We start from the raw sequence: 72,089 nt of genomic DNA on the forward strand, positions 1-72,089 counted from the left end.
AGACAGGAGGCTGGAAGAAGAATTAATATCAGGTACACTTTTTAAAGTGAACCTGATGTGAGGTAAGTCGCCTCAGGTTCGATACTTACCTCTGAAGAGGTAAATAGAACCTTCCTCTGTGCTGGCCATCAAACTTCTTTAACTGGGCACGGCGCATGCATGAAGTGCAGCTTACAGGACCTGTGTGGAGACGTCTCGCACCCGCGCACTAGCACTGACCCGAATGCGCTCAGCTTTTTCTGCCGAGCCCGAGTGGCAGCTCTTTGCTACTGCACATAGAGCCCTGCGCCTGCGCTCGTTCTTCTATGAGAGCGCAGCCACAAGCTTTGTGTGTCCCTAAGCTGGAACGGCCTGGTGGTGGAGGACGGGGGAATCCTCTTGAGGATCCAGAGGATCCTCTCTAACAAGGTAAGTATGTGACACCCCCCTTCCTCCCCCCCCCCCCAAAAAAAAACGCAAAAAACTTACAGGCTTGCTTTAACCACTTTGGGACCACAGGCTTCCCCCCCCTAGTGACCAGGGGGAGAGGGGAGATTTTACTAATTAGGCCATTGCAGCTTTAAGGCTTCGCTGCAACTCAGCACACAAGTGATTCCTCCCCGCCTTTTCTGCCCACCAACAGAGCTTTCTGTTGGTGGGCTCTGATCCCTGCTGGCATGTTTGTGTATATTTTTTTTTCTTCTTTTTTTTTTTAATAAGTATTTCTATTCTTTCTTGTATTCCTGTATTGTCATATTGCTGTATGTCACCCCTAAATATTGTCTGTAACCTAAACTAATGTCCAACGCTGCGTAATATGCTGGCGCTTTATAAATACAATAAACAAATAAATGATCATCTGCCGCTTGCACTTTATGTTTCAACTTACTGTATTTTTTTGGACTAAAAGACTCACTTTTTCTCCCCCAAAAGTGTGTGTGTGTGTGTGTGTGTGTGTAGGGGGGGGGGGGGGGGAGTCACTGCGTCTTACAGTCCAAATGCTGGGAGTTCCTTACTTGTGAATGCTGCCAATACCAACCTCCAACCCAACGCAATGTCAGGGAGGGACACCCTGTACTGTGCCCATGCAAAGGAGGACGCAGGGGGACAAATGGAGGACACAGGGGGACATAAAGGGGCATTGTAACGATCTAAAACGTTACCTCTGTGGTGGAAAGCAGCGCAGCTGCTTTCACACCTGATGTCACCTCTCTGGCCAAGCCATCCCGGGTGTCGCTTCCCGGCTCAGCTGGGACAGGGATCTCTGTTGCAGCAGCTTGGGTCCACACGCCTGCGCATGGAGCAAGAGGACCTTTACATGGAGCTAAAGGACCTTTATGGGCAGAGTAGACAGATCAGCTGACTTGTGGTCAGCTGACTGCCACCTGTCAATCTTCTTTGCAGGTTGGTTCAGCCCCTCAGGCGGGGCTGCTTGAATCTGCTGTCAGTATTTAAACCTGGAGCTGTTACTCTGTCTTTGTCTGTCGTCGTGAACGTTTGTGTGTCAGCACTCAGACCATAGTCAGATCCCAAAGTGTGCTAGAACCGGCCGGAGCCGGGGATCCACACTTAGCCAGATTCTGTTGATAGTTTAAAGTACTAATTGAATTGTATCTGTGTTCTAGCATAGTTTCCAAAGGTGTTGATGATCACGGAGCTCACACCTTAGCATTAGGAATTGAACTGTATTATTTGTTATGACCTTCTGCCTGTCTGACTATTCCTCTGAACTCTGATTTTGTACCTTTATCATTCTGATACTCTGTTGCCAAAACTCGTCTAGTCTCTGGATTCTGCATCTGCCTCCTGTCTCTGTACTTTGTCTATCCGTGTGTTTACGACCTGGCTTGTCCGACCTCGAGAGCTATCTCTCCTGTTAAGAGATAGTTCGCAGATCTGTCAGTGACACTTCCCCAGTGGTGTCACTCACGTTCTGTCCTTCTCTCTCCCTGTCTGACTCCTCCCCGTGGAGAGTCCAGACTATGGAAGGAACTTGTTGCTGTACAGTATTCCTGTCTGCTCTTGCACCTGTCTTCCGGGTGCGGTCCTCAAAGTGTTACTGTTTGCACCTTACACTTACACTCTCTCAGGTGACCATTAGAGCCGTGTTATTTGTATCTCTTAGATTGCAGTAAGGTCTGAATCACCTGCTCCACAGGTAACCATTAGAGCCGTGTTATTTGTATCTCTTAGACTGCAGTAAGGTCTGAATCACCTGCTCCACAGGTAACCATTAGAGCCGTGTTATTTGTATCTCTTAGGCTGCAGTAAGGTCCGAATCACCTGCTCCACAGGTGACCATTAGAGCCGTGTTATTGGTATCTCTTAGACTGCAGTAAGGTCTGAATCACCTGCTCCACAGGTAACCATTAGAGCCGTGTTATTTGTATCTCTTAGACTGCAGTAAGGTCTGAATCACCTGCTCCACAGGTGACCATTAGAGCTGTGTTATTTGTATCTCTTAGACTGCAGTAAGGTCTGATTTACCTGCTCCACAGGTGACCATTAGAGCCGTGTTATTTGTATCTCTTAGACTGCAGTAAGGTCTGAATCACCTGCTCCACAGGTAACCATTAGAGCTGTGTTATTTGTATCTCTGAGACTGCAGTAAGGTCTGAATCACCTGCTCCACAGGTGATCATTAGAGCTGTGCTATTTGTATCTCTGAGACTGCAGTAAGGTCTGAATCACCTGCTCCACAGGTGACCATTAGAGCTGTGTTGTTTGTATCTCTGCGACTGCAGTAAGGTCTGAATCACCTGCTCCACAGGTGACCGTTAGAACCGTATTTATCTGTCTGTACCTTCCATCCCCACTGGGGGGCCTTGTGTCTAGTCTGTTCTGTTGGTGTCCTGAGTGTTCCTTACTAACTCCTGTGGTAAGGTCCTGTAAAACCATTAGAGTTACGGTGGCACCAGACACACACTTACGCTCTGCTCTCGTTCTTGCTATACTGGCATTATTGGTGATTCTGCGGATCACACATAATCGAGTATAGCGTCTGTATTCTTGGTGATTCCGCAGATCACCAATAATCAGTCATCTGAGTTGTGGCATTAACCGTCACAGGCATAGAGGAGGACACAGGAGGACTCAAGGGGGACAGAGGAAGACTCAGAAGGACATGGGGAGACACAAGGGGTACAAGATGCCCCTTAACCATGGAGGCACCAGATTTAGTATATATATATTTTCCCCCTGATTTTTGTGCTCTAAACCAAGGTGAGTCTTATGGTCAGGAGAGTCTTATAGTCCGAAAAATACGGTATGTGATCACCTATGGGAGAAAACATGCTGATCAACTCTTGAAGCAAATCTGTAGCGTAAAAAAAAAAAAAAGAAGAAGCCCAATACTTACCTATAGTGAGGGAAAGTTCTGCATCCTATTGAGCCCTCCCTGTCCCCATTCCAGCTCTGTCCCTCCTGAAGTTACGCTGCCTCCAGGCGCCCTTGGAATGCTTCGGGAATAGGCATGTCGGAAATGGCAATTTCCGATTCCACGGAAATTCAGATTATCGAAAATGGCAAATACTGATTAGATGATAATTGGAAAAAAAAAGTTGTTTTGCGGAATCCATTACATTTTGCAGATTTCCACTATCATGCGGATATCCTAGATACAGGGCCGGCCCGCTCATGAGGCGGGGTGAAACTTTTGCCTCAGGCGGCAAATTTCTAGGGGCGGCATCCGCCCGTCGGTGGGTGCGGGGAGCCGGCCGCCCAGCTGGAGGGGTAGCAGGCAGGACGGGGGTATTGGGCCTAGCGGCGGGGAGGGGGGTCGGACCCCCCCCCCTCCCTCGCCTGGATCCCCCGTCCTCCGCTCCCCTCCAGCCTTAAATACATCAGAAGCGCAACTCGTAAGAGGCAGTGGGCGGGGAGGACTCACCTCTTCCTCGATCCAGCGTGCGCTCCACTGACGTCACTTCCTGCAACGCCGCCCACTGTATTGTAAATGGACGGCGCTGCAGGAAGGGACGTCAGTGGAGCGCACGCTGGATCGAGTGAGGAAGAGGTGAGTCCTCCCCGCCCACTGCCTCTTACCAGAGTTGCTCTTCTGATGTATTTAAGGCTGGAGGGGAGCGGAGGACGGGGGACCCAGGCGAGGGAGGGGGGGGTCCGACCCCCCTCCCCGCCGCTAGGCCCAATACCCCCGCCCTGCCCGCTACCCCTCCAGCTCGGCGCCCCCAATAATTTTTTCAAAATTTGCCTCAGGCGGCAAAAAGTCTAGGGCCGGCCCTGCCTAGATATACTACCAAATTCACTGACTGGCCGCGATGGAAGCACTGGACCAAGCACAAGCTGCAGAATATTTACGAATTCAGAGGAAAACCTCCACATCCTCTGGTCCTGGTCCGAGTATTTTGGAGTTCTGTGATTTCCAAATCGGAAATAATCGGTAGTATTGTGGACGTTTACCACAGAAATCGGAATGCCACAGAAATTGCAGATTACCACAGCGGTAGGATCTCCATCTGCCCTTCCAGTGTCCTGTATCCATGGCTACAGCGGTGCCTGTGATCTGTGCTGCCGGGTCACATGAGGCACCGCTGTAGTCAGAGAGGAAGCAGGACGTGTGGCTGGTGATCCCATCGCTAATCTGCTGAGAGCGGTTAAGTGATGCGGCGCCGGTGCAGCATATACCTGCATCCCGGGGATCAGATGCTGCAGGCCAGCAAGGAGGAGATGCTATGGGAGGAGGTGCAGCATATACCTGCATCCTGGGGATCAGATGCTGCGGGCCAGCAGGGAGGAGATCAGGGCCGGATTTCTGGCAAGGCCACATAGGCCATGGCCTAGGGCACCAGAAGTTTAGGGGCGGCTCAGTGAGGGGCAGGAAAGCTGTTCTATGCAGTCATCCCTATCTACAAGAACAGCTTTAACCTTTGAACTCTCTGTCCTGTACTTGTGCCGTCCCTGCAAGACCTGTAAGCTCTATCCTGCAGGTACACATCAGCCTAACTCTCATGGTGATGCAGTGGGTCCATCATTAATGAGATGGCAAGCATAACATAAAATTTCAAAACATAACTTCTAATCTATACACGTATTACTAAAATAGCTATTGTCTGTGACACCAATGATGGAAAGTAAGGCGAATTCTCATTGGGGCACACAGAGATAACAACCATACAGATGGTATAGTTGGCCTTGGGCGGTAAAAAGTACAAATCCGGCCCTGAAGGAGATGCTATGGGAGGAGGTGCAGCACATACCCGGCATCCTGGGGATCAGATGCAGCGGGCCAGCAGGGAGGAGATGCTATGGGAGGAGGTGCAGCACATACCCGGCATCCTGGGGATCAGATGCTGCGGGCCAGCACGGAGGAGATGGTAGTGGCTGGATAGTGTACTGGTTAAGGGCTCTGCCTTTGACATGGGAGACCAGGGTTCGAATCCTGGCTAGGTCAAATACCTATTCAGTAAGGAGTTCAAGGCAATACTCCCTAACACTGCAGGGTGGCCTCTTGAGCGCGTCCCAGTGGCTGCAGCTCTTGAGCGCTGAGTCCGACAGGAGAAAAGCGCTATACAAATGTTCCGATTATTATTATATTATTATAGATGCTATGGGAGGAGGTGCAGCACATACCCGGCATCCTGGGGAGCAGATGCTGTGGGCCAGAAGGGAGGAGATGCTATGGGAGGAGGTGCAGCACATACCCGGCATCCTGGGGAGCAGATGCTGTGGGCCAGAAGGGAGGAGATGCTATGGGAGGAGGTGCAGCACATACATCCTGGGGATCAGATGCAGCGGGCCAGCAGGGAGGAGATGCTATGGGAGGAGGTGCAGCACATACCCGGCATCCTGGGGATCAGATGCTGCAGGCCAGCACGGAGGAGATGGTAGTGGCTGGATAGTGTACTGGTTAAGGGCTCTGCCTTTGACATGGGAGACCAGGGTTCGAGCACATACCCGGCATCCTGGGGAGCAGATGCTGTGGGCCAGAAGGGAGGAGATGCTATGGGAGGAGGTGCAGCACATACATCCTGGGGATCAGATGCAGCGGGCCAGCAGGGAGGAGATGCTATGGGAGGAGGTGCAGCACATACCCGGCATCCTGGGGATCAGATGCTGCGGGCCAGCAGGGGGGAGATGCTATAGGAGGAGGTGCAGTACATACCCGGCATCCTGGGGATCAGATGCTGCGGGCCAGCAGGATGGAGATGCTATGGGAGGAGGTGCAGCACATACCTGGCATCCTGGGGATCAGATGCTGCGGGCCAGCAGGAAGGAGATGCTATGGGAGGAGGTGCAGCACATACCCGGCATCCTGGGGATCAGATGCTGCGGGCCAGCAGGGAGGAGATGCTATGAGAGGAGGTGCAGCACATACCCGGCATCCTGGGGATCAGATGCTGCAGGCCAGCAGGGGGGAGATGCTATCGGAGGAGGTGCAGCACATACACGGCATCCTGGGGATCAGATGCTGCGGGCCAGCAGGGGAGGTGCTATGGGAGGAGGTGCAGCACATACCCGGCATCCTGGGGATCAGATGCTGTGGGCCAGCAGGATGGAGATGCTATGGGAGTAGGTGCAGCACATACCCGGCATCCTGGGGATCAGATGCTGCAGGCCAGCAGGGGGGAGATGCTATCGGAGGAGGTGCAGCACATACACGGCATCCTGGGGATCAGATGCTGCGGGCCAGCAGGGGAGGTGCTATGGGAGGAGGTGCAGCACATACCTGGCATCCTGGGGATCAGATGCTGCTGGCCAGCAGGGAGGAGATGCTATGGGAGGAGGTGCAGCATATACCCGGCATCCTGGGGATCAGATGCTGCGGGCCAGCAGGGGGGAGATGCTATGGGAGGAGGTGCAGCACATACCCGGCATCCTGGGGATCAGATGCTGCGGGCCAGCAGGGAGGAGATGCTATGGGAGGAGGTGCAGCACATACCCGACATCCTGGGGATCAGATGCTGCGGGCCAGCAGGGAGGAGATGCTATGGGAGGAGGTGCAGCACATACATCCTGGGGATCAGATGCTGCAGGCCAGCAGGGAGGAGATGCTATGGGAGGAGGTGCAGCACATACCCGGCATCCTGGGGATCAGATGCTGCGGGCCAACAGGGGGGAGATGCTATGGGAGGAGGTGCAGCACATACCCGGCATCCAGGGGATCAGATGCTGCGGGCCAGCAGGGAGGAGATGCTATGGGAGGAGGTGCAGCACATACCCGGCATCCTGGGGATCAGATGCTGCGTGCCAGCAGGGAGGACATGCTATGGGAGGAGGTGCAGCACATACCCGGCATCCTGGGGATCAGATGCTGTGGGCCAGCAGGGAGGAGATGCTATGGGAGTTGGTGCAGCACATACCCGACATCCTGGGGATCAGATGCTGCAGGCCAGCAGGGAGGAGAGTCTATGGGAGGAGGTGCAGCACATACCCGGCATCCTGGGGATCAGATGCTGCGGGTCAGCATGGAGGAGATGCTATGGGAGGAGGTGCAGCACATACCCGGCATCCTGGGGATCAGATGCTGCGGGCCAGCAGGGAGGAGATGCTATGGGAGGAGGTGCAGCACATACCCGGCATCCTGGGGATGAGACACTGCGGGCCAGCAGGGAGGAGATGCTATGGGAGGAGGTGCAGCACATACCCGGCATCCTGGGGATCAAATGCTGCAGGCCAGCAGGGAGGAGATGCTATGGAAGGAGGTGCAGCACATACCCGGCATTCTGGGGATCAGATGCTGCAGGGCCAGCAGGGAGGAAATGCTATGGGAGGAGGTGCAGCACATACCTGGCATCCTGGGGATCAGATGCTGCAGGCCAGCAGGGAGGAGATGCTATGGGAGGAGGTGCAGCACATACCCGGCATCCTGGGGATCAGATGCTGCGGGCCAGCGGGAGGAGGTGCTATGGGAGGAGGTGCAGCACATACCCGGCATCCTGGGAATCAGATGCTGCGGGCCAGCAGGGAGGAGGTGCGCTCTTGGAGGAAGCAGAGAGAGGTAAGCATAGTGCCATTTTTGTCTTGTCTCTATAGATCAGGATGGCGCTGTTGGCCTCAGCATCATCATGCACTAGAGAGTGCAAAGGGGAGGGGCACAGACTGGACTTTCTGTGAAGGTTGCATTATACAGCTATAGAAGTCTTTGATGCAGGAAGTGGCTGATGTGTGGGCTACTAACCAAGTTCTTTAGTGGCGATTTATTTGACATCATGTAAACCAAAAAGCCTTGAAACACACAGGAAAAACATTCTGCAGCCTAGTGGCTGCACAGGCCGGGGATAGCACGTTTTCTTTCCAGAGGTTGGCTGTAAGAGTTCTGTGCCATGAAAATGAAGCCATGTGATCTCTGTAGCTCTGGCTATAGTTATGCCCTGGGTTTAATGTACACCTTTATACTAACTGTTCTGGCACTCTGCACCTTCCCTTTCATCTTTTACAATGCTTATATAAATGGATACGTAATGCGACCTGCTCTTTGCACCAGCTGTGTGTTAAATGCTTCAATATGTCTTTGTATAAGAGAGCGGATCACATGGACAGCAAACAGTCTTCTCATACTGAACTTCTGGTGCAGAGCACAGCGCAGGCTGCAGATTCCCCCACTGCCTAGGGATACAGTGCCTAATCTCACAGTCTATCCATGTCTAGAGCAGAAAGTATCATGTGCCTTCATCCATTCCTCAACAGCGTATATTACTGCTCAAATTACATATAAGTAAAAGTCATTTAAAGAGGACCTGTAACCAAGGATTCAACTTAAAGAGAACCACAGAACAAACAACATAATAAATTTATACATACCTGGGGCTTCCTCCAAACCCCATCAGCTTGGATTGCTCCCACGCCACCATCCTCCGCCACCTCTATGGCTGGTACGGGGTCCCGTCACTTCGGCCAGTCAGGGCCAGTCGACGCAAGCGCAGTGTGCTCCCTCCGTACTGTGCAGGCACTTGCGTACAACTGCACACGTCCGGCGGAAGTGATGGGACCCGGTACTGGCGATAGAGGCGTCGGAGGGCGGCAGCGTGGGAGCAATCCATGGTGATGGAGCTGGAGGAAGCCCCAGGTATGTATAAATCTATTATGTGTTAGTCTCTGGTTCTCTTTAAAGGAGTCATCAGCCATAATTAACCCCCCCCCCCCCCGCTCTTTTTACCTCTAGTGCGTCTGCGGAAGCGCCGCTGTCTGTCAAGTCCACGTTGTCAGCTACAACGTAGACTTGCTCACACAGGCGCAGTAGAGTCAACCTCGAGCTCGCCCTCTGCACCGGCGGGGACCCCGGGCGAACAACTAAGAGCGGAGCGGTGGCGTGGGACATGTCAGCTGCAAGGGGCTGGAGCGAGGTATAAAGAGCGAGGTATAAAGAGCGAGGGGGAGTTAATTGTGGCTGATGACTCCTTTAATCCCAATCAGTAGCTGCTGATACCCCCTTTCCCACTAGAAATCTTTACCTTTTTTCCAATAGATCATTAGGGGCGGTCGGTATGGCTGATATTGTGGTGAAACCCCTCCCACAATTTGAATGGGCAGCGCTTGAACATCAAGTGCCGCGGCCGTCGTTTACCGCCCGGCAAACATCCGTGTGAACCAGCTCTGAATGATACCGTTAGCTTCAATTAACACCGTGATATATGGCGGCATCCCAATCAGTCTACGCATCCAAATTACGTGCTTGGTCACTTCTGTGCTGCATAACGGGTGAGCGCCCAATCCAGCGAAGCAGGAAATTTGGGCACCTGGGGCTAATGGACTATTCGAGCACCCCATAGGCTCTAATGCAAAATATCGGCTATTGGGCGCCAAAAGCAGAAATTTTGGCGCCTGATAAAAATCGGGGCCCCGTCCAACCAAAATGTTTCGTTTTGCGAATCATGATTTTGAAAATCGTTTTTGAAATGTATTGTCTTGGATTTTTTGTTTTTACGTTACTTTCGGTGGAGGGAGGAGGTTTTAGGGTTAGGTGTCAGAAATGGGTGTTTTAGGGTTAGGCATCAGGAAGGGGGGGCTTGGGTGGGGCATCAGGAAGGGGGGTTTTAGGGTTAGGCATCAGGAAGGGGGGGGGGGGGGTTGGGTGAGGCGTCAGGAAGGGGGGTTTTAGCGGTAGGCATCAGGAAGTGGGAGAAGGTTAGGCGTCAGGAAGGGGAGTTTTAGGGTTAGGCATCAGGAAGGGGGGGTTTTGGGTAAGGCGTCAGGAAGGGGGGTTTTAGGGGTAGGCATCAGGAAGGGGGGAGAAGGTTAGGCAACAGGAAGGGGGGTTTTAGGGTAAAGCGTCAGGAAGGGGGGGGGTTTGGGTGAAGCGTCAGGAAGGTGGGGTTTTAGGGTTAGGCAACAGGAAGGGAGGTTTTAGGGTTAGGTGTCAGGAAGGGGGTTTTAGGGTTAGGTGTCAGGAAGGGGATTTTAGGGTTAGGCGTCAGGAAGGGGGTTTTAGGGTTAGGCGTCAGGAAGGGGGGTTTAGGGTTAGGCATCAGGAAATGTGGAGTTTTAGGGTTAGGCATCAGGAAGGGGGGTTTTAGGATTACGCATCAGGAAGGCGGGGTTTTAGGGTTAGGCATCAGGAAGGGGGTTTAGGATTAGGCCTCAGTAAGGGGGTCTTAGGGTTAGGCATCAGGAAGGGGGTTTTAAGTTTGGGCATCAGGAAGGGGGTTTTAGGGTTAGGCGACAGGAAGGGGGGATGTTTAGGGTTAGGCGTAAGGAAGGGGGGGTCTTAGGGTTAGACATCAGGAATTGGGTTTTAGAGTTAGGCATCAGAAGAAGAGAGGTTTAAGGGTTAAGCACCACGGGGGGGGGGGGGGGGGGGGGTTCCGTTGGGTTAGGGATAGGTAGAGGGAGGGTTCTGTGTGAAAGTAGGGTAAGGTTTAGTTGCAGTAAAATATCGGTAATATTTACCAATGTTTTAATGTCCTCATTATGACTGTAAATATTTCTTTGTTTTCACTGTTATAGATTATATTTTTGCGATTGCAGCTTCACCCTGCGCCCTTTTTAATACCGTTATTTTAACATGTTTATTATTCTAACTCAGATAGAGATGAAGAAATGATAAAAAACATTTTTATAGACAATATTTTACCGATTTCGCCCTTTTTTCCTGCTGCTCGTATTTAAAGTGTCCCTGAGCAGTAAGCAAAATAGGAAATCCTGACTTACCTGGGGATTCCTGCAGCCCCCCATAGCCCATGGGGTTCCCTGGCACCCTCTGGGTCACTTACAGGGTCCTGCTGGCGGCTCCGGCAATCTGGCAACTTCAGCCGAAGTCGTGCGTGCGCGCACCCTGCGCATCGTCATCCTGCTCACTGTAAGAGTCCTGCGTATGTGTGGGCAGTCTTTAGAGAACTGCGCATGCGCAGTACTCTTAGGACAACTGGCGTGATGACACTCAGTGTGCGCGGGGAGTGCGCACATGCAGCTTCAGCCGAAGACAGCGGAACCACCAGCGGAAGGGACCCAGGGGGGTGTGGGGCAGAGTAAGGCCCAGGTAAGTCTGGATTTCCTATTTTGCTTACTGCTTAGGGTGCATCTACATCTGCCCAATCTAGATCCTGCTCGTTTACAGCACATTCGCTCCCTCGCACACTCTCAGCAGTGAATTCACCTGGAAGGAGGATATTGTGGAAAGTAGATTTCTGGTAAAAGTCAGATTCATAATTTAACGTAAATAAAATCACACGAATGAAAGGAATCATTTGACAGCGTCAACCGACCCTTTCACGGCGAAGGAAGAATATAATATATAATAACTCGCTTCAATCTATAGATTTTTTCTTCGGGCCAGAGTAAACACTATAAAACGCAGATTATGCTAACAACGTTTGAGCGCGGCAACAACGGATTTACATGTCTGGTTTCCATTTTCCCTTCATTAATTTTATTATGGAATATTATTGCTAGCGCTGCCAGATAGAAGGGTTCTGTTCGGTTTCGCTTTAAACGTTGTCTTCTCTCCCCCACCCCGTCCTGCTGGGGACTAAAGGGTTTTATCTTGTTTCAAATACCCCCAAAACTCACACCTTCCCATCTTTGTTCTTTGATAGAGCCAAATATAAGCAGAGCCATTCAGAGGGTAAACAAGCCCAGCTCAGAGGGCAGCTCGCAGCTACGGTACGAAGCCACGGCCGGCCGAACGCTGTAATAAGTAATAGAGTGACGGCAAGGAGGGAACAGGTAGGCCTCTGTTCCATGTCATTCAGTTGTGTGACTGTGACGTTTACAGGCTGAGCTACAACTAGAGGCCGTACTGAAATGAGGGAACTACTATGGCATCTATCTATCTATCTATCTATCTATCTATCTATCTATCTATCTATCTATCTATCTATCTATCTATCTGTCCATCTATCTATCTATCTATCTGTTTCTCTGTTTTCTTTCTGCGACTATTTTCCTTAGAACTTTTGTTGCTCAAGTGTAAAGGTGCGTACACCCTCCATATTTTTACAAACGACAGGTCTGTCAGACCCTCCCGCAGGGCGGTCGTTCTGCCGAAAGCAGCACGTGAGTACTGGCTGTCGGCAGACGCTTGTACTCACGTGCTACTGTCGGCAGAACGACTGCTCTACGGGAGGGTCTGACGGATCAGTCGTTTGTAAAAATATGGCGTGTGTACGCGTCTTATGCTGGGAATACATGGGTCAATCCGGCGGCCGATTAGCCACCGGATCGACCCTAGCCGCGTCCTCACTCGTCCGCGCGGATCGATTGGCGCTCTTCCCCGCCAGCGCTTCCTTATCAGCGCTCGATTCCCTGCCATTGTCCGCCAGCGGGGATCGAGCGGGCGGGAGTCGAGCGGCTTGATCAGGCCAGCTGAATATTATCAGCTGGCCGAATCAGCTGGTCGATACACGGTACAGAAACGTACCGTGTATCCCCAGCATTAAGGGTAGCCATACATTGGTGGATAGCCACCAGATTGACCAACAGATAGATCCCTCTCTGATCTAATCTGATCACAGAGGGATCTATTGACTGCCCATACACTGCACACAGGTTCGCATATGTGATATGACGTGATGGGGATCCAGGAGACCATGTCAGCATTACAGCGCCACCCGGTGACAGAAGAGGGGGAATAAAAGAGACTCTTAATCACCCCTCTTCCACCACCGGATGGCAGTGTAACGCTGATATGGTCTCCCAGATCCCTGTCACATCATACCATGGATCATAACCGAGAAGACATGTTAGGAGTACGTCGCTGCCGCGGTGGAGGAAGAAGAAGCGGATCAAGCTGTCCGGACAGGTATGTATGAAAGCTCCCTGCCACCCACTCTGCATACCATGCTGAGCCTGCCAGGCTGGGGAAGGAATACTTCCCCAGTGTATAATAAAATAGTGAATATATAGGTTACACGCCCACCATAAGTACACCACAAATCAGCTTTATTAGCAAAATGCAATGGGCTTGATTCACAAAACGGTGCTAACTGTTAGCATGGCTGATAGCACGGCTTTTCGCGCGTTTTAGCACGTTTTCGAGTGAAAAAAAACAGGTTTTGCGCGCAAATAACGGTTAACGCACACAAAAATTCAAGTTTTTTTTTGCGATAACCGTTATCACGCGAAACTTCATGCTAAGCACTTTTCACAGCATGCTAACATTTACCACCGTTTTGTGAATCAAACCCAATGGGCCTGATTCACAAAGCGGTGATAACTCAGTTATCACGCCTAAAAGACTTTAGGCGTGATAACCTTTGCACTGCGGAGTTAGCACTGTTTTGTGCTCTTTATCGCGCGCAAAGTCCTGCACGCAAAGTTTTGCGCGCGCAATCATGCAATTCCGCGCGCAGCGCCCATAGGGTTTAATGGGCGCATCGCGCGCACTACACTGTGCGCCGCGCGATTGCGCGTGCAAAACTTTGCACACGGGAATTTCGCGCGAGTTTTATTTTATCACGCCTAAACTGAGTTTAGGCGTGATAAAGGGCTTTTCACAGGCATGCAAACACTTTGCACCGCTTTGTGAATCAGGCCCAATGTGTCTAAAACCCTGTCCCCCCCCCCCCTAGACGCACAGGATAAATGCAAGAAATTCTCCCACTCAATTTAAAAAAAAGTGACAGTTGCGGGGTATAAATATAACATTAGTTGCGGTGAAATCATTCAATATTGTGCAGTGATAAATGTCACATATTCATCAGTGTGTCTTCACTCCCCCAGTGATAGGAAATATTCATCCCTACAACCAAATGAAATTTTACTTTATTTGGCTGCAAAAGGGTTAATTATAATAACATTTTTCTAATTTGTGCGGCTCCCAACTATGACTTCCGGTGCCCAAATCAGGCATGCAGCGCCGCTGCCGAAGCGATCGGTGCAGCACTGCGTTGTAATCAGCTGGTTGCTGAAATCTACCTACCTCTAACCAGGGGCATAACAAAACTTTGGATGCCCCCCCCCCCCCCCCAGCCAAAGAATGGGGTAGAAAGACTGTGGGTAGAACAGTGCTGTACACAAGACCCTGCTGAACACTGAATAGGGACTGTCTACAAATCTTTGTCTGCAAAACTTTTTATGATTTGTTATCAGTGGCTGAGCAGATGCAGTCATCAGAACAATTGTGCAGAGAGCAGAAAGTTCTTTCTCTCTTTGCCCTTAGTTATCAGTCTTTCAGGATGGGGCCCCCTGTGGCCTCTGGGCCCCTCTGTGGCTGCATCTCTTGCAGGGTCTATTGTTACGCTCCTGCCTCTAACCAAGCCAGAAGGCTCTTCCACTAGAAATACAACCCAAGCCCTCTGAAATACAACCCAAGCCCTCTGCGCACTCCGCAGAACACATCTTCTGATTGGACCGTGCTGAGCCCTGCTTTATTACACTGAATTTACTCTTCCATTTTAAATACAGTAATATAAGGCGATTTTATGGCTGTCTCATTTGGACTTGTGTACATAAAGGTGCAGCTGTCTGCTGCGTGCCAAAATTGCGATCGTGAACACAATAAAATGTTCTAATATTTGAGCAGTTCTGCAAGGTAAACAGTCATGCCATGTTAAATAGCCGTGTCTGACATGTATATACTGCAGCTCGCAATAAATTATAGATCCAGGGTGGATTATATTGTAGCATACAGAGAATATTAAATGTTTGTTTAGATGATGAAATTATGAGTTTCCCCCTGGAAACTAGGAATGCAGGCATCAGGAACCGCTCCGGACTTTAGAGTCTCGATGTCTGGCTGTTCATTTTCTATTCATTATCATCAGATGTCTGTTTTTGTTTTTTCCGTGTTGATGCTGCATCTAATCCAAGTGTGAATGTACTGGAGGAAAAAGTGGCTTCAGAGCTCAAATTCAGGATTTTTTTTTTTATTTTCCTGTTCAGTTTTAGGGCAAAGATGGAGTTAGAGCCAGGGGCATAGCTAGAGATCATGGGGCCTCAGAACAAAGTTTTGGGTGCCCTCCCCCACCCCAAAAAAGTTATAAGGCACCTTCGTGCCCCCCTCCCCCACACACAAATACTCACACCAATTTAAGGTAGCCAGAGGGGCCCCCACACTTATAGGCAGCGCAGTTTCTTGTGTAGTGCGGACAGGGCGACCGCCCTGGTCGCAGACCGGCAAGTAGAAGAAGGGGGGCGCAGGCAGAAGGACATAATCGCTAGGGAGCTGGTGACGCGCGGTGCAGCCAAATGGAAGAAGAAAGAAGATTACCAGCGCAATCACCTTCCTTGACTCCTCCTGGGCTGCCTGCGTCAGACATCAAGTCATCATCACGTCACCACCGTGTGATGATACCTGATATCCTGTAGCGGTACTGCAGGCTGTCAATGCGCGGCGCCCATGGAGAAGTCACGGGCTCTCTTCACCTGTGTGTTCTCCTGGTCCCTGCTTCCTCCTGGATGAGCGGCTGGTCACTAGTAAGTAGACCGATCTGCTTGTGACGGTCCCTAAAGAGTAAGGGTTCACGAGTCCACAGGGTAAGGGGGCGAAAATTTAACACTCTTGCCCTGGGTGAAATTTAGCCTAGAATCTGCCCTGCTTATAGGTAACCAGAAGTAGTGCCCCCTGCCAGTGATGTACCCCATATAGGTAGCCAGAGGGCACCAAGTGTGGCTGAGACAGAGGAACCACTGCAGTATAGTAGCCCCCTCAGTATAGGTAGCCAGGAGGGGCCCAGTGTAGGTAGCCAGAGGGACCCATGAATAGGTAGCACCCTAAGTATAGGTAGCCGTGGGGGGGGGGGGGGGGGGCAGTGTAGGTAGCCATATGCACTGGCCATATACCATATGAAGGTAGCCTTCCTTTGCCTCCTCTTGGTGACCCTCACAGCCTGGGGGCCCATCTTACAAGGCTAATAATACAAGTGTGGCAATAATGTACTTCACACCCATAACATGTGTAGCCACAAAAACACCGGATCTGGAGTATCAGAGAATGGGAAGGTTAGTAATTGCCCCCCAGCTCTGCTCCCCCCTCTCCCGTAGTTACACCCCTGGTTAGAACCCCCCTTTGCAAATCCACATTAAGTTTTTATAACTTTAATTTCCTTTGTTTCTGAGACCACCATCGTTCACACTTCATAGTAAACCCTTAAAGAGAACCACAGACGAAGCACCCTCATGTATTTTACCATATATATCAGTGGAAACATTAGAGAAAACACCTACCTGCTCTCTGTTTCACTATTTACTGTTCAGATTGCTTCTTATCAGCCCAGATGAGCATTCAGTCTGGCTTTGCTATAATGACTCAGCTATAATGATTCCTGAGCAGAGCCACAAGGGGGCAGGCTTGGGCTTAAAAAGACAGCTCAGAAGACAGACTCAGCCATAAAGATTCATGAACAAAGCCTGACTGAATGCTCAGTCTGGGATTTTACCAGGGCTGCTAAGAAGCAATCTGAACAGTAAATAATGACACAAAGAGCAGGGTGTTTCTCTGGAGCTGGGAAAAAAGGGCGCATGCCGCTAGTGGACAAAAAGGGCGCCGCCATTCACTCCCATAATAAATAGCGTTTAATGGGCGCCGAGTAGGAAAAAAGGGCGCCGGAGCTAAATAAAGTTTATAACGGCGCCAGGAGCTAAATAAAGTTTACAAACGGCGCCCGGCGATGTTTAATGATTTATAACTGAACTTGTGGTGATTTACGTTTATAAAATGCACCCGTGCCGAATAACGTTTATGAAAATACTAAACATATTTATCTTATTTAAATAATTAAAACATTATTTAAAGTTTTATCCCTTACTGTTTGTAAAACATTATTATTCACAAAATAAAGCGATCAGTACGTAACGTAAATTGCAAAATATTTTTTGAATCCACAATTAGTAAAACATTATTATCCACATAATAAAGGGGGTCTTAGGTTTAGGCACCAACAGGGGGGTCTTAGGTTTAGGCACCAATAGGGGGGTCTAGGGGTTAGGGGTAGGTACAGGGAGGGGTACTTAGGCAACAACAGGGGGGTCTTAGGTTTAGGCACCAACAGGGGGGTCTTAGGTTTAGGCACCAACAGGGGGTCTTAGGTTTAGGCATTAACAGGGGGGTCTTAGGTTTAGGCACCAACAGGGGGGTCTTAGGTTTAGGCACCAAGAGGGGGGTCTAGGGGTTAGGGGTAGGTACAGGGAGGGTTACTTAGGCACCAACAGGGGGGGTCTTAGGTTTAGGCACCAACAGGGGGGTCTTAGGTTTAGGCACCAACAGGGGGGTCTTAGGTTTAGGCACCAACAGGGGGGTCTTAGGTTTAGGCACCAACAGGGGGGTCTTAGGTTTAGGCACCAACAGGGGGTCTTAGGTTTAGGCACCAACAGGGGGGTCTTAGGTTTAGGCACCAACAGGGGGGTCTTAGGTTTAGGCACCAACAGGGGGGTCTTAGGTTTAGGCACCAACAGGGGGGTCTTAGGTTTAGGCACCAATAGGGGGGGTCTTAGGTTTAGGCACCAACAGGGGAGTCTAGGGGTTAGGGATAGGTACAGGTAGGGTTCTGTGTAAGAGTAGGCTTAGGTATAGTTTTAGTAAAATTTTAGTAATAATTACTAATGTATTACAACACTTATTACGAACGTAGTTATATTTATATCATCTTTATAAACAATATTTTCAGATTTTATTATAAGAACAAACCATAAATGACGGTTATTCACAATAATATACAATTATAACAATTAAACATATATTATTGGTTTTTTTATAAACGTAATTATAAGTTTAACTTTTGAAACAGGGAAGATTAACGTTTTCACAATTTCCGATTTCATAAACATTATTTAATGATTTATAATTTTGTTAAACATTATTTGTAAACGAAATATAGCACACTATATTTATAAACCCTATTAATGATTAATTATTATTTAGAGTTTACACCCCGCGCCCTTTTTGTCCAGGCGCCCTTTTTGTACGTACGCGTTTTCTCTAATGTTCCCACTGATATATATGGTAAAATACATGAGGGTGCTTCGTTTCTGGTTCCCATTTAAGTTAAAATTTTTCAGAACAACCCATCGTTTTTACCGAAAAATGGGAAAGTAAAATCGTTTTGTGTGGCCACCTTTCGAGGGAGACCTGCCAGTCGGTAGTGTTGTTTGTGGGTAGAAGAACTCCTGCTGATAAATGTAAGAGTGAACAGAGGCGCCAGCAGGATAAAAGGTTCTAAAAGGCTTAAAATCCCTCAGGAGGTGGTGGTGGACTCGCCTCCCCGAAGCAGACAAGATACCGTCAGTTTTATGACAACAGTGCAACGCATTTCACGGGTATGTTCCCGCTTCCTCAGGCTATAAACAGATAGGAGTACACAGTATAGTCTCAAGGTCACGAAAAGCACAGAGGCGCTATTCGTGACCTTGAGACTATACTGTGTACTTGTCGTCCGCCCAACAGGTTTGAGCGATAGTTGGTCGGAAAAGTTGGACGCGTTTACAGCCCATCTCAGGATTCTCATCTACTGGGCTAAGTAATCTCACTTTTTACTGCTCACACTTTTACTCCACAAAAACTTTTGGGTGCCTCCTACACACTATTAAGTCTTCTCCTAGGAGAACCTTTTTCGTGTTCTGTTTAATATAATCTGCAAGTACCAAAAACCAAAATGAAATTAGTATTGTTTTGCTTGCTGGTGGCTTAAAAGACATTTTATTTATAAATGTAAAAAATATCACCTAGGTCCTAGGAGGAGAAAACTAAAGAGAAAAAGTGATTTGAATAAGGGGGTTTCTAGTCTCAATGCATTTCCCTTATCTAACTATTCTAGATATATCTATTCCTTAATTTACTCCTGGTTTTGCAAAGGTTTTACAAACATTTCAGTAAATCAGAGGCAGCCATGTATAATCTTCACCATCCCTAACTTCACACTAGCCTTCATAAATTCTAATTACCCTCTGAAATGTAACATTTACCATGCCAGTGCTCAAGACTGGATTTATACTTTTTACACGCCTAGGCCAAGTATGTTGGGCCTCCGTTCCATGTACAGCAGGCTCCTCCCATTCCATGTGCAGCCCCCTCTTCCACATGTATCATCCATGTACTGCAGCCCCTCCCATTCCATGTTCCTCCCCCTCTTCCATGTGTAACATCCATGTACAGCAGCCTCCTCCCATTCCATGTGCAGCCCCCTCTTCCATGTGTTACATCCATGTACAGCAGCCCCTCCCATTCCATGTTCCTCCCCCTCTTCCATGTGTAACATCCATGTACAGCAGCATCCATGTACAGCAGTGTCAGAGGTGCAAGAAGGGGAGGGGGAGCAGCTTGTTAATGATACCACAATTCAAAGTATCTATAGAAATGATTATTATGAGCACAGGACCAATAGAGAGCTAATACTGTAGTTGAGGGAGGGCCCTTCAGGGCCCCTCTGGCCCAAGGGCCCCGATGCGGTGGCAACCTCTGCAACCCCTATTGCTACACCCCTGCATATGAAGGCAGCCACCCCCAATCGGGCCTTTGTGGTCTTTCCAAAAATCTGGTCCTGCCAGTGCTAGGAGTATTGGTATTCTCCGCTCCAATGCCAAGGAGCTCCCCTATCGTCTGCCTCCACACCGTTGACCTCCACCACCCAGAATGTCATCACCGGTATCAAAATTAAAATATTTATCACGGTCAAGATATAAATAACGTGTTGAAGGGCTGTCTTCCACCGCTGACACGCCAAGGAACTTACAAGCTTCCAAACATAATCGCTTCTCGAGCCAATCCCCGTTACTTGTTGTCGTTACCTCCTCTTCTCTCGTCTGGTCGCCTTCCAACGCCTGCTCATTAAAAATATATTGAAATATGAAATGCAAGCAAAGCGTGGGAATGGGGAGCGAGGCATACTGTGTATTATTTAAAGGTTTCTACTTCATCACTGCTAATGATTTTAAATGAATTCCATATGTGTTTGTTGATACATTGAAAGGGTAACAATAGACGTTCGTGTTTCTTGAAAATTCATTACGGGCTTTGCTTGGGGGGGTCGGTATGGTGCTCAGTTTGGTTTGGAGCCCAACTTCAGGGCTTTCTGGGAAGGAGGATTTCAAAGTGTGGTTAGGCGTTAAAGGATAAGAGCAATTATTTAGCAAAGTGCACTTTTTATCTTGCACTTCAAAACTCTAAAAATCAACAGTACTGTCTAAATAGCAGAAAGGCTGGATGTACATTTTTTTTCCTCCCTAGTAGGGATGCTTGTTCGGATTCTGAGGAAATGCAATTTCTGTAGTAGGCAGTGTAGTAGGCGGATTTTCGCAGAAATTTCCGTCGACTTTAACATCAATTTTCTCAAAAACTACAAGGTCTTTTTGAAATATGCTATTGACCTCTAAAGTTGGCGTCATACCGCATAGCGGTTCCAATGCAATATTTTGCGGTAATTTCTGCTGATCGATTTTATCAAAAACTACAAGGTCTTTTTGAAATATTTTTTTCCTCTTGTTTCCACTTTTCTGCTTAAAGAGAATCTGTACTGTAAAATTCTTACAATAAAAAACATACCATTCTATTCCTTATGTTCTCCTGGGCCCCTCTGTGCTGTTTCGGCCTCTCCCTGCTGCAATCCTGGCTTGTAATTGCCATTTTTATGCAGTGTTTACAAACAAAAGACATAGCAAGTGATAGACTGAGAGTAGCTCAGTGTGTGAGTCATACAGGGTCTGCAGGGGGCCTGGAGAGGGTGTGTATAGCTTCTATCCAATCACAAGCAGCACAGCACATTCCTGCCTGACTGCCTCAGCCTGACATACCCGACAGAGGAGAGAAGATTAGATCATATAACAGAGATAATACAGCCACTGTGCAAATAGTAAAGGCTGCAGTTAGACAGGGCACATTAGAACAGCTATAGGAACTTATAGGATAGAAGAAATAAGGCTCAAAATTTTGTTACAGAGTCTCTTTAACATACCCTGAAAATTTGGTGTTTCTAGAACGTACGGGGGCTTTGCTATTAACCGCCAAAGTTGGCCGCTGTTGACTGTAATGTAAAATGTAAAAAATTTGCATTACCAATACACGGTATTATGCTGACTTTAGAGGTTAATAGCAAAGCCCTCATAGGTGCTAGAAACAACAAGTTTTCAGTGAATGTTAAGCAGACAAGTGGGAACAAGAGGAAAAAAAATATTTCAAAAAGACCTTGTAGTTTTCGAGAAAATCAATGTTAAAGTTGGCGAAAATTACCACGAAAATCTGAATCGGAATGCGGAAATCGGTAATTGGCAATGGCGGAAAGCGGATTTTCAGTGGAAACGGAAATTGGGATTTCCGTCCATCCCTTCCCCCTAGACCATTTGTTTTGTGCTGCTACCCTCTTCAGTGTGTAGCAACCCCCATTTTCATACATAGCAACTTCCCTTTCCAAATCCAGCTGTCCGGAATTGTGCAATATCTCCTTTCACTCACTTTCTGGTAGCAGCAAGCGTCTGGATTGTATTGATCTTCCACCTCCACACCAGGTCCAGCAGGTGTCGCTCATCAAACTGTGGAACTCATCATGTTGCACACGCATGTGCTTACTATATCAGGGCTTCTCCTTCCCTGAGACTTTCTCAGAATATCACAGTTACTAGGTTCCCTGTGTGCCTCTGACACCTGGACAAACCTGTTCTAGACTTCTTGTCTTTGCAGGAAGGATGTGGGGACAGATACTGGCTGTACTAAGGTGGCTGGTGGTGGTGTTGGATAATGGGGGGGGGGGGGGGGGCTGAGGGGTTGCATCACCTATGGGGGGGGTCTAGAACTGGCTTTGCCAATACCTAATGCTAACCTTCCCTCCAATTTAACTCGGTACTGATGCCCAACCCTAACCTTCTAACCCTGATGGCTAGAGTTATCCTTCCCATACCCTATTCCATAATCCACCTAATCTATATTTAGTTCTAACCAATACTTAACTTCTGTGATTAGCTAGCAAACAGTATCCTAGGAACTCCATGGCACGGTCACGGTGTGATACGAAATCAACTGCCCCCCACCTTGCAAACCCTATCCTGCCTAGTTCTGCGATTTTCCTGTTTTGGATTTGACCTGCCTGTCGTAAGGTCCAACACGCGATATTCCCAACGATTTTATCGATTACGGGATTTTTTGAGCTACGAGTGGTCATATCTGTGATCCCGCAAAGTGAGTACAGGCGTGCAATCACTTGAATGTCATTTAGTGTCGTGCGATGATAACAATCCCCGCGGCGGATCAAATCTTTAAAGAAAACCTGTATTGAGCAAAAACCTCCCCTGGGGGGTACTCACCTGGGGTGGCGAAGCCTCCGGATCCTATTGAGGCTTCCCCTGTCCTCCTCGGTCCCACAGCGGCACCGATAAAGCTCCCCGAACAGCGGGGATGTAAATATCTACCTTCCCGGCTCCAGCGCAAGAGCAGTATCGGCTCTCCGACTCGGAAATAGGCGGAAATTGCCTATTGTTGTCGGGCCGCTCTACTGCGCAGGCGCAAGTCTCCCCGAAGACTTTTCACAAAGTAACGAGATCGCATGACTTCCTGTTTCCACCTGTCGTGTAATATGTGTTGCATTGCGTGACGTCGTATGCAGGAAGATGGTTTGGTGGGGAACACTCGTCGTTGGGAGATGCCGCTGAATCCATTTTCCTGGGTCATTACGGAGAGACTGTAGACTTACATTCTTATTAGCTTTATTGTAATACAGATTATACATTAAACCTGTGGACTGTTGGTAATGAAGGAAAACCAGGCACCTACCGAAGAGAGACTCAGAAGTCGCTCTCTAGCTGATGTTGGCAGCCCCCCCCCCCCCCCCCCCCCCCCTGTCATTCCCCAGGATTAACAATGTGTGTTTATAGTTAATTGCCTCCATTGTCTCCTGTGAATGACAGGCTGCCACAGGAACTTTTCCTCCCCAGACTGACCTCATAGAAAGACTTTTTCATTCACATGACAGCGCGTTTCGCTTGTCCCCACTCTCTGCCTGACAGCACTGTTTTTCTACAGGCTGGAGACCTGCAGGTTCTATTTTTAACCACCAAGGAGAGGACTTTCTCCCTTCGAGAGACAATACTCCCACCTACTTCAGTCAATGGCAGATTCTGGTGGTAATGAGCAGCAAGACACTGTTCCTGTGTGAAAAAGAGGAGATTCCGAATGACAGCCTGTCAACAAGACTGGCAAGGTCTGAACCTCTTGCCGATGACGCCCAGGAACGGCAGACATATTGTCTAACAGACTTGACACCTCACACTTGTAGTAATCCTGTGCTAAAGAGCTGCGTGGATTAGTGACAGCGGCGGTCTTCCTTCTGTTGCTTGTATTTGTTTAGGGGGGATTAGTCAACATGTTTATAAAACAAGCTGATGGGTTCGGGCGGAGTGCTAATTATACAGATATAACGCACATTAGCGCGGTGGTGGTGGACAGCTGTGTAGGGCGGGAAGATTTCTAGTCCTGTGTAGGCCTCGGCTGCAGAGCTTGTTGTGGTAATCTGTAGAGAGGCTCTGTATTTATTCTATGGAGAGCAGTGATGGGAGAAAATGGCAATATTCTTTTCGCAATAATTTTCGCAAAAATAATGTAAGATTCAACTTTCGAGCAAAAATGCAAACAAAAATCATTGTGTTATACGTTTCACGATAACATAAATCATTTTTTTTGTGGTAAAATTGCCAATTTTTGGGATTTCCACCAATTGCCACATCAGAAAGAACACTTTTCCTTTGACCATATTGTGAAAATACAATGTACAGTATTTTCATAAATATTTCCTCAAAATCGAAAATAGCATCTTCAATGTGAAAATAACTTTGGTGAACATTTGCAAGCAACACTGCAATGGAGAACAGGTCGGCTGAATTGAATTATATCTCAGAGGCGGGACAAGGTCCTCCAGCACCCAAGGCTGAGACACCAAAGTGCGCCTCTCTATCCCTCCCACCCCAGCCGTCACACACTGATTGCTATTGGACTAAGAGGCGCCCCAGGGCCTCCAACACCTTAATCTCTTATCTGGCTTGCAGTCACTGCCATGTATCCCCTTTTCTTATTTCTCTCTGCTTCAAACACAATAGGGGAGTGATAGCTGAGTGAGTTGTGCGCCTCCTCCTATACGGCGCCCTGAGGCTGGAGCCTCTCTCGCCTCTGCCTTGGCCAAGTCCTGCTATATCTGCTCTTGTTATGTGGGGAATCTATAATTGAATGGCTGCACTTGTTATAAGAAATTATAATAACTGTTATATTAGAACTGTAACTGTAAATTCTAGAGGAGAACAAAAGAAATATAAGAAATAAGGAATTTTGATAACTGCTCTTGTTATATTGGGAGATTAATAGCGATTAGGAGATTAATATATAATGACAGGACCAACAGCACAATAGGGCGTGGTCCCGTGGGAATGCCGCCACCTCCATCTCCACATGCCTATCTCTGTTTTAATAATAGTTAAAAAATATATATATATGTTTTTTTATAGTGTGTGTGTATATATATATATATATATATATATATATATATATATACAGAGGGGCTGCAGCACACAACAGGAAAACAGTGACAGGGGTGGACTCAAGGGGGGGCTCTTGGTTACGCTTTAACGCGTTTAAGCTCACCAACTGCGCCAAAGTGTCCCCGATCTGGTGAGTCCCATTCTAACCTGGCAAAAATGCTAGTTTTTATCAGCGTTCTAGTGGGAACCATGCCAAAAGCCCAGGGGTCAGCTAAATGGGAGAAATGAAATTAAAAACACCACACCTTCTACTAGCTACTAACTGAACTATGAGCACAGCTCATTTATATGCTTAACTGTGCTAGAGATGGGTGTGGTTATGCACGTTCACAGGGGAAAATTATATATGTCAGGAGATGAGCAGCACAAACCGAATTTTATGCAATACTATGCAAAGCATGCACGCAGCACTGGAGAACCCCAATCTCCATAAGAAATATATAAATACAGAGGGGCTGCAGCACACATATATTATTTTCCTGTCACTGTTTTCCTGTTGTGTGCTGCAGCCCCCCTGTATTTATATATTTCTTATGAAGATTGGGGTTCTCCAGTGCTGCGTGCATGCTTTGCATAGTATTGCATATATATATAATTTTATTTTTTAACTGATGTTAGAATTGTGATTAAGTTATAATGATATGAAATGACATATTAAACTATAATTATTATTAATTAAACAAGTGTCTAATTTTCAGAAAAGCGTTGTTTTTACTTGTTCTTAAACAAACAAGCATCTTACTTGAAGTGAGCAGAATGGTTTGGGCGTGGCTTAGAAAACGCCAGAGACCAAATGCACATTTTAAGGCCCTGCAGAGCTGAAGCAATGAAAAGGCCAGTCTGTGGTAAGCCCTTTCACGCTCACACATCCGCATGTACAAGCCTGTAGGTCATATTTACGTTACAGAAGCTCAAGTGCAAATGACACATCCACGTGAGTTGGGCTGCAGCGCACAAGTCTCATTTTGTCCCCAAGTATAAATCACAGGTGGTCCGACAAGTTGTTTACAGTAAAAGAAAATCATTAAGAGGTAAAAAAAAGACTATAAATGAAACATGAATTCATTCACTGTAACACTTGCACAAGCCATGAATGAGAATCATGGAATAACGTATGAATGAGAGTCTAAAGGATTCTAAATTTGTTTTTTATTGAGAACATGCAAAATTAATTTACTTTATTTTTTAAGTGTAACGCCAATCACAGAAATGGAACAGTACAACTTTCTGTGTGACCAGACAGCGGCCAACTACTGTGTAATGGTGCCCATAGTTCTCTCGACATGGCAGCCGAACGACCATCCGATTTGACAATTATGATCAACTAATACGATTTGACAATTATAATTGAAGAGCATGCCCGATCGCGATGATGTGACCGAAATTTGTCGCATGTATCGATCAGACATGCTTCATGATGTCAGGCTGTTGTGGCCGATCGGGCGGTAATGGCGAGCGCATGGGCGTAACTAGAGACCCTGCAAGAGATGCAGCCGCAGGGGGGCCCAGAAGCCACAGGGGGCCCTGTCCTGAAAGACTGACAGCTAAGGACAAGGAGAGAAAAAACTTTCTGCTGTATGCACAGTTTTTCTAATGACTGCATCTGCTCAACCACTGATAAGGAATCATAAAAAGTTTTGTAGACAAAGATTTGTAGGCAGTCCCTATTCAGTGTTCAGCAGGGTGTTGTGTACAGTGCCCTGCCTCCAGCCTCTCTACCCCTTCTCAAAAACTGTGCACTGTAGTGATGCTTGAGGAGTCTGGGCACGGAGAGAAAAAAGCTTTCTATTCTCTGCATAATTGTTCTAATGGCTGCATGTCGGAGGGTGGGGGTTTGGGGGAGGGGGCCCCATCCAAATGTTTGCAGGGGGGCCCAGTGATTTTCTAGTTACACCCCTGTGATGTCATGACAAGTGATGAACGCAACAAAACTTCTCCAATAGTGAATAAATGTGCCCCTGTGCGTGCATATATACATTACCTGTCCTATGTCGCATACCGTGCGGTGCCCATCTCTCTCTCTCTCTCTCTCTCTCTCTCTCTCTCTCTCTCTCTCTCTCGTGATTTTTGCTTCTGTTTGGATATGTGAACTAACTATCCACCCGGATTTTGGATTTCAGATGGGAAATATGACTTTGCTCAGATAGTGCTATTCGGATTTTTTAAAAAATATCCGAATTCCAATCCAAATTTTGGATAGTGGGGAAAAAAATTGGATCATCGGGGTAGTTCGGATACCCGAATATTGGATGAGCACCACTGCTAACAAGTGCCTGGCTGGTGAACGGCAGCAGCTGGCAGGCAGTGAATTCACTGCCTTCGGCGGCTCATGGAAAAGAGACTTAAGTTGGTCATTTTGCAAATGGTACTTCCTCCTCATACATGAGAATTCATGTTCGGGCAGCAGGGTGGCGCAGTGGCTAGCGCTCTTGCCTAGCAATGCTGGGTCCCTGGTTCGAATCCCAGCCAGGTCAACATCTGCAAGGAGTTTGTATGTTCTCCCCATGTCTGTGTGGGTTTACTCCGGGTACTCTGGTTTCCTCCGACATCCCATAAAACATAAAGATAAGTTAATTGGCTTCGCCCTAAAATTGCCCTTAGACTACAATACATACACTACACAATATAGACACAGGACTATAGTAGGGATTGTGAGCCCCTCAGAGGGACAGTTAAGTGACAAGACAATATACTTTGTACAGCGCTGCGGAAGATGTTGGCGCTATATAAATACTAAATAATAATAATGAAAATGTTGCCCCATGAACCAGCATATTAAGTTGAATACTCACCACCCGATGGAATAAGATGGATCCAGCGATGTCTCCTTCGCCTTCCATGATCTATCTTCCATCCGGTGGGTACACGCAACGTCACATGACGACACGGGAAGTCAAGCGATCCAGGTACTTTTTGCGGAGTCAAAACAGCAAAGATGTGAAATCTTGCACTGCGGGGGGCGGTATCTATCGATGGCCGATGGTGGCCACACTCTAGCTGCTCCTGTAGAGCTCGGCGGTCAAGAGGCTTAGGCAAAGAAACAAAAATGGAGAAGGAGGAGCACACTGAAGTGTAACAACGTCAGGTTATCTGACGAAGGCGTGGAACGCCGAAACGCTTACCCCCTGGTGGGGCATCCAGGGTCATTTACCACTGGATCCACTCAACTTCAATGGCCACGGTAGTCTGAGGTTGCACCCACCCAGGAGGGATTGAAGGGCTAAATGCCCAACTACATGCCTGTTTTTCATACAAATCTAGTAAGTGTATTTTTTATTTGCACATTTTGTTTTAATAAAACTTTGTTACCCTACGGAGCACTCCTCCTTCTCCACCTTTTGCGGAGTCCCCCGTGATGGAGATCCAGTCCCCCGTGATGGTCCTTATTGCCGTGCAGTGCTAAACGACATTCACATGATCGCAGGCCTGTAGTACCCACATCCCTCGTCGCTCAAATTATCGACGATTGTAATAAAATCAAGAGTAAAATCCCGTCGTAAGTACAGGCCTTCAGAAAGAAACAAAACTATGTCAATGCTCCACACTGCCACAATGACCAGAAATACATTTAGTCCAGCTTTTTTGCATTTTCTTTGTTGCAGCCTTCTTATCTGCTAACAGAGAGAGAAAAAAAACAAGTCTGGAAAACACAGAAATACTTAAGTCGTGTTTTTCTTGTAACTGCAGAACTCTTTCCAAACACAGATCTTTAACCTGGACAAATAAAGCTGTCAATGACCTGTATTCTTCCCATCCATGCATCCATCTGGACCCACTTCTCTCCCCATTGTTCATTTCCTCCTATTTCCTATATCCAGTTGTTAAAGCTCGCTGATTGGGCCAGTTAAGTTGAACTCAATGATTTTGTTTATTGCTCAGAACAATGGAGCTCAAATCCCCCATCAGAGAAATGTTTGCGGTACGCCCAAGCTTCAGTAAACACTATTAAATGTTCTACTGATTAGTAAACAAGGTTTGGTTCTGCTCAGTCTCACCCCAGCACTGGGGACTCCTGGACAATGTTTTTACTTGCTTAGGCCGCCTCATAAACAATGTCTTTCTAGAGAAACTAATTCCTTGAAGTGTCTGAAGAACATTAGCCATCTGTATTAAATGTCTTGGTGCTTAAAGGCATGGTAAACATTGTTGTGAGTTAAGTTCTGTGTGTAATTTGGAAAGTCTGGAAAGGTAGACCAGTACTATTTTTGTGTACCAGTTGGGGAATTAAAGTTCTTGGAGTAGACTGTGCTAGCGTTCCAAAATCCGCTTTGCTTTTTAATTTCCTAAATCTGGGTTCACTGTTCTCTTGATTATTTTGGTTAATATTTATTTAGGAATTGTGAACGTGTTGTACAAATGTTTTTGGAAAATTATACAACTGTTTTTACTCAAATTATAACTGTCGAGGAACTTCTTAAAACAAGACAAATTTCTCACTATCTGTGAAGTAGATAAGTAATAGTTTTAAAGTAGAATAAAAATGAACAGAACTTTATCTAGGAAACTAGAATCCTGACATTTGTAAAGGACATAATATGACATTGAAGAATTAAAATACTAATGATACTAATTAATGGATAATAATTCATAATAAGAATAAGAACTGTTGTTGTTGTTGCTGTAATAATATTGTTTCTGTTAATAGTAATGAGATAATTCATGTAAACTAGCCTTTTCTATTAGTTACAGTATTTGCCCTTGTCAAAATGAACAAAATGCTTTTTATCGTTTTGTTATGCATTAGGTTAAATATTTGGTATAAAAAAGAAAACCCTTTAAAGAAAATATTTTAATATATTAAACTTAGATTGTGTACAGTATGTGGAACTCACCTCAGAACTTACTCTCTGCTCTAAAAGATCAGCCAAAGCATGAAAACTTTCTTTTATGGAGAAAAATCTCTTCATTACAATTTACCGCTCCCCCCCCCCCCCCCCGCCGAAATGTAACTTGTTTTTTTTATTGAGTACTGAAGGGGTTAAGCCTTAAGCTGGCCATACACTGGCTCGATTTGCCGCCGTTTCGACAGCAGATTCGATCACTGGGATCGAATCTGCTGGCAATTGTTCGCGCTAAACGCACCCGCCGATCCGATTTCCTCCCAAAATCGGATCGGTCCGTTGATCGCGCCGTGCGGGAAATTACCGTTGATCTCCCGCGGGTAGGGAGCGCGTCGCTAGCGGCGGCCAATCCGATCAGGTATACATTACCTGACGCTGGCTCCCGGGCATCTTCTCCACGTTGCACCGCTCTGTTCCTGCTTCCATCCCAGCGTACATTAACTTCCTGTGTCACTCCAGTGACCAGGAAGTTCAAATAGAGGGCGCTCTATTTGAACTTCCTGGTCACGGAGTGACACAGTGTACGCTGGGATGCGGTGCGGGGTGCAGCGCGGAGAAGAGGACCCGGAACCAGCTTCAGGTAATGTATACGGGGGGGGGGGGGGGGACAGGCAGCAGGAGTAGCTCCACAGATTGTGATCGGTTTCAGGCTGAAATCGATTCACAATCTGTTTGCAGTAAAGGCAGCCAATCTGTTTGCAAATAGGCAGCCGATCAGATTCTATCAGATAGGGATCTGTCAGTTGGTTGATCTAATGGCAAATCGACCAGTGTATGGCTACCTTTAGTGTTTATACTGTAAGGAGAGACAGCCATGGCAGTGCTCCAGATAAGCTATTCAAAGCTACTGATAAGAATCAGACACTTTGATCTGGCTAAACAGACACAGACCACAGAGAAGTGAATTTCTTCAGCATCTGTATGTGGAATAAAGACTTTTCATTGTGTGCTATGCAAGAGTTCAGGTCAGGTTTAACTATGTAAGAGCCACTATCCGAGAAACTGCCACACCACTAAAAGTGAACAATGCCCCAGTACTGAGAGATAGCTGTATTAGGAATGCAGTAGTTAAGTACAAGAGGTGGAGTATTGTTGGACCAGTAAGTATACTTGATTAGGCCAGTTTAAAGCTGCATATGATTTGCATTGAATTTAGATGGAAGTATTTGCTTCTCACTGACCATCTCTACTCCTTAGTCCTGACCATATTTTCTGGTTAAGCATCTTCTGTTTGAAGATTAGTCAGAAGAAGATAGGAGTGATTTTAGCTATAAGTAGCTATGAGTACGTAGCTACTCGTAATCAAAATTTAATTTTGATAGCGCTGCCCACGACAGAGGGGGGTTAACTATGCCACTGCCTATAGCCGATGTGTTCTACTCGCGGTGCAGATGACGCCACTACTTCCTCCTTCCGGGTTTGAAAAAGGAAGTAGTGGTGTTAGGTGGACCACAAGAGGAATGAATCAGCTATAGGCGGCATAGGGAAGTTCCCCCCTCCCCCCCCCCCTAATTTGAATTTCCATTACCATTAGCTACGTACTCCTAGCATTCCTAGAAGATAGTGTCTTTTAACTTAAAGAGACTCTGTAACGACAAAAAGATCCCCTGGGGGGTACTCACCTCGGGTGGGGGAAGCCTCAGGATCCTAATGAGGCTTCCCACGCCGTCCTCTGTCCCACGGAGGTCTCGCTGCAGCCCTTCGAACAGCCGGCGACTGTGCCGACTGTTCAATTCAATATTTACCTTTGCTGGCTCCAGCGGGGGCGCTGTGGCTGCTTTCGCTCCGAAGGAGGCGGAAATACCCGATCTCAGTCGGGTCCGCTCTACTGCGCAGGCGCCGGAGACTTGCGCCTGCGCAGTAGAGCGGACCCGACTGAGATCGGGTATTTCCGCCTCCTTCGGAGCGAAAGCAGCCAGAGCGCCTGCGCAGGAGCCTGCAAAGGTAAATATTACGTCACCGCTGTACGGAGGGCTACAGCGAGACCCCCGAGGGACGGCAGACGGCGTGGGAAGCCTCATTAGGATCCTGAGGCTTCCCCCATCCGAGGTGAGTACCCCCCAGGGGACGTTTTAACGTTACAGATTCTCTTTAAAACATACCTAAAGTGAAAAAAATGTAAAAAAAGATACTGACCTCAGTAGTGGGAAGCTCTTTCCCTCTGTGCACAATGCCATTGCTCTCCTGGGCATGTGCCTGCTACAAGAAAAAGAGGGTCCCAGGCAACAGTGGCAGGGCAGCACAGTGGGTAGCACTCTCGCCTTGCAGCGCTGTGTCCCCAGTAAATCAAGGCCAAAGTGAGAAATCATTTATCATGAGTATAAGGGATTATAAAGTCAAAGGGAACATTCACAGTAGTGTGACAGCCACTTTGTAACACAAGAGGTCCCCCAGTATAGGCAGCCCCCCCCACAGAGCTCATCTCCCTGGGACCCAGGTCAGTAGCATTTCTTCCTCTTGTCCTCTGGGGGGCGCTGTACACCCATGGTGAGATCACTGTCTAGCATCATGTGAAAGACAGCGTTCTCACACGAGATATGGGGAGCCTCGGAGGACCCAAAGAAGATAGGCTGCGACTGTTTGGATCCAGTGGAGGCGCGTTCTAAATGCTGCTGTGCTGCAGTCTCTGCATATCCTGCCCAGCGGTTACCCCGACCCAGGCTTGGGATTACCGAAAACAGCATTTTTTTTTCATCCCAAGGCTGGGTTGGGAATACCACTAGGGAGGCCTGGTATAGTGTGTATTACACACCACACAAATTGCATACTGCACGTTAGCCTAGCAACACTCGAATTCACGTATGCAAGACTACACACGTGCTTCAACCCTCCTCTGGAATGCCCCTCCACAACACATCCCTCACTCTCCAACCTTTAATAGCTTTGAACGTTCCCTCAAAACTGACTTTTTCCAACAAACATATGCTCTACCTTGGGCCATTTCCACTTTGATCTTAGCCCTAAAATCACCCTGCCTCTAGGTACAATTATTGTATACTACCCAACCTTTTGTTTTCCCCCTATTTCTTTAGATTGTAAGCTCACAGGGGCAGGGCTCTCACCCTCTTGTGTCTTTGTTATACATTTCGTTCATATTAATTTTGTCACTGTAATTGCCAATTCAGTATTTTGTACCGATTCTGTATTTTGTACCAACTCTGTATTTTGTATATTAGGAGAATGAAGCCGGCACCATCAATAAAGTATTATGCTCTTTTATTGAATTTTCTTCATAATAATCCGTCACAGAGGATGTGACGTTTCGGGGGATCCCCCTTTCTCAAGCGAGTGACAGAATATGTATTGTCAGACATGGTATACAATTTATACATGGCCACCATATGATCAACCAATCATTGGTCCAAGTTTTTGGACCAATCACAAAAACAAAAAAGCTGTGCGGACCTGATGGGAAACTAGGAGATAGGAAGGGAGCCAATAGAACCATTGAACTACTCACCCACATGTCAGAACCTCGGAAGACCGGGCCACGTCGCAGCCATGTACGGAAGATGCCATCTGTGGCCAAGATCCGCCCCCAGGAGGCGGACGGAGCTCCCACATTGGTGCGCGACCGAGGGAGCACCACGTGACCAGTTCAGGAAGAGCTGGACACAAACGAGGCCTGAAGTGGAACGCGGAAGTGACGCGACGCATGCAAAGACGCATGTACGCATCACTCTCCAGCGTCCACATGACCTCGCCGGCGCCGCCCCAGCCGCATCACCATAGCAACAACCGTCACGGAGCCGTGCGGACACGGACACCTTAGCAATGGCAACATGGGACAGCAGGGCAGAACAGAAGAAAGCCAATTAGGAAAAATATACAGTAAAAGTTGAATATTACTTAAAAACAGGATGTATATTAATGCATACATACAGTCTCGAAGAATAAATCAATCCAAATATTTAAGGTCACAGTAACTAGGACCTACATATCAGATTAGGACCTTACAACCAGGACAAAAAAACAAATATAAAAAGCAGAGGATTGATAATATAATAAACTCCAATAAGCTACTTATATTAAAGGTGATAATTCAAATTCCCTATTAAGGCGCCAAGGGTCAAGACAATCTAATGTCCTCATCCAATAAGCTTCCCTGTAGAGTAGTTTTTTTTATCCTACTGCCACCTCTTTTCATGGGTGGAATTGCTTCAATAATCTGGCATCTAAGTTGGTTGACATTGGGCCATATGCAATTGACTTTTTCACCTGACTTTTCTCCTAGGAGATAATTTTTCATCTTCGATTTAAAATAACTTTTCATCACTTTTCAACTAAAAAAGTACCAAAAAGAAGGTGAAAAAGTACTATTAAATCTATTTTGAGTATTTTCTTGCTTTCTGGTGGCTTAAAAGGCATTTTATTGACAAGTTTAAAAATATCACATAGGAGAAAACTCAGGTGAAAAAGTGAATTGCATATGGCCCCTTATGTCCAGACCGTAATGCCATTCTCTCTTTTAATAGCTTCCATCCCAGAAGCACCAGATGTGCCATACCAAAAAGTCAATTCATACGAATAGGCCGTATAGTGGGTGATGGAGATCAACTTGAGTCCCGACTAGATGATATGTTGACCACATTTTTTAGACACTGTGGTTAAAATTGACAATGGAAGACTATATACAGATCTGTATGTAAAACCTACAGACCGTAATGCCATTCTCTCTTTTAATAGCTTCCATCCCAGAAGCACCAGATGTGCCATACCAAAAAGTCAATTCATGCGAATAGGCCGTATAGTGGGTGATGGAGATCAACTTGAGTCCCGACTAGATGAAATGACAAAGAAATTTTTGACACGCCAATATCCTGATGATGTGGTTACTAATGCGCGCAGGGAGGCGAGAGAGACACCTGTACGACATAGGGGGAGAAGGAGCATAGGCAATCGATTGCCTTTTGTTTCTAAATTTAATATATGGAGTGATTCCATTAGCAGAATTGTTAAAAGACATTGGGGTATGTTGTCTCGCTCTTTCCCCTCCATCAATGAATTTCAAAATTCACCATTATTCTCGTATAAACGAGCTCCCACTCTGCGGGATAGATTAGTACACACTGAGATGAGGACCTTGGTTAGACCACCAGAGTGTCGCACTCGTAGGGGGACATTCCCCTGTCTTAACTGCGTGCATTGCCACTCCATCATCAGATCTCCTTATGTAGTACATCCATACACAGGGAAACAATATTTAATCAAAGGTTGCCACAATTGTGATACTCAATATGTGGTATATCTACTTAAGTGCCCTTGCGGCCTTATCTATGTAGGACAGACCACATCCAAATTTAAAGTAAGATTATCGGCCCACAAATCAGCTATAAGGAACAAACTTGTAGAACAAGCTGTCCAATCACATTTTGTGAAGTTTGGACATAATGTCAACCAACTTAGATGCCAGATTATTGAAGCAATTCCACCCATGAAAAGAGGTGGCAGTAGGATAAAAAAAAACTACTCTACAGGGAAGCTTATTGGATGAGGACATTAGATTGTCTTGACCCTCGGGGCCTTAATAGGAATTTGAATTATCACCTTTATTATAAGTAGCTTATTGGAGTTCCTAATCTGATATGTAGGTCCTAGTTACTGTGACCTTATATATTTGGAATGATTTATTCTTCGAGACTGTATGTATGCATTAATATACATCCTGTGTATAAGTAATATTCAACTTTTACTGTATTTTTTTCCTAATTGGCTTTCTTCTGCTCTGCCCTGCTGTCCCATGTTGCCATTGCTAAGGTGTCCGTGTCCGCACGGCTCCGTGACGGTTGTTGCTATGGTGATGCGTCTGGGTGGCAGCGCCGGCGAGGTCATGTGGACGCTGGAGAGTGATGCGTACATGCGTCTTTGCATGCGTCGCATCACTTCCGCGTTCCACTTCCGGCCTCGTTTGTGTCCAGCTCTTCCTGAACTGGTCACGTGGTGCTCCCCCGGCGGTCGCGCACCAATGTGGGAGCTCCGTCCGCCTCCTGGGGGCGGATCTTGGCCACAGATGGCGTCTTCCGTACATGGCTGCGACGTGGCCCGGTCTTCCGAGATTCTGACATGTGGGTGAGTAGTTCTATTGTTCTATTGGCTCCCTTCCTATCTCCTAGTTTCCCATCAGGTCCGCACAGCTTTTTTGTTTTTGTGATTGGTCCAAAAACTTGGACCAATGATTGGTTGATCATATGGTGACCATGTATAAATTGTATACCATGTCTGACAATACATATTCTGTCACTCGCTTGAGAAAGGGGGATCCCCCCCGAAACGTCGCATCCTCTGTGACGGATTATTATGAAGAAAATTTAATAATAGAGCATATTACTTTATTGATAGTGCCGGCTTCATTCTCCTACTGTTTCTTATCCGTTTGGTACACGGACATCCAAGGCACATCATATCTGTTCCTAGGAAGGAGTGCCTCCTCTTCACACTTCTACTGTATTTTGTATATTGGTATACCATCGTCTGTACTATTATTTACCCCATGTTTGTTTCTTACTTTGTAAAGTGCCACAGAATATGTCGGTGCTTTATAAATCATAATTATAACACTCACATTACCAAGGTGACGCTGGTAGCACTAATTGCGCAACGCATGCTACATTGCCAGTAACAGTAAAGTTGTTATAAACTCCTTCAACATCTTCAAGAAGGCCCTCAAAACTCACCTTTTCACTCTGGCCTACCACCCCTCACAGGTGATCTAAACCCGCAGCTGAACTCTGGTCCCCTACCTTTTGTGTCTCTACCTCTCCTTCTAGATTGTAAGCCTTTGGGCAGGGTCCTTTTGTGTCCTACCTGATCATGCACCTCCATTACTGTGCACCCATGCTATGCATTTGAGTGAACTATACTGGCCTATTCTCCATGCTCCCCTCCAGTGACTGACTAAGCATTACCTTGTACTCATACTGTGCTGTGTGATCTCCATGCTCCCCTCCAGTGACTGACTAAGCATTACCTTGTACTCATACTGTGCTGTGTGATCTCCATGCTCCCCTCCAGTGACTGACTAAGCATTACCTTGTACTCATACTGTGCTGCATGATCTGGTTTTTCATGTATTCCTGTATTGTCATATTGCTGTAAGTCACCCCTAAATATTGTCTCTGTAACCCTAACTAATGTCCAGCGCTGCGTAATATGCTGGCGCTTTATAAATACAACACATTAATAGGGGCATCCAGAGGACCATGTTTTTCATAGATTATTCCCTAGTACTGCATTCGGAACATTTTGAATTTGTAGAGTTTTGCAAACAACCAGAGAAAGACACTAATGAGTGAACCACAAATCTCTATCCTGGTGCTGATCCTTTGCAATTTCCTGAGATTTCTTCCAACACAATCTTATAAGCTGCCTATTGTTTCTGCACAGCTTCTTCTATATTTAGACCCCTATAAAATCTAAATGTGCTGTTATGTAAAAAAAAAAAAAAAAGAAAAAGTAAAAAGGTCTTTTTTTTTTTTTTTTTTTTTTTACAGACAGAGCAAGCTGCAGATGATTTCCAGCTAATCTCATCTCGACTGTTACAAATGTTGTGTCAGTGTTCTACGTGCCTCTATTTTGGGTTATAACCTTAAGACCACTCCCCATGGCTCTGAAATCCTCAACGGCCACAAGAGACTGAATTGTACAAGTTTGGAAGATATAATACACGAAGCAGATGTTCTTAAATGCATGCACATGAGCAATTGGAGCTTACTGATTGCTGCTAATTGGTTCCACATTCTAACTTTCTTCTCAAGACTTCCAAGTGTGACTCGATGAATTTTTTTAACTCATGCTTGGCCTGAAATGTATTTCTGAAGTAATAGGCAACAGCTTAAACTGGGTAGGCTTAAAAAAAATCTAAAGCTGGAAAAAAAAATCAGTTTTAGGCCTCTTTTCCATGGACTGTTGAGCTGTGTGCTCAGCAAGCAGATACCCGGCAGTAGTGAGCAGTTATCAGGCAGCAGCAAGCAGAGCCGGGACAAGGTCCTCCAGCGCCCAAGGCTAAGACATCAAAGTGCGCCCCTCCATCCCTTCCACCCCAGCCGTCACACACTGATTGCTGTTAGCATAAGAGGCACTCAAGGGCCCCTTACCCCCCAACACCATAATTTCTCATCTCTAGTTACTCTAGTTATCTGGCTTGCAGTCACTGCCATGTATCCCCTTTTATTATTTCTCTTTGCTTCTAACACAATAAGAGAACGATAGCTCAGTGAGTTGTGCGCCCCCCTCCTACGCTGCGCCCTGAGGCTGCAGCCTCTCGCCTCCGTCTCGGCCCTGGCAGCAAGTAGTTACCAGGCAGCAGTGAGCAGTTGCCAGGCAGCAGCAAGCAGTAGTGTGAGTTTGAGAGGCATTTCACTGCCTATTAACAGTCCGTGGAAAAGAGGCCTTACTTACCTGGGGCTTCTTGAGGTCACCTGCAGTCATCCTGTGCCCACGCCACCCTTTCAAGACCCTCTGTTCAGCAGTGGCGACCTCCCTAAAGCTGGCCCGCAAACAGCTGTTTGTGTAGTGATGGCCTTGCTGGACTGGTGCGCACCATGGCGAGAGTGCAGGTTTTGGTGGCTTTACAGCCCATATGGTCGCCGGCCTGGCTGATGTAGCTGAATGACAGAACAGTAACTGTCCAGCTGATCAAATTTGGTCTGACCACAATGAAGCAACGACCTTATTATCGTGGGTGTGCCCCCCGAGACACTCATCTAGGCGCCGGTCATTGCTTCATTGTGATACGCAAGCCCCTTCACCACGGCAAGGTAATGATCACGAAGGGGAATGGGCGCATGTACATGCCTTTTCTTTTGTTGTTGCAGCTGCCTGCAGTGCAGCCAGAAAAATTAGGCAGTCATGTACACGCACCAGAAAAATTATTACAGCGGCCGCTGCTAGCAGCGGCCTAAAAAATTCAGCAATCCGCCTGGAGTCCCGGACCCTGTTGGTGGTGGCGGAGAAGGTAGTCAAGCGGCCTGCAGGCAGACATGCTGTGTGGAGGGACTGGGAGCGACTTAGTCTTCTTGGGGCAGGCCAGGCAGCCAGTCACACGGCGTGCAGGCAGAGATGCTGTGTGTGCGGGGACTGACTTAGTCTTGGGGCGGGCAGCAGCCCTCCGGGATCCATGCCTCATTCATTTTGATAAAGGTGAGGTACTTAACACTTTTGTGACTTAGGCGACTTCTCTTCTCTGTGACAATGCCTCCAGCTGCGCTGAAGGTCCTTTCTGACAGGACGCTTGCGGCAGGGCAGGAGAGAAGTTGGATGGCAAATTGGGACAGCTCTGGCCACAGGTCAAGCCTGCGCACCCAGTAGTTCAAGGGTTCCTCATCGCTGTTCACAGCAGTGTCTACATCCACACTTAAGGCCAGGTAGTCGGCTACCTGCCGTTCCAGGCGTTGGTGGAGGGTGGATCCGGAAGGGCTACGGCGAGGCGTTGGACTAAAGAACGTCCGCATGTCCGACATCACCATGAGATCGCTGGAGCGTCCTGTCTTTGACTGCGTGGACACGGGAGGAGGATTAGTGGCAGTGGTACCTTGCTGGCGTTGTGCCGTCACATCACCCTTAAAGGCATTGTAAAGCATAGTTGACAGCTGGTTCTGCATGTGCTGCATCCTTTCCACCTTGCGGTGAGTTGGTAACAGGTCCGCCACTTTGTGCCTGTACCGAGGGTCTAGTAGTGTGGCCACCCAGTACAGCTCATTCCCCTTGAGGTTTTTTATACGGGGGTCCCTCAACAGGCAGGACAGCATAAAAGACGACATCTGCACAAAGTCGGATCCAGTACCCTCCATCTCCTCTTGCTCTTCCTCAGTGACGTCAGGTAAGTCAACCTCCTCCCCCCAGCCGCGAACAATACCACGGGAAGGTTGAGCAGCACAAGCCCCTTGCGATGCCTGCTGAGGTTGTTCTCCTGCCGCTGTCCCCTCCTCCTCCTCCCCCCCCAAAGAAACACCTTGCTCATCATCCTCTGAGTCTGACTCGTCTTCTGCACACGACTTCTCTTCTTCCTCCTCCTCCCCCCTCTGTGCTGCCGCAGGTGTTGAGGAAACAGCTGGGTCTGATGAAAATTGGTCCCATGCCTGTTCCTGCCGTAACGGTTCCTGGTCACGCTCATTCACAGCTTCATCCGCCACTCTACGCACAGCACGCTCCAAGAAGTAAGCGTAGGAAATTAAGTCGCTGATGGTGCCCTCACTGCGGCTCACCAGGTTGGTCACCTCCTCAAACGGCCGCATGAGCCTGCATGCATTTTCCATCAGTGTCCAGTTGTCGGGCCAGAACATCCCCATCTTCCCAGACTGTTTCATTCTACTGTAGTTGTAGAGGTAGTGGGTCACGGCTTTCTTCTGTTCTAGCAGGCGGGAGAACATGAGCAGGGTCGAGTTCCAGCGAGTCGGGCTATCGCAAATGAGGCGTCTCACCGGCATGTTGTTTTTGCGCTGAATTTCCGCAAAGCGTGCCATGGCTGTGTAAGACCGCCTCAAATGCCCACAGAACTTCCTGGCCTGCTTCAGGACATTCGCTAAGCCAGGGTACTTTGCCACAAATCTTTGAACCACTAGATTCATGACATGTGCCATGCAGGGTATGTGTGTCAGCTTCCCCATATGCAAAGCGGCAAGCAGATTGCTGCCGTTGTCGCACACCACGTTGCCTATCTCCAGGTGGTGCGGGGTCAGCCACTCATCCACCTGTTTCTTAAGAGCAGCCAGGAGAGCTGCTCCAGTGTGACTCTCCGCTTTGAGACAAGACATGTCTAAGATGGCGTGACACCGTCTTACCTGGCATGCAGCATAGGCCCTGCGGAGCTGGGGCTGTGTAGCTGGAGAGGAGAACTGCCACTCAGCCAAGGAGGAGGAGGACAGCGAAGAGCATGTAGCAGGAGGAGAGGAGGTGGCAGGAGGCCTGCCTGCAAGCCGTGGAGGTGTCACAATTTGGTCCGCTGCGCCCTGCTTGCCATCGTTCACCACCAGGTTCACCCAATGGGCTGTGTAGGTAATGTAGCGGCCCTGCCCGTGCTTGGCAGACCAGGCATCCGTGGTCAGGTGTACCCTTGACCCAACGCTCTTCGCAAGAGATGACACCACTTGCCTCTCAACTTCACGGTGCAGTTGGGGTATGGCCTTTCTCGAAAAATAAGTGCGGCCTGGCATCTTCCACTGCGGTGTTCCGATGGCCACAAATTTACGGAAGGCCTCAGAGTCCACCAGCCGGTATGGTAACAGCTGCCGAGCTAACAGTTCCGCCACGCCAGCTGTCAGACGCCGGGCAAGGGGGTGACTGGCCCGAAATTGGCTTCTTCCGCTCAAACATTTCCTTCACGGACACCTGACTGCTGCTGTGGGCAGAGGAGCAGGAACCGCTCAAGGGCAGAGGCGGAGTGGAGGAGGGTGCCTGTGAAGGTGGAAGGGAGAAAGCGGCAGAAGCAGATAATGCACCTGATGGAGGAGGAAGAGGAGAAGGAGGGTGGCTTTGCTTTTGTGTGCTGCTGCTGCTTTTGCTCAGGTGGCCATCCGATTGCTGTTTGTGCCTTTTCTCCAGGTGCCTTCGTAAGGCACTTGTCCCTACATGAGTGTTGGCCTTTCCACGGCTCAATTTTTGTTGGCAGAGCGAACAGATGGCTTTGGTCCGATCTGAGGCACACACATTAAAAAATTTCCACACCGCTGAGCCACCCTGGGATGTGGGCACTATGGGGACCTCAGCAGCTGATGCTGAAGGGCAAGTTGGCTGGCTGTACATAGGTGGCGATACATGGTGCCGGACTCTGCCACCAGCTGTTTCTGACGAAGAGCTGCCCCAGCTTCTTTCAGCAACTTCTCTCCTCCTACTACTCTCTGACTCCCCCTCTGAACTGTCCCCCTCTTCATCTCCTCTATTGGGAACATACAGAGGATCCCTATCATCGTCATCATCGTAATCATCCTGCCCAGCTTCGCTTGCCTCAGACAAATCCAAACATGCACCATCAGTAGGTCCTTCATCCTCCTTACACGTTACATCCATAGTGTTGCCGGGTAACTCAAATATATGAGCTGGTGAAAATTCATCTGGCTGTAACAACAATGGCTGTGCATCAGTGATTTCAACACTAAATAATTCTTGCGAAGTGTCAAATGCAGTGGAAGTGGTGCTAGTAGTAGCGCTGGTGGCTGAGCAAGATGAGGTGTTCTGTGTCGCTAAATACTCAACCACGTCCTGACAATCTTGGGAGGTGATGGGACGTGCCTTCTTCCGAGCACTGTACTGTGGGCCAGGTCCACACGAAATTACATTTACACGACCTTGCGCAGATCTGCTGGGTGGCCTTCCTCTGGCTCTGGCACTACCTCTTCCTCTACCTGTTTTGTCCATATCGGGTATGCACGGAGTGGTATATCACACTGCGTGCACTCACGTAGGTAGGTGGGTTCACTTAACTGCACAGGTATGCGCACTGATGCGGTGGGTTCACTGAACAGAACAGGTATACAGTGGCGGGTTCACAGAACAGGTATGCAGTGGCAGGTTCACTGAACACAACAGGTATGCAGTGGCAGGTTCACTGAACACAACAGGTATGCAGTGGCGGGTTCACTGAACAGGTATACAGTGGCGGGTTCACTGAACAGAACAGGTATGCAGTGGCGGGTTCACTAAACAGAACAGGTATACAGTGGCGGGTTCACTAAACAGAACAGGTATACAGTGGCGGGTTCACAGAACAGGTATGCAGTGGCAGGTTCACTGAACACAACGGGTATGCAGTGGCGGGTTCACTGAACAGGTATACAGTGGCGGGTCCACTGAACAGAACAGGTATGCAGTGGCGGGTTCACTAAACAGAACAGGTATACAGTGGCGGGTTCACTAAACAGAACAGGTATACAGTGGCGGGTTCACAGAACAGGTATGCAGTGGCAGGTTCACTGAACACAACGGGTATGCAGTGGCGGGTTCACTGAACAGGTATACAGTGGCGGGTCCACTGAACAGAACAGGTATGCAGTGGCGGGTTCACTAAACAGAACAGGTATACAGTGGCGGGTTCACAGAACAGGTATGCAGTGGCAGGTTCACTGAACACAACAAGTATGCAGTGGCGGGTTCACTGAACAGGTATACAGTGGCGGGTCCACTGAACAGAACAGGTATGCAGTGGCGGGTTCACTGAACAGGTATACAGTGGCGGGTCCACTGAACAGAACAGGTATGCAGTGGCGGGTTCACTGAACAGGTATACAGTGGCGGGTCCACTGAACAGAACAGGTATGCAGTGGCGGGTTCACTAAACAGAACAGGTATACAGTGGCGGGTTCACTAAACAGAACAGGTATACAGTGGCTGGTTCACAGAACAGGTATGCAGTGGCAGGTTCACTGAACACAACAGGTATGCAGTGGCGGGTCCACTGAACAGAACAGGTATGCAGTGGCGGGTTCACTGAACAGGTATACAGTGGCGGGTCCACTGAACAGAACAGGTATGCAGTGGCGGGTTCACTGAACAGGTATACAGTGGCGGGTCCACTGAACAGAACAGGTATGCAGTGGCGGGTTCACTAAACAGAACAGGTATACAGTGGCGGGTTCACTAAACAGAACAGGTATACAGTGGCGGGTTCACAGAACAGGTATGCAGTGGCAGGTTCACTGAACACAACAGGTATGCAGTGGCGGGTTCACTGAACAGGTATACAGTGGCGGGTCCACTGAACAGAACAGGTATGCAGTGGCGGGTTCACTGAACAGGTATACAGTGGCGGGTCCACTGAACAGAACAGGTATGCAGTGGCGGGTTCACTAAACAGAACAGGTATACAGTGGCGGGTTCACTAAACAGAACAGGTATACAGTGGCGGGTTCACTAAACAGAACAGGTATACAGTGGCGGGTTCACAGAACAGGTATGCAGTGGTGGGTTCACAGCACAGGTATGCAGTGGTGGGTTCAATGAACAGGTATACAGTGGCGGGTCCACTGAACAGAACAGGTATGCAGTGGCGGGTTCACTAAACAGAACAGGTATACAGTGGCGGGTTCACTAAACAGAACAGGTATACAGTGGCGGGTTCACTAAACAGAACAGGTATACAGTGGCGGGTTCACAGAACAGGTATGCAGTGGTGGGTTCACAGCACAGGTATGCAGTGGTGGGTTCAATGAACAGGTGTACAGTGGCGGGTCCACTGAACAGAACAGGTATGCAGTGGCAGGTTCACTGAACAGGTATACAGTGGTGGGTCCACTGAACAGAATAGGTATGCAGTGGCGGGTTCACTGAACAGGTATGCAGTGGTGGGTTCACAGAACAGGTATGCAGTGGTGGGTTCACAGCACAGGTATGCAGTGGTGGGTTCAATGAACAGGTATACAGTGGCGGGTCCACTGAACAGAACAGGTATGCAGTGGCAGGTTCACTGAACAGGTATGCAGTGGTGGGTTCACAGCACAGGTATGCAGTGGTGGGTTCACAGAACAGGTATGCAGTGGTGGGTTCACAGCACAGGTATGCAGTGGTGGGTTCACAGAACAGGTATGCAGTGGTGGGTTCACAGCACAGGTATGCAGTGGTGGGTTCAATGAACAGGTATACAGTGGCGGGTCCACTGAACAGAACAGGTATGCAGTGGCGGGTTCACTAAACAGAACAGGTATACAGTGGCGGGTTCACTAAACAGAACAGGTATACAGTGGCGGGTTCACTAAACAGAACAGGTATACAGTGGCGGGTTCACAGAACAGGTATGCAGTGGTGGGTTCACAGCACAGGTATGCAGTGGTGGGTTCAATGAACAGGTGTACAGTGGCGGGTCCACTGAACAGAACAGGTATGCAGTGGCAGGTTCACTGAACAGGTATACAGTGGTGGGTCCACTGAACAGAATAGGTATGCAGTGGCGGGTTCACTGAACAGGTATGCAGTGGTGGGTTCACAGAACAGGTATGCAGTGGTGGGTTCACAGCACAGGTATGCAGTGGTGGGTTCAATGAACAGGTATACAGTGGCGGGTCCACTGAACAGAACAGGTATGCAGTGGCAGGTTCACTGAACAGGTATGCAGTGGTGGGTTCACAGCACAGGTATGCAGTGGTGGGTTCACAGAACAGGTATGCAGTGGTGGGTTCACAGCACAGGTATGCAGTGGTGGGTTCACAGAACAGGTATGCAGTGGTGGGTTCACAGCACAGGTATGCAGTGGTGGGTTCAATGAACAGGTATACAGTGGCGGGTCCACTGAACAGAACAGGTATGCAGTGGCAGGTTCACTGAACAGGTATGCAGTGGTGGGTTCACAGCACAGGTATGCAGTGGTGGGTTCACTGAACAGGTATGCAGTGGTGGGTTCACAGCACAGGTATGCAGTGGTGGGTTCACAGCACAGGTATGCAGTGGTGGGTTCACAGCACAGGTATGCAGTGGTGGGTTCACAGAACAGGTATGCAGCCAGACAGGAACAAGTTAAGCCTAACTAATCTTTCCCTGAGAGACAGTCTGCAGCAGCTCGCCCTACTCTCACTAACGCAGGCAGCACACGAGTGACCGTAATGGCCGCCGCTGCCTGCCTTATATAAGGGGGGGTGGGGCTCCAGGGGCTAGTGTAGCCTAATTAACTACACTGGGCCTGCTGACAGTGATGTAGAGGGTCAAAGTTGACCCTCCATGTGCATTATGGGGCGAACCGAACTTCCGCAAAGGTTCGCCTGCGGGACGCGAACGCGGACCACTGAAGTTCGCATGGAACCGTTCGCAGGCGAACCGTTCGGCCCAACTCTATGCGGCACTATAGCCATAATTCCTATTACGGTCTATGGTGGCGCCCGCTGCGCCCAAATCTCCTGCGCTGGATTCACTGTGTTTGTGCAAGAAGCCCCAGGTAAGTTAAACTGATTTTTTTTGGGGGGGAAGAGGTGGTGGGTGGTGAGGGTTTAATAACCCTTTAAAGAAAAACTTCACAAAACGTGAAAGGAAACATCTACAATGTGTTAAAGAGTAACTGTTGGCCCCCAAATTAAAATTTAAATCTCTATTGCAATGTTTTATTTAGTATTTAAGAGAGCCAAAAAGCCAATGCAGAACTTAAAAATCAATCTAATTTTTTTACTATGTAACCTTTTCCACCAGCTCCGGACGCAAAGCCGCATATCAGATACTGCTTAGCATGCAGAGCATGCCTATGTCTGGCCGACCCCCCTCTCCCCCCCAGGACCAGGTGCCAATATATTCTCCCCACCAAACAGCTGACCGCTCTGACACGGAGAGAGAGCGGGAGCACTTCCAGCGCCGCCACCGCAGAGCAGCCGCCGCCGTGCATCTCTCTCAGATGTGACTCGGCGGCGGCTGCTCTGCTGTGTTTGTACCGATCCATAGCTGTGTTTGTACCGATCCATACAGGCATCAGACCGCTGGCAAATTTCCTGCGGGCAGACTGAGTTCTTGCTATTGCTCACCGCCTGCCTCCTGTGAATGACAAGACCTACCTTCTCATGTGAAGACATAGCTTCTATTGTACAGTACAGGTGGTGAAAAGCGCAGTCTGGCATCAGTAGGTCTTCTTACTTTGGTGTCACATGATCACATTCAAATGGCCCGCCCACCAGCTACATCCACAGAAGAGAGGAAGCTGGCTGTAATGCAATATGGCCATCTCTTTGATCCATGACATAAGTACTGTTAGCTCATGTCTCTTCCATTCTGCTGCAGAAGTTAGTATCATCTTGTCTATACTTCATGTATTGGGATGAGCTTGGAAATGGACCAATCAAATGCTAGCATCTCATCGACTTTCCCTGCTTTGTGTACAAAGCACAGTTGCTACGGGAGGCAGAAAGGTGCCTTGCTGTTAGGACAATGTAGTGTAGCAACAATGATGATATCATCGGGATATTCAAAACTATGTTAAAGGCCACATCTGAGCTGTTTAAAGAAAATCCACTTACCTGGGGCTTCCTCCAGCCCCTGACAGCCGTTCTGTGCCCCCGCCGCAGCTCCGCTCACTGCTGATGGCCCGGAGTCCCCTAAAGCGATGTCAACTGTGCCTGCGCGAGCGGTTCTCAACGTTGCACTGACATCATCTGGACTGCACTGCGCATGCACAACAGTTCTGCACCTGCGGATGACGTCAGCACTCGCCACGACCAGTGAACTGGATGCTGGAGCGCAGAAAAAGCCAACCCGGAAGCCGACCTAGTGAGGATATGCGGGGGGCTGGAGGAAGCTCCAGGTAAGTATACTTTTTTAAACACATTTTTATTCTTAACAAGTTATTGGCTGTTTCAGTCATAATAACTCTCTAGCAGTTTGTCAACTCATCAATTTATGCAAGTCTGGAGAAAAACATAAGAGATAGATTATTTGCATTACAGACAGAAGGACAGTATCTTTCATATCAACAAAAACTGTCCTCCTTATCTTTGTGAACACAACAGAGGGTGTGCATAAACAACAGTCTGAAAGTCAGGTTTTTTTTATAAACCAATTTCTTTACAGCATACTTAAAGAGACTCTGAAGCGAGAATAAATCTCGCTTCAGAGCTTATAATCAGCAGGGGCATGTGTGCCTCTGCTAAAACGCCGCTATCACGCGGCTGAACGGGGTTCTCTTACCTCCCAAATCCCCTCCGTGGTGCCCGGGGATCTCTTCCTGGTGAGGCAGGGCTAATGGCCGCAGCCCTGCCTCACACGTGTCTGTCAGCGCGTATCTCCGCCTCTCCCCCGCCCCTCTCAGTCTTCCTTCACTGAGAGGGGTGGGGGAGAGGTGACAATGCACCGCTGATAGACGCGCTGAGAGGCAGGGCTGCAGCCGTTAGCTCTGCCTCCAGCAGCAGCAAAATCTACAGCCAAGTTGGTCGTAGATTTTGCAAGGGGGGATTTGGGGGATAAGGGACCCCCGTTCAACCGCGGGATAGCGGCGTTTTAGCAGGGGCACACATGCCCCTGCTGAATATAAGCTCTGAAGCGAGATTTATTCTCGCTTCAGAGTCTCTTTAAAGGACCACTATCGCCCAACTGGAGGCAGTTAAAATCTGACAGACCCGACAGGTTTTGGGCCAGTCCATCTCCTCATGGGGATTCTCAGAATTTTCTTTGTTTTCAACAGCATTTCTTGAACAGCAGTTTAACTGGCAAAATAGTAAGATACCAGCCAGCCTCCCTTCTCACTTGCACACTGTTTTGACAGTTAGACTTTGCAACTGCTGTTCAGGAAATGCTGTTGAAAACAAAGAAAACCCTGAGAATACCCCATGAGGAGATGGACTGGCCCAACACCTGTTGGTTCTGGCAGAGTTTAACTGCCTACTTTTTTTGCAATTGTGGTCCTTTAAGTGCAAAAACTCAATATATGTTCCAGTCCACGTCTAGTATCATAGCATCAAACCAACAAAATGTAAAGCCGGATAAACTACACATTGGCCTCAATTAACTAAGGTTAGTTCGGTAAATGAATTTTGATCGGTAAAATACAGCATTCAGTATTTTACACTTTTTTCCCAAATTTATTGAAGATATTTACACATGAGGCAGAAGTTTGGTAATTTACTGAACAAGTATGCTTCAATTCACTAAGCCCGGTTTGGTCAGTGTCACTGCTGAGCAGGTCAGTGGTCAGGCAGGAAGCTGTGTGTGTATGAGTCATGGTTTTCTGTCCAGTGCATCCCCAACATCCCTTTAGATGTTCTGCAACCACCAGGGGGAGCTCTTCTGTATGCCAGAATACAGATTTTCACATCTAAAGGGATGTGAAATCGCAAATGCTGAGCCGTTTTCTAGCATTTTTTCCTAGTGATTTCCCAGCGATTTTTCGCTGTAAAGAGTGTTTCCAGCGTTTCTTCAGCGATTAGCATTTTGTGATTTCTAGTTCAATTAAAGCGGTTTAACACCCAGCATTACAACTTTGCTTTAAAAGATTGCTTACAGCATAGAAATTATTATGCCAGATTTTTTTTTTTAAGCAGAAATTCACTGAATGGGTTAAACATGACATTTTAGTGTTGGATTTAACTAGGAATCCGCATCCGTTCTTATCTTTAGTTACAAATGTATCTTTGTTTGGAATGCAATTAGACCTCTGAAAAGCCTGCTGGGTAAGCCCTCTTTGTTCTCTCAGAGCAGTGTTTGTTTGTTACATTGTAAATAGACACATTTGTAACTAAACCTAAGCACGGAGGAGGATTTCTAGCTAAATGCAGCACTAAAATGTCATGTTTAATCCATTTAGTGAATTTCTGCTAAAAAAAAAATCTGGCATAATAGTTTCTAAGCTGTAAGCAATCTTTTAAAGCAAAGTTGAAATGCTGGGTGTTAGACCACCACATTAAGCCTTGCAGAATCGCTCCAGAATCGCTCAGAAAACGCTGCAGGCAACGAGTTTGCATTTCAGCAAAATGCTTAGATGAGAACACTTCCACATACTTTCATTGTACACGCGTTTTTCAAACCGCTAGCGATTTTCAGCGATGCTGAAATCACTCTGAAAACGCACAAGTGAGAATGGGCCCTTACCCTGCACTACTACAGTGAAGTCCCGCCTTCCACCATGTCGTATCAAATCAGCTTGAGAAGCAGGGTTGTGTGGCTTTCCCTATTGGCTGCCTGGCTCTTTCTATTGACTAATGTTACAGCATGGAGGGAGGGAGTAATTGGCTGGTATGAGCTGGAGAAAAAATATCGAACACTTTTGCCCGATTTACCGAATGCATAAATCTTTGTGAATTGCTATTTCTTGACTCTTCTCGAAGCATTAACTGCACAAGTCGGTAATTTTCCTAACTAGTCGGTTATTCTAATTTCCAATGCGGTAATAAGTTTAGTCAATTGGAATTAGGGAAGGTGATCGGTAAAATCAGCTGTTTTCAGCATTGCCGAATGCAGTAATGTTTCGTGAATTGAGGCCTTTGAATTAAAGTTTGACAGGAACAATTAAACATAACAATACAAGTGGCCTCATATCTTATATATAGTTATCCAGAAATCTTTACATTTTGCAGATGCACGCTGTTATGCATACATACACAATACACTTCTGAATGCACTGATTGGCCAAATACTTCCAGATTCTCTGATTGGCCAAATACGTCCAATTTGGAAGTGTTGGACCAATCAAAGAATGCAGAATTTTACTGCAGTAATCGGAATACCACGGACATTTTAGGTCAGTCTCAAGTCTCAGAAATACTTGGTAATATCGAAATCTTGTGATTGGTCTAAAATGAGCAAAGTAATCCGATTTTCACTAAAAAATTCTGTATTCTTTCACTGGTCCAATGCTTCCGAGTTCTGTGATTGGTCTAAAATTACTAAGTTGCAATAATGTGGCATGTATGCAGAAATCCATAAATCCGTTTTCCGATCGGAAACTCGGAAATCGGATTTCCACAGAAATGTTCCAATCATCCTTAATTATCTGTGTTCTATAGATTTTTACATTAAAGAAACTCTGTAACAAAATGTTCAGCCTTATTTCCTCTATCCTATAAGTTCCTATACCTGTTCTAATGTGGTCTGGATTACTGCAGCCTTTTCTAGTTGCACTGTCTCTGTAATATATCTAATCTTATTTTCTTTGTCAAGGTTTGTCGACCCAGAGAGGAAGGAGCTGCCTCTGCTGTGATAGGGAGAAGTTATGCATACCCCCTGCAGGATCTGAGTGTGTGTGTTTTGTTTATCCCTCACAGACAGGTCTCTGCTCTCAATTTCAGCTTGTCTGAGGGGGGAGGGAGCTGCCCATGCTGAGAAACCCTGACTGAAGCTCAGATAATTCATTATGCAATAAGAACTTGTAGTATACTGTAACATGATATATATATATATATATATATATATATATATATATATACATACACAAACCTCACTACCTGGATAGCGGCTATGTTTTTTGTATGTAAACACTGCCTAAAACTAGTGATTAAAAGCCAGGATCCGTGGTATCGGCAAAGAGGAATCCAGGTGATCACAGTGATTGACTGGTATGGTTTTTATTGTACAAATCGGACAGTACAGATTCTCTTTAAAGCAGATTAACCCTTTAAAACTTCCTGTGAAAAATAGTAAATGAAGAGGCCCCTTTTTGTCTTCTGCTTGTTTTTGGTCCAGAGATGCTCTTTTAATGACCTATGAAGCTGCACTTCGAGTTGGAAACTTCTTGAGACATTGTGGAATATTGCTTCGGCTTGGTTCCAGGAGGATCTCATCTGAGCAGCTGTGCGCAGGCCGGAGCGTGAGGAGACTCTCTGTCACACAATGTTCTATTTTGGAACAATGCTGAGAAAGCAACCGGATCTGTTTTATCCCTTTTTAACACCTTCCACAAAGCTGCGCCACTCTGCAGCCTGACTTTGCTTATCCCAGAAAAACGTCCTCACTTCCAGCTGAGGAGGAGATGAAATCACTTTGTGCAAGAGGAGGCCACAGCTAACAAACCAGAGCAGGAAATGTAGATGCCGGTGGCTAATGTACGATTTGGCTGCTCCATAGGCGCTAATGCAGATATCGTTAATACGGCACCCAAAGCTGAAATTTGAGTGCCCGATAATAAATATTGTTTTCAGCATTAGAACATTAAAGTTTTTGAAATATATTATTGTTTTGAAACGTGCAACGTTATAGTTTCTGTAATTTTATTCCGTTTGTACAAATTTTACATTTGTAATGGTGTTTGTGCAGGGGTGGTGGTTAGGGTTAGGCATCACCGGGGAGGGTGGGGTGTCTTAGGTTTAGGCAACACCAGGGCGGTCTTAGGGATTAGGCACACTACACGGGGAGGTGTTAGGATTAGGCACCACTGGGGGGAAGTCTTAAAATTAGGCCCCACCAGGGGGGTCTTAGTGTTAGGCACCGACTTAGGGGTCTCAGGGTAAGTTACCACTGGGGGGGAATCTTAGAGTTAGGCTCTACCAAGGGAGATCTTAGAGTTAGGCACCACCAGGGAGGTCTTAGGGTTAGGCACTACCAGGGAGGATTTTAGAGTTAGGCACCACCAGGGGATGGGGGGGTCTTAGGGTTAGGTACCTTGTGGGGGGGGGGGGGGATACGTCTTAGGGTTAGGCATCACCAAAAGGTGAGATCTTAGAGTTAAGCACCACCATCGGGGGTTGGGGGGGGGGGTAGGTTTAGGCACCACCAGAGGAGGGTTCTGTGTGAGAGTGGGGTTAGGTTAAGCTGTAGTAAAACATTGGTAAGATTATCTACTGCGCCCCCTTTTCATGCACACCTACAAACACAGGAGAACATTAGGCCTTTAATGGTGTGTCTAAAATCACTGCGCCCCAATCACCAGTATTAGATAGTGATTCCCTCCCCCCCCCCCAAACAAAGAAAGTATTACATAGCTTTTGTGTGCTATTACCCTTGTTATCTAATTTGTTTTGCCTTCTGTTAGACACCACTGCAGCCAAAAGGATCCGCGTTACTGCCAGGCAATTAGCATTCTTTAAGATGAACTTGAACTGGGCGGGGAACAAAATGTTAGCTACTTACCATAGGCATGGTCGGAAATGCCATTTTCTGATTCTGCGGGAAATCCGATTTCCGTAAATGCTGATTCCGGTTACTACGATATACCCGCCGTAATGCGATTTCCGAATTTCGAAAACATATTGTGTTTTTACAGAATCCGTAACATTTTGCGGATGTCCGTAATTTTTAAAACGGAAAACAGTTTGCTGCGGTAATTATAGGTCAATCCAATGACCCGGATACTATACAGTATTTTTGAGTCTTCTGATTGGCCTTACATTTCTGAGGTTTTCCACTTTTCCCACAGTGCACCACTGCTGAATATGCAAGTCATCCTTTGTTCTCCCTGGAAGCTAAACACACCTCTAGATCAGCAGGAATGCAATGATGTGTCAGCTTGTTACATTTACAAAGCCACAACAATCCAACATGCATACAGACTGTTTCAGATTGGTTTATCCTCATCAGTGCATGGCATGGATTAATGAGGCTCTATGGGGTAGGACTTGGGTAGGACCAGGGGGTCATGGTGAACCAGAACTCCCAGGGGTGTGTAAGGGCCTAAAAGAGATCAAAAAGCCTCCTTTTTAAGATGCTATGCAAAACAGAAGTTTGCCTTCTTAAAACGTATTCGCAATTATTCACATTAGAGTGAGCATATGATATCTCCCACAATGCATCACTGCTGAGTATGCAAATCATCCTTTGATGTCCCTGTGAGCTATACACTATACACACCTCCAGAACACCTGGAATGCAATGATGTGTCAGCTTGGTAATTGTACAGAGCCACAATAATCCAACATGCATACAGACTGTTTCAGATTGGTTTATCCTCATCAGTGCATGGCATGAATTAATATGACTCTGTGGAGTAGGACTTGAAACCCCCTTAGCACACATTGCCCAGCAAGCTCATGGTGAACCAGACCTTGGGTTTGATTCACAAAACGGTGCCAACTGTTAGCACGCTGTGAAAAGTGCTTTGCGCGCAATTTCGCGTGGCAATGGTTATCACGCGCAAAAATTTGCGTGCACGCGTTAACACACATTTTTTGCACATTAATGGTTGCGTTAGCGCAATAAATTAGCGTTAACGTGGATTTTTGAGCACGATAAACGGTTTTAGCCACGAAACCCGTTTTTCCGTGCAAAAACATGCTAAAATGCACGAAAAGCCGCGCTAACCGCCGCGCCAAGGGCCTGTTTCCACTACATGCAGATTGGATGCAGAATGGATGCAGAAAAACTGACTCCAATGAATGCCTATGGGAAAATCTTCATCAGAAAAATCGCGTTTAGTGGAAACAGGCCCATAGGCATTCATTGGAGTCAGTTTTTCTGCATCCATTCAGCATCCAATCTGCGTGCAGTGGAAACAGGCCCTAACAGTTAGCACCATTTTTGTGAATCAAGCCCTTTTTGTTTTAAAAAGGCAAGATTCTGTTTTGCTCAGCATTTTTAGTAAGGAGTCTTCTTGATTTCTTTCAGCCCCTTACACACTGCTAGGAGTTCTGGTTCACCATGAGCTTATTTTTTAGCCCATTAGCATCTTCAATAGACTTATCTTGTTTGCGATAAGTGCACAGCTCTTGGCTTCAGTCAGCAGAACTCTTGCACTGTAAATTCTTGAAATGCTTTGATCTCTCTCTGCGAGCAGAAAATATAGAAACTGAAAGCAGAAGTCCTCTGTAGTAGTCTCACAATGCCCCCTGGTGACAAATACACATTACATCAGCAGTGGCGTAGCTAAGGAGCTGTGGGCCCCGGTGCAAGTTTTACAATGGGGCCTCCCTAATCACTTTATAGATAACAATTGATACGGCGCACCAAAACCTGCCAAGGACAACCACAGTGTCAGAGGTGCAAGGAGGGGATGGGGAACAGCTTGTTAATGATTATTACTAATGAAAGCATCTATAGAAGTGATTATTACCAGCATAGGACCAATAGAGAGCTAATTCTGTGGTTGAGGGAGGGCCCCACGGGGCCCCTCTGGCCCAAGGGCCCCGATGCGGTCGCTACCTCTGCACTCCCTATTGCTACGCCACTGTACATCAGTACTAATTAGAAACAGGAAAATGTAACAAGTAAGAAATAAAAAAATGGGCTAAAAGAAATTGGCCTGAAACACTTGTAAGCCTCTAAAAAAAATGTTTGCTAAAAGGTTAAACTTCCTTAAAGCTCTTCTGAAAGGCAGAAATCAGTGAAAGCCTATCCATTACAGATGTTACTCTAATTCAGTGCTGAGTCCATTGAAACATCGCAGAGTCCTCTGGTAACTCTCTGGAGCATGTCCCTTGTTTTATACCAGTAATGTGAAAAACATTCACACCTGTTGCTTTACATCAGTTAAAGTACTGGCAGGCCCAGCGATGGCTGTGACCCCTTCTATGCAGCAAACAACATCAAAGCAACAGGAAGGGATCAGGTCTCAGGTAAGCATTACGCTTAATGAGTGCACTTGACGGGTTCGATGGACGCTATTCACTAGAAGGAAGAGAGGGGGGGGGGGGGGGGGAAACAGGTGTTTCCTAACAGTGCTGATGTCATCTTAATTCTGGCCTGTGTTTAGCTTGACAAAAAGTGCCTAGCAGAGTCCAGGGTAATTAGCAAAAAAGCAAGTCATTGTTTCCATTGAGAAGCGGCTGAGACTGAAGTACAGGCAGCCATGGTGGATCTTATGGCATGTTGTTTAGATTTGAATAGTGCAGGGAAGGGTGAGAACCTTTGTTAGAGTCAAGCAGGTAAATCCTATCTCCACTGAAAACAAATTCCTTCGGTTTTGGTTAGAATAGCGGAAGAGGACCTTTGTTGCTTGTCCCGATATGCAGCCGTTCCCCCGATCGAGCATGTCGACCCTACATCTTGTAGTATGCAGGAGAACAGAGGCGCCAAGATGATAAAAGGAAGCTAAATGAGCTTAAAAACCAAATTCTTGGTAAATAGAGGAGGTAGTGGTGGACTTACCTCCTCCAAGTAGACACACAACGACTGTAGTAAAGACAGTCAATATATTTTATTTATGAACTCCAAATATGCAATGCGTTTCGCAGGTTTGATCCCGCTTCATCAGGCATAATGAACTCCAAATATGCAACGCGTTTCGCAGGTTTGATATTGCTTCATCAGGCATTATGAACTCCAAATATGCAACGCGTTTCGCAGGTTTGATCCCGCTTCATCAGGCATTATGAACTCCAAATATGCAATGCGTTTCGCAGGTTTGATCCTGCTTCATCAGACATTATGAACTCCAAATATGCAACGCGTTTCGCAGGTTTGATCCTGCTTCATCAGGCAATAACAACGGAGCAATAGCATATGTGGTCAGTAAAAGAGCCAGGCACCTCTGAGGCTACATCTTGTAGTATGTCTGATCGATACATGCAACCAATTTCAGCCCAAAATTGCTTGCATCGTCGATCAGGGCATGCTCTTATCGGCACCAATTTCCATCCAATTTGATTCTTTTGATCGAATCGGATGGTTGATCGGCTGACGGCTGCCAAATCACCTGATGTATGACCACCATTACTCACCGTAGTCATAGTCTAATGTTACTATCAGAATCATTTATTTCTCCATGTACAAAAGGGGGTTGTACCCAGAATTGGTTTTGGCTCATACGGGTTCTAGAAAGGGGGGGATGTCTGAAATCTAAGAGTCGAGGCTGCCATACTACGGCATCACCAGTCGCACTTGTCAATCATCTGTCATCCCTAAGGAGAAATCGGGAAGGGGGGGGGGGGGGGGGCAGAGGGAGGCTGAAAGGTTCAGCAGTTTGCCATAGGCAAAGGGCAACTTGACCACCTTCAACATTTTCTTGAACAGCTAAATCCAAAATCCTGCAGGCCCGCTGCCCTGGCTTTCAGCTCCTTGCTGCAATCCCGTATTTTATATTGTTTTGTGTGAGCCTTTCTTTGAAATAAGCAGACTTGGACTCTGAACAGCACCAGGAGTCTGAGCTATAAGCCCTTATACCTGGTTTTCATTACTCTAAAGTCTGTTTCCTAATAGCCGGGCTCTGGAAAAGCTTGAAAATGTATTATTGATAATGTATTATTTGCTTTTGCTCCATTATGGAATGCGATACAATCATTTCTATCTTCTATGGATAAAGAGGGTTATCTCTTTATCCATCTTCACAGCTGCTGCTCCTATTCACTGCTCCTCATCTGCTCATCTCTCTATAAATCTTTATACTTCCCAACCACTGGCATGAGAATATGGGACGCAGAGGTTGTGCCTGCAATGGGCCCATGGACCAGAGAGCCTCAACAGGGACCCTCCGTCAACCACTGCATTGCAGCAGCTCATCATTGGGGCTATGCTAGTAATGATCACCTCTGTGTGTGCTTTGGATAGTGATAAACATTAATTATTATTATTATAATCAGCTAATAACGATTACGCAAAATTAAACGTAAATTTTCCCAATTACACCCATACGTAATTACAATTTGTAAACTTAATTGATTTAATGTCATGTCATTTTTGCGTAATTTCGTGACGAATTTAGCGGTAAGTAGCAAAGCACCCATACATGTTGTTGTTGCCAAAATTGCTACATATGTTAAAGGGAAGGTTCAGGGAAACGTTTAAAAAAATAAAAATCCATATCCACTTACCTGGGGCTTCCTCCAGCCCGTGGCAGGCAGGAGGTGCCCTCGCCGCCGCTCCAGAGGCTTCCGGTCGTCTTCGATGGCCGACCCGACCTGGCCAGGCCGGCTGCCAGGTCGGGCTCTTCTGCGCTCCAAGGACGGGCTCTTCTGCGTCCCACGCAGGCGCGCTGACGTCATCGGACGTCCTCCGGGCTGTACTGCGCAGGCGCAGTAGTTCTGCGCCTACGCAGTAAAGCAAGGAGGACGTCCGATGACGTCAGCGCGCCCGCGTGGGACGCAGAAGAGCCCGTCCTTGGAGCGCAGAAGAGCCCGACCTGGCAGCCGGCCTGGCCAGGACGGGTCGGCCACCGAAGACGACCGGAAGTCTCTGGAGCGGCGGCGAGGGCACCTCCTGCCTGCCACGGGCTGGAGGAAGCCCCAGGTAAGTGGATATGGATTTTTATTTTTATAAGCGTTTCCCTGAACCTTCCCTTTAAGGAGAATAGAGGGTACAAGTAAAAAAAATAATAATAATTTTTCAAAAAGACCTTGCAGTTTTTTGAGAAAATGGATTTTAAAAATGCAAAGGAAGAATTTTAAATTCAGAAAAATTACAGTAAAAAAGAATAAAAAAAATTTCCTTTGCATTTTTAAAATCAATTTAAAGTGGATCCGAGATGAAAAACTAACTATAACAAGTAACTTGTCTAAATATCTTATCTAAAGTTTACATAGTTTACACAGCAAATCTAGCTGCAAACAGCTTTAATAGAATATGATTATGTCTTCCTGTGATACAATGACAGCAGCCATGTTTGTAAACATTACACAGAGGCAGGCTTATCTGTATCTTGAGCCATCAGCCTAATCCCCCCTCCTCCTCCCTCCTCCCCTCTGCCTCTGAAATCTCTGGCTAGTAATACCTCCCCCTCCTCCTGCCCAGACTGAGCTCCCATGAGCCCTTGCTACTGCAAAGGCTCTCTGAAAATCTGTGGGCGTGGTTTGTTTAGTTTATAGGGAATTAGAGTATTAAAACAAAAACAAAAAAGTATTTGGCTTGAGGAATGCCCTATAAACAATAGGAAAGGAACACAATTATGCAATGAGTAAAAGTTCATCTCGGATCCACTTTAAACTACAAGGTCTTTTCGACTACTCACTATTCTCCTTAACATACGTAGCAATTTTGGTGGCACTAGCATATATGGGGGCCTACACTATTAACTGCTAAAGTCAGCACAAAATTACGAGAAAATTACGCAAAATTACAAATGATTACAATTACAGACAAATTAGTTACGATTTTTTGCAAAATTTCGCACACGATTTTGCATCGTCGTTGCCAATTTTGATGCAAAATTATGTCTATGCGAAATTTTTTGCTCATCATTAGTAAACATTAATAAAGTGTTCCTCTATCCTGCTTTCACCTTTTCACCTATCTGACACTGCAACAGGACTGATGCTGGGCATACACGGCACGTTTATGTGCCAAAATCTAGCTAGCGGCTCGATGCCGGCACGCCACCGCTCGTCCGCGTGGATCGATTCCCACTCGTCCCTGCGGGCACTTCCTTTTTAGCGCTTATCAGCGCTTCGTTTTTGCCTATTGTCCGCCTGCGGGCATCGAGCCAGGAATCGATCCACGCGGTGATCGGACATGTCGGAAATGATCAATCGAGCCATCAGCGGCTCGATTGATAAGAAGAATCTGGGCCGTGTATGCCCAGCATTAGTGTTCCATATCCAATGTTCAGGGCCAGATTTATGCCAAGGCCCCCTAGGCCATGGCCTAGGGCAACACAGGAGCAAGGGCACCAAAGCAGCAAGCTAAACTGGTGCACAATTTCACCATTTGCAAGCTTGTAAATGCTGCAATGCAGGGAGATCAAACGAGCGGTTGGAGTGCTCTCTGTGCATGTTTGCATTGTGACCGGTGGCTATGGACTTGGGCAGCATTTGAGACGGAAAGGAAGAGGAAGCTTCTGCACTGGAGACGAGCGGAGAGATGAGTGACACTGAAGGCGAGCTAGCTACCTATACTGAAAGGTAGGGGCGGGGAGGGGAGGGATTAAGGGAGTCATCTGACTACCTATACTGAAGGGAAAGGGGGGAAGGGTCATCTGGCTACCTATACTGGGGGAAGGGTATCTTGCTACCTATACTAGAGGAAAGGGAGAGGGGTCATCTGGTTCCCTATACTGAAGGGAGGAGGCTTGTGACAGTGGCCTTGGGCGGTAAAGAGTATAAATCCGGCCCTGTCAATGTTATATTCAAAATGCTTGAGAGGGCCCAATGTGAAACTTGCATTAGGGACAGTAGTACCTCTTAAGCTACACCACCGCATCCAATTCACTCCACACTTTGCCTTTAAATCCCTTCAGAGACCCTTCCCCTGTCATGTTTCTGACCTCATACAAAATCACCTTCTTTACTCCTCCATCAACTTACTCATAATCACTTTCAGTACAAAGCTGCAAGACTTTACTAGAGGTGTTCCTACTCTCCGTCACTCTGTTCCTTATCCTACTACACTTCTCCCTACACTTAACACATTTAAAAAGGCCATCGGTGCTCACCTATTCAAAAACTGCCTACCTACCTACTTTCATTTCTGCTCTAACCCACTCCTATCTCCCTTATTAAATAGGAAACTAGCTGATTGCCCGGCGTTGCCCGGGTATGTATTTGGCTGGTGTCGGATCCAACCACTTTTTCTAACCCTAACACACAATTACTCAATGACCAAGTTTGTGAGCTTTGTAGTCTTTGGCATCAATAATTTGCATTGAAATGAAAAAATCTGATGGGTTGTATGTGGCTCCACCCCCTTTTCTGAATTTGAACCTCAGTCACCCAATGACCAACTGTACCAGGTTTGAGGCCTGTGCCATTAACAGTGCAAGAATGGTAGCAGTTAAATATTCCCTGGAAAAGCAATAGGTGAAGCTTAATACACTTTTGTAGGCTCCACCCACTTTTCTGAATATTAATCCCATTCACTGAGTGACCAACTGTGCAAAGTTTAAGAACCCTCACATTAACAGTGTAAGAATCGCTGCAGTTTACATTTTCCCAGTGAAATTTGTATTTGTCTCCACCCACTGGTTGCCCGGGTATGTATTTGACTTGTGTTGGTCCCGCCCACTTCTTCTAACCCTAACACACAAACACTCAATGACCAAGTTTGTGAGCTTTGGTGTCTTTAGCATCAATAATTTGTATATTCCAATAGAAATTAAACAAATCAGATTGGCTGTTTGTGGCTCTGCCCCTCTCCAGCATTTGAACCCCAGTCACCCAATGACCAACTGTAGCAAGTTTGAGGCATCTGCTATTACCAGTATAAAAATGGCAGCAATTTAAATATTCCCCTTGAAAATCAACAGGTGAATTTTGATTGGCTATTATAGGCTCCACCCACTTCCCTGAATATTAATCTCAGTCACCCAGTGACCATCTGGGCAAAGTTTGGGGAACCTGCCATTAACAGTGTAAGAAGGCCCGCAGTCTACATTTTCCCAGTGAAATTTGGTTTTTGCTCCGCCTACTTTTTGTAACCTGGACATACAGTCACTCAATGACCAAGTTTGTGAGCTTTGGGGTCCTTGGCATCAATAATTTGTATTTTTTCCAAAGAAATAAAACTGTTTGTGGCTCTGTCCCCTTTTCTAAATTTGAACCCCAATGACTAACTGTACCAGGTTTGAGGCTTGTGCCATTAACAGTGCAATGAATGGTAGCATTTTTAATATTCCCCTTGAAAATCAACAGGTGATTTTGATTGGCTTTTTTAGGCTCCACCCACTTTTCTGAATATTAATCCCAGTCACCCAGTAACCAGCTGTGCAAAGTTTGAGAACCCTACCATTAACAGCGAAGAAGGGCTGCAGTTTACAATTTCCCAGAAAAATCTGTTTTTGACTGCACCCACTTTTTGTTACCTTGACACACAGTCACTACTCAATGACCAATTTTGTGAGCTTTTGGGTTCCTGGCATCAAAATTGTGTGAATGGAAGCAGTTTATCCAAAAAAAAGCAAATCTCATTGGCTGTTTGTGGCTCCACTCCTTTAGTGAATTTGAACCCCAGTCACTTGATGACGGACTGTAGCAGGTTTGAGGCCTCTGCCATTAACAGTGTAAGAATGACAGCAGTTTCAATATTCCCCTTGAAAATCAATAGGTGAATTTTGATTGGCTTTTCTAGGCTCCACCTACTTTTCCGAATATTAATCCTAGTCCCCCAGTGACCAATTGTATCAAGTTTGAGAACCCTGCCTTTAACAGTGTAAGAATAGCTGCAATTTATATTTTCCCATGTAAAAAGTTAGTTGTTTTTGGCTCCGCCCACTATTTCTAACCTTGACATACAATCACTCAATGACCAAGTTTATGAGCTGTGGGGTCTTTGGCATCAATAAGTTGCATTTTACCATTGAAATTAAACAAATCTGATTGGCTGTTTTGGCCCACTCCCTTTTCAGAATTTAAACCCCAGTCTCCCAGTGACTGACTGTACCAGATTTGAGACCTCTGCCATTAAGAGTGTATGAATAGGAGCAATGTAAATATTCCCCTTGAAAATCAAAAGGTTAATTGCTGTAGGCTCCACCCACTTTCCTGAATATTAGTGCCAGTCACCCAGTGGCCAACTGTGTCAAGTTTGAGAACCCTGCCAATAACAGAATGGCTGAAATCAATCTAAAAAATCAGATTGGCTGTTTGTGGCTCCACCCACTTTAGTGAATTCGGACCCCAGTCACCAAATAACTGACTGTATCAGGTTTGAGAACTCTGCCATTAACAGTGTAAGAATGGTAGCAATGTAAATGTTCCCCCTTGAAAATCAATAGGTACATTTTGATTGGCTGTTTTTAGGCTCCACCCACATTTCTGAATATTAATCCCAGTCACCCAGTGGCCAATTGTGTCAAGTTTGGGAACCCTGCCATGTAAAAAATTAAGTTGTTGGCGGCGCGCACTTTTTCTAACCTTGACATACAGTCACTCAATTATCAAGTTTATCAGCTTTGGGGTCCTTGGTATCAATACTTTGTATATTCCCATTGAAAAATAAACAAATCTGATTGGCTGTTTGTGGCTCCGCCCCCTTTCTGAATTTAAACCCTAATGACCCAGTGACCAATTGTACCAGGTTTGAGGCATCTGCTATTAACAGTATAAGAATGGTAGCAGCTTTAATATTCCCTTTGAAAACTGAAAGGTGAATTTTTATTGGCTGTTGTAGGCTCCACCTACCTTCCAAATTCTTAATCTCATTCACCCAGTGACCAACTGTGCAAAGTTTGAGAACACTGCCATTAACGGTGTAAGAATGGCTACAGTTTATATTTTCCCAGTAAAATTTGTTTTTGGCTCCGCTCACTTTTTGTAACCTGAACACACAGTCACCCAATGACCAAGTTTGTGAGCTTTCAGGTTCCTGGCATCAAAAATGTGTGAATGGAAGCAGTTTATCCACCAAGGAAATCTGATTGGCTGTTTGTGGCCCCGCCCCTTTTGTGAATTTTGACCCCCAGTCACCCAAAGACCGACTGTAGCAAGTTTGAAGCCTCTGCCATTAACAGTTGTAAGAATGGCAGCAGTTTAAATATTCCCCTTGAAAATCAATAGGTGAATTTTGATTGGCTGTTGTAGGCTCCACCCACTTTCTTGAATCTTAATCGCATTCACCCAGTGACCAACTGTGGCAAGTTTGAGAACCCTGCGATTAACAGTATAAGAATGGTTGCAGTTTACATTTTCCTATTTAAAATGAATGGCTGAAATTTGATTGGCTGTTTTATGCTCCGCCCACTTTTCCTGGATTTGTAACCTCGGTCACCAAGTGACCAACTGTGCCAAGTGTGGGGACTCTGGCTTGTTTACCGTGAGAATGGCAGCCTTTTACATTTTTTCCATTGACTTGAATGGGTGAAATCTGATTTGCTGTTTGTAGCTCCGCCCACGTGTGCAGGGGGCCGCGAGACCCTCAGAACCTATCATCCCAGGTAGTAAGGGATCTGTATACCAAGTTTCGTTCAAATCGGTCAAGCTGCTTTTGCGTGATCGCGGCACATACATACACACACACATCCGATTTTATATATATATAGATATGTGCTGCAAGAATGAATCAATACTCAGGTCTCCCTTAACAACTTCCACCTCTGTAAAGCTAAGTAGTCACGGGGGGACAATTGTAGCTGTCGCTGCACACGGGAGCGTGTGCGCGACAGTTCGGAGACAGTTCGGCGACAGCTCGTCGCCAAGTCCCTCTGCATACACACGGCAGCAGAGGGATTAGCGATGCGGCGGAAGCTGTCGCCGAGGTTCCTCCCCCCCGCCGAATGCTCCGTGTACTGTGTGTGGGTAGCTGTCGCTAGCCCGCATACACATGCGGGGCTAGCGACAGTTCCGGCGATGTTGCGGCGACGGCTGTAGCCGGCGATTGAACATGTCAATCGCCTGGCGACAGCTCCGACGGGCGACGGTTCGGGGCGCGCGCGTCATACACACGGACGAACCGTCGCCGCCCGCAACACGCGCGTGCCACGTGGTTGCGGCGACGGCCGTACCCCGTGTGTATGAGCCTTAGGCAGGGAACACACTTGCAGGGCCGTTTTCCCCTGCGTTTCCCAGGTTTCCGTCGGGTTTTGCGGTCGCGTCTAACGCGTGCGTTTTTCTGCGTGCGTTTCTGCGTTTCTGCGTTTGCATGGCATGTAGTGTCATGCAATGTGCGGAAAAAAGCAGAAAACTGTGCGGCTACAAAACGCGGAAAAAAACGCGAACGCAAACACGTACAAACGCATGCGTCGCAGCGTTTCCCGAGCTAGGCTATTATTTTCAATAGGCTTTAAAATCGTGCGCGTTTTGCCGTTCGCGGCAAAACGCGCAAAAACGCATGTAGTGTGTTCCCTGCCTCAATAATGTTAAAGCATGAGTGCTTAAGACAAAGGATCAATTGGGCACAAGATCTTCCTGACACCCAACCCAAATATCCTCCTCTACTCCTCCCTCCTCAATGTACAGGCCTTCCTGAGCTTCAAACTGAACCTCCTCCTCCCTCCCCAATGCACAGGCCTTCCTGACCCCCAAACCAGACCTCCTCCTCCACTCCTCCCTCCCCAATGCACAGGCCTTCCTGGCCTCCAAACCGGACTTCCTCCTCCCTCCCCACGTGCAGGCCTTCCTGACCCCAAAACCAGACTTCCGCCTCCCTCCTCAATGTACAGGCCTTCCTTACCCCCCAAAACGGACCTCCTCCTCCCTCCCCAATGTACAGGCCTTCCTGATCCCCAAACCGGACCTCCTCCTCCCTCCTCAATGTACAGGCCTTCCTGACCCCCAAACCAAACCTCCTCCTCCACTCCTCCCTCCCCAATGTACAGGCCTTCCTGACGCCCAAACTGGACCTCCTCCTCCACTCTTCCCTCCCCAATGCACAGGCCTTCCTGACCCCCAAACCAGACCTCCTCCTCCACTCCTCCCTCCCCAATGTACAGGCCTTCCTGGCCTCCAAACCGGACTTCCTCCTCCCTCCCCACGTGCAGGCCTTCCTGACCCCAAAACCAGACTTCCGCCTCCCTCCTCAATGTACAGGCCTTCCTTAACCCCCAAAATGGACCTTCTCCTCCCTCCCCAATGTACAGGCCTTCCTGATCCCCAAACCGGACCTCCTCCTCCCTCCTCAATGTACAGGCCTTCCTGACCCCCAAACCAAACCTCCTCCTCCACTCCTTCCTCCCCAATGAACAGGCCTTCCTGACACCCAACCCTAACCTGTACCCTAACATCCTCCTCCACTCCTCTCTCCCCAATGTATAGGCCTTTCTGACACCCAGCCTTAACCCGAATCCTAACATCTAGGCAGTCGTAATGTCTGGGGGCCAGTGCCCCGTTACGGTACAACTGAACTCCTGACCTGATATCAACAAGTATCTGAACACTGTGTATGTGGTTATACCTTATGACCGATATTAATAACCTAGATGCAGCGGTGAAACTTTACAGTCGGTGATGTTTTGCAGTTTCTTGCCACCAGTTAGCATTGAGGATTTCGGCATGTTAAAAGGCCCTGGTCTGATAATAATTATATACTAAGACTGGTAAAAAAAAAAAAAGCAATGGAGATCCCATCTGAAAGGACATCATCAGTTCCACCTGAAGCAACCTAATCTCTGTACACAGCTCTGAATATCAGCTTTTCCCACTGGTTAGATAGACTAAATATGGCCTATCAAGTCACTAGGAAAGGGGTGACAGGTTCTCGTACAATAGGACCCGGGCGGCCCTAGAACACTGGATACCACTCAAGCCACTTACTACAGACACAGACCGGCTTTGTAGTTTTTAACTATTACTTTACAAAACACATTACATAAAAGGCTGTCAACTCTGAGAATCCCGACCTGCAATTTAATCTTCCTCAGCAATTCTTTGCCTGACCTTGAGGAGCTCAGCTGATACGTGATACCGTCTTTTCCGACCATCTGCGGGACCAGCCAAAGCTGAAAACAACAACATGTGATGCAATCTGCCGCCATTCACAAACAGGCGAATAGACCATGTGCAGAGGCTAAATCTAATAGTGTCCCAGTGTAAGCAGTGATCAATCTGCAACACGTAACGTCAAGTGTAATTGGCTTCAAATGAAGAACAAGAAAACCGAGAGCCTAATATAGTGTAGTATTTTGATCAGTAGTATTGGATTATAAAAATAACAATGGATTTACTCACAAACAGAGGACGCCACATTCGGCAAGCACTGGAAAGGCAGGTGGGGAGAATTAGCACCTGACCCCACTCAGGTTTAAGAAGTCACTCTCTGACTCTGTAGATAGGAAGAAAATTGGGAATTGGGGATAAACCCCTCCACCAAGGGTGGACTAGACTATTTGCAGATGTGTAAATAGAGCCGCCAACAAGGTTAAAAACGTTTAAAAGGGGGAAGTTGGTGGACTTACCTCCCTCGTAAAAAAAACTGTGAGATGTTACTATAAATCACAGTAACATTTATTAGATACTCCAAACATGCAACATGTTTCGCAGGTCTTACTCCTGCTTCATCAGGCAATAAATTGGAGAATACAGTGTCGGGTCTGTAGCGTGGCCAAGCGCCTCTGTCTGTCAAGTGTAATTGTTAGTGATGATGTGAGATTATAATGCGAATTTTTAGTAAAAATCCTTTTTCTAGGGTTAAGCATTGGCAGGGGGTGTGGTTGGGATTAGGCATCAGATGGGAGTGGTGGCAAGGTTAGGCATAGAGGGGGCGGTAAAGCTTAGGCATGTGGGGGAGAGGGGGGGGGGGTTAAGCTAGGGGTATTGCAGCGGGGTTGGTTAAAGTGAACCTGAGTTGAAAATAAACTGATGAGATAAACAATTATATTTATCCTCCTACTCCTAAACATGACTTTGTTAGGTATTACAGTCTCTAATCAGTTGCAGCCTATTAGGTGTCCCAGAATTAGAAAAGGGTGAACAGTTCATGTATTTTATCTCTCCCTGTCCTCAGAAGTTGTATTCTGCAAGGAAAACTTTTATGGGCATTGGTAGGGAGGGTTCTGTGTGAGAATAGGGTTAGGTGTAGTTGTAGTAAATCATCTGTATCATCGGTATTGGAATTAGCACACCTGGTCACCCACTTCGCTCCTCCAACAAGCACTCCCATGCACGACTACAGGACTTCACTAGAGCTGCCCCATTCTGTGGAACTCTCTCCCACTGCCCATTAGTCTTGGCCCCTCTTGCATCACCTTCAAACACGCCCTTAAAACTCACCTCTTCAAGGAGGCCTACCTCACCTCAAAGCTGCCCTAACTCTTTCTGCTGAGAACCTCTTGATGCAGCCCTCTCCTTTCGTATCACTACCCCTTCCCACCAGATTGTAAGCCTTTGGCAGAGCCCTTTGTCCTTGTGTATCATACTTGATTGTACACTTTACCCAGAATATGTGAACTTGTATTATGGGGAATACCACTCCAGTGTATGATTTGGCATTGTATTACTACCTGTATTGTGTTGTGTATCTTATTGCATATTACCTGTATTGTGCTGTCGGTCACCCCTGTTGTTACTTCTGTTTTAAGAAAGGAAACATTTGTTTTGCATAGTAAGAGCGCGTTTTGATCCATTGTAGCCCCTTACACACTCCTAGGAGTTTGGTTCACCATGAGCCTGCTGGGTACCAATGGCAGTGGCGTAGCAATAGGGGGTGCAGAGGTAGCGACCACATCAGGGCCCTTGGGCTAGAGGGGCCCCATGAGGCCCACTCTCAACCTCAGTATTAGCTCTTTATTGGTCCTGTCTGTGCACGTAATAAATCACTTATACAGATGCTTTGAACAGTAGTAATCATTATCTCACTGCTTCCCATCCCTTCTTGCACCTCTGACACCGTGGTTGCCTTTGATTGGTTTTGGTGTGCCGTATCAATTGTTATGTATAGCATGCTTGGGGGGGTCCCAATGCAAAACTTGCATCAGGGCCCACACCTTCTTAGCTACGCCACTGCTGGATACTCTAACCCTGTTATTGTCTGTAATCCTATGTATTGTACATCACTGCGTAATATGTTGGCACTATATAAATCCAATAAATAATAATATCACTGCAAAATATTAGAATATCTGTATATCTTTAGCGGCTATATCGGGTGCCCATATTTTTGGGTGTCCTTTTAACATGTACGCGTTAGTGCTTCATTAGTAGTTAAAGTGAACCTCCAAACTAAAAATCTATTCAGCAGCACTGAAAAGGCTTCGTAATTCTTTAACAGGTTTACAGCATCAAAACTTTGTTTTTCTTACCAAAGCCTCATTTTTAACTGTACAAAAGCTAAGCTCCACCCCATCAAAGAAAACTGCCTGGGCAATTTTCCCCTGATGCTGTGCAAAGCATGATGGGATTGCTGATGTTGTTGTTCTCTTTGCCTAGAAACAGGGAGAAATGATCCGGACACAGGACAGTTGGAACTGTGTCTCATGCTCCCTGTCACCTCCTTTCAACCAAAAAGATGGCTGTCCCCATGAAATCACAAACATTTGCCTGTTCTTAAACCTGGGTGGGTAAGAGGTTATATTACCTATCTATGTAACTTAATGACAATATGTTTGTTTAGGCTGAAGTTCCTCTTTAATGAAAACAAACGTGCCTATCGCCAGATGCAGGCTGAACCACTTTCAGAAGATTCTATACAGTCGATGATTTGTTTGGATGGAGCAAAATGCTAATTTAAGCATATTTGTAAGAAGCATCGAAATCCTCTTCCTCTCTCCCTGTCTAGTTTATAGTCTGGGTCACATCCCAACAATACTCAGGGAAGCTGTTTGGCAGGCCTCTATAGACGGATAGCGCTAAATAATAGAATGATGAAGTCTATATCCTGAGCACCTGCATCAGTTCAGTGAAAACACGACAATCCTGGAACCACATCTATGAGGGCGTCAGTAACTCCCGATAACCTTTATTGTGATGAGGGGGGTAAAAGACCCCCCCACAGTTTTGTTTTATGTCCATTGGTTCCCATCATATCCCGAGGTTCTGATATTTTGAGTGTCTTTTATTACCTTTGCTCCCTCCATGGCGGGGCTATATTTACTGTGGACGTTCATCGCCTTGAAATATAATATTCCAAATTTCCGATGTACGATCCAGATATCAGGAGGTCCTCCAAACTAAACAGCATCTGTGGCCAAAGCGTGGGCTTTAAAGCTTGATAAATTTAATTTGGGTTGAATCAACGTTTGTTTCAGAACGAACACCGCGCAACATGGAGGAACATTAACTGACGCCACCAGGATAGGGAGGCAAGTCATAGTAATTTAAAGAGGAACTTTAACCTAGGATTAAACTTCATCTGAATCAGTAGCTGATACCCCCTTTCCCATGAAAAATATTTAACTTTTCCCCAACAGATCATCAGGAGGCTCTGTATGGCTGATATTGTGGCCAAATCCCTCCCACAGTGTGATGTCAGGACCATGGTACTGACGTCACACTGTGGGAGCCTTGTTGCATTGTGGGAAATAACAACTGTTTCTAAGGGCTCTTTCACACCAGAACCCGTTTCGTGCGTTTCAACGCAAAGGCAGTCCATAGACTTTCATTTTACCTTTCACAACCGACTCTGCATTTCGGTGCGTTGCGGTTCAATGCACCCGGGGGCGTCGATCCACCGGGAGTCGGCGGTTTCCATCAGGTTCATTTATAGCTACCACCGCTGATTGCGTCGCATCGCAGATTCCCGACGACACGCCGTGGGGCATATAACGCGTGCAGGAAACGGCTCCGTTGATTGATGTGAAAGAGCCCTAACTGCTAAAAACAAGCAGCATCTCCTTCCACTGACATCACCTGCCAGCAGTAAAAATGTCCCCATGTAAATATCATAATGTAAATCAGGGAGAGGAAAGATTTTACAATGGGCAAACACCGACTAAATCATTGATACATAATTATTGTAAAAAATAAGCACTTTTTTTCATAATGTTATTTTCACTGGAGTTCCTTTTTAAAGAGGAGCTTTACTGATTATAGCATAATAAATACAATTGCTTACTGTTAACAACATTGCTTTATAAATTATTTAGTCAGTGTTTTCCTATAGTAGAATCCCCTTATCCACATTTTTAAATTTATCACAGGTGGCAACATCTTTACTGCTGGTAGGGGCATCAATGCAGAATGTTTGTTTACTGTGTGTTCTGAAGTCAGTAGAAGCAACACCTGGACCTACTGTATATGCAATTAACTTTTTCCCCTAAGAGATAATTTTTCAACTTATTTTTTAAAATAACTTCTCAGTACTCAGCAATTGAAAAAGTACAAAGAAAATAGGTGAAAATGTACTATCAAAATTGTTTTCAGTATGTTCTTGCTTAACCACTTGAGGACCCCAGGCTTACACCACCAGGTGACCAGGCTATGTTTTACAATTCAGCACTTTGCAGCTTTAACAGTGTGCTGCACGGCCATACAACTTAGCAGCCAAATTAATCTTACCTCCATTTCTTGCTGCCAACAGAGCTTTCTGTTGGTGGCATCTAATTGCTGTCGCATTTTTTTTTTTATAAATTTCACTATTTTTTTTATTTACATCCCTCCCCCCTCCCCCGATCCAATCAGTGATCACCTCTCATAGGCATCAGCCTATCAGAGGGGATCACATTTTGAGCCACTTGAGGGGACAGCTTTGTCACTAAGCTTCCCCCTGTACAGCACTGCGCTAGATCGCAGCGCTGTACAACCAAAACTAACTTTTTTTATATTTCTAACAGCCTGCCAGCTGCGATTGCTGGCTAGCAGGCTGATATCGGAGCGGAGCGGAGTCACTCAGCGGGGATGCATGCGCATCCATGCGTGCATTACCTGCTAATATTCCCTGGGGGCGCCACCCTCCTGCTGCCGATCGGCGTTAGGTGGGAGGGAGGGAGTTAAAAGCCATTTTATTGACAAGGCGTGAAAATTTCACCTAGGAGAAAATTCAGGAGAAAAAGTTAATTGCATAGGGTCCCTCGGCTCCCATAATGCTCTGGAAGGAGAATTCTGCATAAGTAAATAGCCTGGGCTAAACAACAATGGGAGGGTGGGCGAGGCCAGATTTATACTTTTTTTTGCCACAGGCCAAGTATGTTGTGGCTCCCCTTTCATGTACAGCAGCCCCACTCCCATTCCATGTGCTGTAGCCCTTCTCTTCATCAACAGCTTCCTTGTGCATCAGTTTCCTTTTGTCCCATGTGTTGCTCCCCATTTTCAGCCTCCTCTTTCCTATGTAGCAACCCCTCTTTCATGTTCAGGTGCCCCGCCCCTAAGTTGCAGCTTCCCAAGGCCCGGGCATTTGTGGCCTTTCCAGAAATCCGGCCCTGAGGGCGGGGTTGCATACAGAGGCACCGCCCCCTGAAATTCACACACAAATAAAAGTTTAGTTTGTTGGGCCTCTTGTTTTTAGCTAGATTGAGTGAATTATTCCTTTGCATCAACTGCTTGCATGCTGGCTGCATAGGACAGACTCGTCCACGTCTACTACTGTATTCTGACCTGCTAGTGTACATTGGGATGTGTAGCAGTGGCGTAACTAAGGGGGGAGCAGCTCGGGGGGGGGGCACAGAGGTGTAGCAGGGGCCTCATTACTAACCTTACCTTTCTCTGATGCTCCAGGTCAGGTGTCTTTGTTGGCTGCTACACATGTTGTATGTGTGAAGATCATGATGGCCACATTTGTGTTGTGACCCTTGTTTGATGGGCCTCCAGGCTGTGAGGGTCACCAAAAAGAGGCAAATGAAAGGCTGTGAACATAAAGTGGACCTGAGATGGGGCAGGAGAGAAAACGTACCTGCAGATACCTTTGGCCCCCTCCGGCCTGATTGCACGACGTTCTCTGCCACCTCTACGTTCTTCTGCAATAGGCTCCGGTAAGTCCGCCAGTCTGGGAAAAATTGCACATGCCAGGCCTGGCCATGCGTACGCCCCCATCATGCTGCCATCACTGGGAGTGTTCTTCACCTCTACAAGTACTACTTGCAGGCGCAGAACGCTCGCGGCTAGACTGGCCCCAACTGTACAACTTACCAGGGCCAACTTCAGACGAACCGAGAGGCTGTGGAGGCCATCATGGGAGCAATCAGGCCGGAGGGGGCTGGAGGAAAACCCAGATATGTATACATTTTCTCTCCTGCCCCATTTCAGGTACACTTTAAGGGGCCCCATCAAATTTTTGATGGGGGGGCATGACTTTTAGTTACGCCCCAGATGTGTGGGGATAAAACTAGCAATGGGCCGAGCAATGAGGCAGCAACCTCAGTAAATACTTTAATCAAACTCCTTTTTTCTACACCTTACTTAAATTATCATTGTTTCCGAGAGGCGTCACGTCCTTCTGGGAATGCAGCTGCCGCAGTGCTTTACTTGCAGCATCTCAGCCATTGTTCCTTATGGCCGCCGTCTATAAGCCTTTTCAGTACAGTATAGGCAAGAATGAAACGTGGTAACCCGGTGAAATGACCCAAGGTGAAGGGTGAAGATTGAATCTCCTTTAGGTTTTTTTTTCTTTTTAATGCAGCTGCATTGAACATAGGCTCTAATTGATAGAATTCAGCTTTGTAACCCAAGAGCGCAGCAAGAACATGTAATTCTGGGCTCACTTTCAGTTGATAGCTGTTCAGGCTCAGCTGATGGTCTGGACAGGAGAATGAAGCCTTTGTGATGATCGGGTTTCCATCACAACAGTTCTCCTTTTTTTTTCTTACAGGCAGGGAAGGCAGTAATCATGACCTCTTAAGCGAAATTTGATAAAAGAAAAAACATTTTTCATGTACCTACAGTTAAAAGAGATATGTATAATATTTATATAATAGATATGTGAAATTAATACCAAGTACTGCCATCAAGTTTTTAA

Source organism: Hyperolius riggenbachi, chromosome 4 (genome assembly GCF_040937935.1).
Source record: "Hyperolius riggenbachi isolate aHypRig1 chromosome 4, aHypRig1.pri, whole genome shotgun sequence".
In the NCBI taxonomy this organism is placed as follows: domain Eukaryota; kingdom Metazoa; phylum Chordata; class Amphibia; order Anura; family Hyperoliidae; genus Hyperolius; species Hyperolius riggenbachi.